At 39.8% G+C, this 62659-nt stretch overlaps 2 protein-coding genes across 6 annotated transcripts in view; one reads left to right on the top strand and one right to left on the bottom strand.

Annotated features, from left to right (window-relative positions):
- Positions 1-13733: 13733 nt before the first annotated feature.
- On the top strand, positions 13734-47316 carry NFE2L2 (NFE2 like bZIP transcription factor 2). 3 transcript variants are annotated; one of them, XM_012471930.2, is made up of 5 exons: positions 13734-13905; positions 43161-43427; positions 44052-44141; positions 44802-44993; positions 45623-47316. In XM_012471930.2, the coding sequence occupies exons 1-5, from the start codon at positions 13861-13863 to the stop codon at positions 46847-46849; spliced, it is 1821 nt and encodes a 606-aa protein (XP_012327353.1). In that variant the 5' UTR covers positions 13734-13860; the 3' UTR covers positions 46850-47316. The 3 variants fall into 3 exon arrangements, with proteins under 3 accessions (XP_012327353.1, XP_012327354.1, XP_012327355.1); XM_012471931.3 differs by lacking the exon at positions 13734-13905 and adding an exon at positions 14305-15027; XM_012471932.3 differs by lacking the exon at positions 13734-13905 and adding an exon at positions 37574-37593.
- Positions 47317-53175: 5859 nt separating this feature from the next.
- The window catches only part of HNRNPA3 (heterogeneous nuclear ribonucleoprotein A3), a 10494-nt gene continuing 1010 nt past the window's right edge, over positions 53176-62659 (bottom strand). For 2 of the 3 annotated variants that reach the window (XM_021668968.2, XM_012471925.3), the window contains exons 2-11: positions 61119-61241; positions 60886-61032; positions 60594-60804; positions 60190-60279; positions 60015-60107; positions 59849-59926; positions 58970-59113; positions 58014-58136; positions 57831-57898; positions 53176-57738 (exon numbers count right to left, since the gene is read on the bottom strand). In XM_021668968.2, the coding sequence (XP_021524643.1) occupies positions 57846-57898; positions 58014-58136; positions 58970-59113; positions 59849-59926; positions 60015-60107; positions 60190-60279; positions 60594-60804; positions 60886-61032; positions 61119-61241 (1062 nt within the window). In that variant the 3' untranslated portion in view covers positions 53176-57738; positions 57831-57845. The remainder of the gene's footprint in view (positions 57739-57830; positions 57899-58013; positions 58137-58969; positions 59114-59848; positions 59927-60014; positions 60108-60189; positions 60280-60593; positions 60805-60885; positions 61033-61118; positions 61242-62659) is intronic. The other variant, XM_012471926.2, reaches the window with a different exon arrangement.

The raw sequence follows: 62659 nt of genomic DNA, 5'->3' as shown, positions 1-62659 counted from the left end.
CTCTATCTGTGACCCGTGATGGCTCCCAAATATGCAGCCTGTGTAGTAGAGGGGCAGGATTGCTGTGGAGTTTGGAAGTTTCCAAATTCTGGCAGAAGGCAATCAGCCCTTCAGGGAGGGCATCACACGATATAGTCAGGCAAAACTGCTGCCCCCAAAGCCAGGTCTACTGATGCCTGGGGACATCTAAGGCAGGCCTGAATGGAGCATGCTCGAAGACCAGCCAAGGTGCCAGTAAAATGGGTGTGTTCTGCCAGATCCTTCCAAGAAGATAAAGTGTCTAGTTCTGGTGCTGACGATTGACCTGTCTGATATCCACCACACTAGAACACTATTTTTAGGTCGGAGGAAGGAGTGTCAAGGTTTTAAAAATAAGGTAATAGATATAGGGGAAATTACATTCAAGAAGCTCAATGCTGAATGTGAGTGTAAGACCAGGAAATGCAATATATTAGATCTAGAAAAGGTTAGTACAAGTAGCTTTCCATATATAAATACCTAACACTGGCCGTCTGCAGTGGCTCACATCTGTAATCCCAGCGCTTTGGGAGCCCGAGGTGGGCAGAATCACTTGAGGCCAGGAGTTCGAGACCAGCCTGGCCAACATGGTGAAACACCAACTCTACCAAAAAAATACAAAAAATCAGCCAAGCATGGTGGTGCACATCTATAGTCCCAGCTACTTGGGAGGCTGAAGCATGAGAATTGACTAAACCCGGGAGGTGGAGGTTTCAGCGAGCTGAGAATCCACCACTGCACTCCAGCCTGGGCAACAGAGCAAAACTCTGTCTCAAAAATAAATAAATAAATAAATAAATAAATAAATAAATAAAATACCTAAGACTAAGACCCCACACTTTTCTTTTACTTTTTTTAATGAACAAAGGTAATGCTACTAGCTTCAGGAAAATTGCTTTTGCCACCCATAATGTCTTGTTTTCAACTAATAAAGAGAGAGCTTGTTTTGTTGTCTGCTACTGGCTTCCATATAGCCAACAGATATACCCTGTCTACTCTTCCAGATCTACTCTCTACCCTTCTCTATCCTGCTCTGTGCTCTGGGAAGCTGACACATTATGGACTCCCCTCCTTCTAGATTCTGATTAGGGCCAGCCAATGGGAAACAACAAGAGATCAGAAGGTGGGAAGACAGAAAGATCAGAAGAGTAGCTTTATTCTTGTTGGTGTTTATTAAAATGCTCATGGTTTCAACAACCTGGTAAAAGGCACTCAATAAAGTAGGGACAGATGCATACTTCTTTAACATGATACAACACATCTAGTCAGCATTCTGCTTGATGGAGAAAGGCTAGAGGTAGCCCCAGGAAAGAAGAGATGGGGTGCTCACTATTATAATTATTATGTAAAATTTTACTGATGGGACTAGCAATCATGACTAGTCATTATAAAAATTTGAAGTATAAAAATTGGAAAGTGAGAAAAAAATTTTCACTATTTGTAGATGACGTGACTCTGATTTTAAACCCAAGAGACTCAACTGAAAAATTATTATATACAGTAAGACAACTCAGTAATGTATAAAGGTGAAAAATTAATATACAGAAACAATCAATCTTATGCATGCAAACAATAACCTGTTGAAGGATGTAAGGGTGAAGGACCTTATTTAAAGTAGCAATAGAAAAGATAAAATACTTAGGAAAAAATTTAACAAGAAATGTGCATGCCCTATATATACAGAACTTTAAAATAAAATCAAAGAACCCAAAGAAACTTTGAATAAATAGAAAGACATACGTGGGTAGGAAAAACAAAAGTTGTTCAAATGTCGTATCTCCCTAAGTTAATTTAACATTTTAACACAACTCTAATAAAAAATACCATTTTTTTCCTCTTTCAAATTTGACAAGAGAGTTCTCAAATGTTTATGTGTGAGGGAGAATGTCGAATGGTTAGCTCTACCAGATATTAAAACAGATTCTAAAGCCTCAGTAGTTAAAACAATGTGGGACTGGTTCATACATGGACATACAGATCAATAGAACAGATGAAAATGTTCTGATATAAGCCCAGATACACATAGGAATTAATATACAATAAAGGTGACATTGCAAATCACTAGGGAAAAGAGAGACTGACTATTCAATATATGGTATTGAACTAGTTGTAACAAGTCAGCCCAGTTCTAGGCAGGCTGTAACTAGGTAGCCATCTGGAATAAAACTGGATCTATACTTTGCACTATACACTAAATTACAAAGACAACATATATTTAAATGTGTTTAAATGTGAAAAACCAAAATGAAATTACTAGAGGAAAACTATGAGAAAATGTCTTTATAACCTTGGAAGGTCTTTGTAAATGTGACTTAAAATATATAAGCCATTAAAAAATTGATCACTTATGTAAAAATAAAATCTGTGTGGCAAAAAAACCAAATCACCATAATCAAAGTTAAAAGATGAATGACAAACTGGGAAGAGTATTTTCAACTCATATCACAAAGTACTAATATCACTTATATACAAAGCACTACTACAAATAAGTAAGATTTTAGAAATCAACAACCCAATAGAAAAATAGGCAGTAATATGAATATGTTTGTCAGATTTTCAAAAATCTAAAAGTATGACAATCTAACTTACGGTATCATAAATTGGTGCAGCTCCATGAAGGGTAATTTGGCAAGCTCTGTCAGTCTTATAAGTGCACATGGCCTTGACCCAAGAGACACTTTTAAATGACTTTATCCTGTGACTATACTTCACACATAAAGTGACCTATTATTAATAATTAGATTTATCTAATCATTTCATGATATATATATCATAACATCACATTGTATCCCATATATATATATAATTATCATTTGTCAGTTAAAATAAAATTTTAAAAATCATTTAAAAAACGGCCGGGCACAGTGGCTCACGCCTGTAATCCCAGCATTTTGGGAGGCCAGTGTGAGCAGATCACCTGAGATCAGGAGTTTGAGCCCAGTCCAGCCAACATGGCAAAACCCCATCTCTACTAATAATACAAAAATTAGCCAGATGTGGTGGCGCACCCCTGTATTCCCGGCTACTCAGGAGGCTGAAGCATGAGAATCACTTAAACTGAGGAGGTGGAGGTTGTGGTGAGCTGAGATCACACCATTGCACTCCAGCCTGGGTGACAGAGTGAAACTGGGTCTCCAAAAAATAATAATAATAAAATAAAAATAATCATTAAAAAATAACCTAGGTCAGGGTTACTTATTGCAGCATTACATGTAATAACAAGATTAGAAACAATCCAGTATTCATCAATATGAAACTAGTTAAATAAATCATGATGCATCCATGTAATTGAATATTATTCAGCGGTTAGAAAGAAATACATAGAGAATGAGAATGCACCACATAGTATATTATTAACAAAAGTGCAGACCTCCAAGACATTTTTAATGAAAACCACAAGATGTAGAACCATATGCACTATTTGCTACCTTTTGTGTAAAAAATGAAAAAATAGAGCATATATTTGCTTATATATATACATGAGTATATATTACAGTATTATATGATAATATTTCGTATATAGAGAGTATATATTTGCTTATATAGATATATCTTTTGGGGGTGAAAAAGTGAGGAGATTTAGTGAATGGGAGATAGAGTAGGAAAATTAACTTTTTACTTTTCTATTTTTTAAATATTCAAATCATAAGGATTAAATATTAGATATATAAAAAGTGCTTATTAAAAAAATCAAACAATACAGAAACATGTAAGGTAAGAAGTAATGTTCCCCTATCCTTAAACCAGCCACTCAGAGAAAACCAATATGAATAGTCTTTTATATACCTTACAGGATTTAGTCATTGAGAAACAGGAGACTTCAAAAAATTATTTATTAGGCAAGGAAAGCATTAGTTTCTGGATCGTGGCAGTCATGTTGTCCTGGCACTGCCAAATCCACTTAGACCACATATAAGCAGCTGAGATCAATGTTGATCTCCTACCGCAGGCCCACAGTGAGCAGCTGGGTTTACATAGCACACCCAATCCTCCGGGAGTTCAGTTATATGTAAAATAAGAAGTTAGAAAATAATTTTGAATTTTAAAAGTGAATGGAATTTTAAAAGTGAATGGTAGAGGCCATTAACTCTACTGAATTAAGTATTATGGTAGATTTCAAATTAAGACATTAACATTTTAGTAAATGAAATGCTCGCGCAATCTGCAAATTCTTGGCAATAGTACCACAGAATTCAGCCAGTTAGGGCTCCTAAGTTACAAACATAGAGTCCCAAAGAACACTAAGAATTATTCTTGATTTTCCACTGCTCTTATTAAAAATATATTCTAGATGGAGACTGCTAGTCCAATAGGGCAATAAAGCAAGTCTCACATTACTGAGACCTCCTCACAATCCTGCTCCTTTGCCTCAGAAAATTCCTTGATAAGTAGAATATGAATGTTATAAATATTTATTAACAAAATATATACAAAATGAAATATACAGCCTTCCCATTCTAATATAAATACCAAGGTCTCTTGCCAAACCAGCAGCTGATATTTTAATACATGTGCCCTAACACAACAAAACAGTGTTTATACAACACACTCTTTCCCATCATCTTATAAAAACAGTCTGTTGATGTTAGAACAAACCTTAGAAATCAATAAGTTTACTCAAGCAATTGTTCATTCAATTAAGGAACATTGACTGAGTATCTCCATATAGCAGGTAGAGTAAAAAGGAACAGAGATAAGAAGATGAATAGCTCCATCTCTGGCTCTTGAATTTAAGTCTAAGTCAATTCCTTTATTTTTATATTGAAGAATCTCTAGCTTTCTCAAGTTCAGACAGGAACTTTACATTATGTCAAATATCATACATTTATAAAAATAACTAAATATTTTATATTTGTGGATTGGCAGTGGTCTATTGTTCCATCAATGTTGTTTCACATAGTCATTTTTTGTTTTCAGATGATTATTTCAGAGGATCTAACTGCTCTTCATCTTCATGAATAAATACATTATGCCAGCTGGCCTCACAACAACCCTCATTTTACAGACTGGGAAACTTTTGGGTTAGTGACTTTCTCAGGCTCTCACAGCTAGTATCTAAACTCAGATCTGCCTGTCTCGCACTTACATTCTCTACACAATAGTAAACAGCAGGATTTGTAGAAATGTAGGCTAGAGAAATTGTAATTTGTATTAATTACATGATTGTCATTCGTTAAAACCTCAGCTGCTTCTCAGATAATTTCGTAGAGAAAAGCATACTGTAACTGTATACACAATGTGTTACTGAGGTTCATAAGACCATGAAATGATACTGGGTTACTGTCCGTTTCCATCATTACAATACTGTACATTAAAATGATCAATATATAAGTGAAGTTACTGCTATTTCGATTGTATTTCTTTACCTTCTATCATCAAACCTTCCTATAGCCTTATCTTTTGTTCATTTAAACTGCTTTACTATATATCTTTTGAATATCCATATCGAGTCTATTATATCTTTAAAGATACCATCATATTTTTATATTGTATTATTATGGTTTTTTTAAAGATACTTGATCTGTCTTCTTCAGGAGGGTCACATTGGTATGACATTGGTGTGACTCTCCTCCTAACACACTCTTTCTACATAAACCTTCTGAAAAACAAGGCATTCACTCTGTAGTGAATGATAATGCATAGCTCACTTAGAGCAGGGTACACATATTTGAAATTATGAAGGTGATCTGTACTAAAAGAGATAATTTGAGTTGAATATGATAATTTGATAGAACCTAGTACTGACTGTCAGCTTTGAAGACCTTGGACTACAGAATCAGACTACAAAATCTAAGAGTAATATTCTTCCAATGAGACACTAGCAATCAGAGGTTTCTAGGGGCTCTCACACTTTCTGTTTTATGTATTTACAGATTGGATCAAGGACAGAGGGTTAGTAAGCCTCAATCAAGAAAGCAAAAACAAATACAAGGAAATCTTAAATTGAATTCCAACATGAAAATTATGGCACAGCTTATACAGCTTTATGATATCCCAGTTGCATAAAATTATACTTCACCCTTCAAATAATGTCATACAATTAAATGAGGTCTATGGCAAATATTATCCTATAGATCATGATCCCTACAATGTTTAATTATTCACAAAGCATTGGGAGGAATCTTGGGGCCTAGCCCAGTGAAAAGAGCAAAGGTTTTGAAACAGCCAAATCTAGAATTTCACAAGAGCTCTATCATGGAATCTTGGCTAAGTTACTGAATCAGATTGAACTCAGCTTAATCACCTGTAAAACAGTTATTGCAAGTATTAGTAATAACACATATAAGGTGTTTGGAAGGAGAGCTTTGTACATAGTGCTCAATAAACTCAAGTTTTACCTGAGGCACTTCACACAGTACACAACAGTGTTTTTAAATTAAATTGAATTGATTATAAAGAGATCAAGTGTTGGTATTATCTGATCTTCCAATCAGAGTGGGCAACTGAAAAGATGTATTTCCTGTTAATACGGTACTTACTTTCCCAGGAGTCTGGACTGGGCAAACTTTAGCAAGGAATGTCTCCATATATAGTATACAAAAAAATCTCCCTCTAGCTTATGAATCCATAGTGTCACAAAATATCTATTTATTCAGTATTTAGAGCTTTTTTTAAATAAATAAACTACAGTGACCTTATTAGGATAGATAATAGATATTTTAACCAGTTTGATTTAAATTGTTTTGTTTACAGTGTCATCTAGGATTTTAGGGGGATTTTAACAGTCAAGAAAAAGAAGGAAACGGGTAATAGTTGTTGCATCTCAATGCAGTTCAGAAAATACAAGTAGGTCCACCTAATACGTGGTAGCAGAGGAAATTCTGAGGCACCAGTGGAAAGTAAAATCTTGGTATTTTGTAATTTCCTTTTGTAAGAACTCAAGTTTGTATTAAGTTGCTTATTTTCTATTTTCTGGAATTTTGTGTCATTGTATCAATAGTTAATAATATTGTTTCACCATAACTCTCTTTGATCATGTAACCAGCAAAGTTTCTAACAACAAAGCATATTTTAGGGATGCACACCTTCCTCTCAGTCAATGTATAGAAAATATTACTTTATATATTAAAACCACAGTGCCATGACAAGGTAGTCAACATCTTTAGTCATCAGGAAAATGCAACTTATAACTACAATTGTGTGTGTGTACTTATCAAATTGTGTACTTTATATATATGTAATTTATTTCATATCAATTAAACCTCATTAAAGCTGTTTTTAAAATATTATGTGGATTTTGCAGAAAATGAAAAGAGAAACCTCTGACCTCAGCCAACAGGTTGGATACATCAACCACCTGCCTCCTTTGCATCATCAGCTACTTCCTGGCTATGGGCAAGTGTGATGTTTTATTACTGGACTGTAAGGATCTTCAGGGTAGAATCCATGTTTAACTTGACTGGGTCTTCCCTCAAACTCTCTCATTAAGTATTTAACTGTTTTTTTAAAAATGAAAAACAAATTGCTTGGATAGTTTATGGTGAAACGCTTCAGAAAACATTTCTACCCATATTGCCTAATGAACCCTTACAATTTTTTCACCCTGCATGAGAGGCAGCATGTCTTCATGCTTAAGAACTTTAGAGTCAGTGACTTGTTCAGCTACTTACTAACTGCTTGACCGTAGATAAAATTATCTTGCCTCTCCAGGCCTCAGTTTCCTCATTTCTAAAATGGGACAGTAAAGGACCTATGTCTTTGGTTTCCTGAGAGGATTAAATGATATAACCCATATAAAGTACATGGCCCATATTTAGCACTCAATAAATATTTGTTGTTTTTGTTGTGTTGTTATTGCTTTCCATATCCCTAATATGTTGTAAAGAAACAAAGAATCTAAACATTCAGGTTATTATGCATAGTAAGCGCATAAGAACTGTTAGCAGGGGAAAAGGCAAGTGAATTCATACATTCACCATTACAAATGGTTGAAAGTTTATGAACTCCAAAGACTGAAATATTCTATGTTTCATCAGGAGAAAGAAAACGTGATGAATAAGTTACCTGAATCTTACAGAAGGGATAGTTCTAAAGTGACATTAAAGTTACCTGCATGTTAGCCCTTTTAGGAGCATACAATTAGAGGAATTTAATTTCCTAGAAGAAGTGCAAGGGTTTCAATACCTTATAGTGTTGTCAGTACACTTTGATTCTTGCTCTTAGATCTTTTCATTAAAAAAGAAAAATGAGAAACATGCCAGTGGGTAGAGAGGCTAAAGTTGCAAACAGCCCATTTACTTTCTCCCTACCCTTCACACTGAAGTTCTTAAATGTAGAAATCCTGTTCTCCTATTTGTTTGCAAGTTTTCTGTCTAGTGAAAAATACTTTATCGTTTTGTCTATGGGGAATTAATTAAACAAAATTGTGGAAAAATGTAATCTTTAGGGAGCTTTGCTGTGAGTACTCTCAGTAAATACAGCACAAGCCAAGAGACTCTACAGAGACCTGAGCTAGAATAGACGAAGACTGGGCCACCATCAGATAACCATTTCCTTGAGTTTTGAGCAAGTCGCTTAATTGCTTTGTCACCTCTGATTTGTAATATTGGGCCTAATCGCATTTTCCTGATTTGTAGGGAGTGTTTATAAAATATATGCAATAATTATTATCATTAATAAACTGTATTATTAATCTCCTCCAAAAATAATGTACTAACATGTCAATTAAATTTACAACTCACCCTTTAGTCTGGCCCAGTACTAGATTTGCCTTTAAAAGTCCAAGTCAATTTATTGTATGTGAAGAACATAATACCAGGAGTCAGCAAATGTTAATCTATTTCTTGTTCTGCCAGTCATTACCTCTGTGGTCATTAGTAACCACTTCACTCTTCAGTTTCCTCAAATGTAAAAGTAGGAGTTTGGACTATATCAGAAAAGAAACATACCTGATATGTGCCACCACTCTCATAATTCTGTTCCCATGGCAGACATTGTTAATCAGTCATTGAACTTTTTCTACCAAATTGGGAAGCTGTTTCTGAACACCTTTCAGCAAAGCATTGTAGGCAGCCACTACCGATGAATCAGAATTGGCAATCAAAGTGAAATTTACTTCCCATCTCTGGGCCAGAAGATGTCTAAGATTTCTTTTAATTCTAATATTACTCAAAGGGCAAAATGAGAGTCCATGGAATAGGAAGTCCCAGAAGACAAATCTCATTTCCATTTTTTATTTTCCAACCTCCAAGAATGTTATAGACTGTCTGTAAGGCCTTTTTATGACGATGCTCTGCTCTTCCATTCATTGTAGTCTGCTTTTTGTTTGTTCAATGTGGAAATAGTTTGCTTTTATCCCTTAATTCTAAAAATGCTTTCTGTAAAGATTTAAAAATACAGAAAAATACAAAGATGGAAATGAAAGTTATCTGATATTCTACTCCCATTATTAATATTTGAGAACTGGCCTTGAAGGCATAGCTTCAGGCATAATATTTTTCTGCATTTTATTTTCCTCACAAAGCAATGTTATGTATGGGCCACTTTGCATACTACTGAGAGGCTGCAGTTCTTAACTTCTATTCATAAAATTTTATCTTTAGTAACTCCTGTTCTGCTGAGTTAAACTTTGCAAATATAGCAGTAAATTGAAAGAGAAAGGATCTTTAGAACCTTACCACAACCACACTTAAAGATGTGGTCAAATTCTCCAGGCTCCACTCAAATAAATAAAAAATGGAAAGATTACAAAGCTTGTGGCTAAAATTCAATTTGAAAATATAACACATCCAGTGGCATGGGAGAAAAGCAAGCGTTCTTTCCTCACTCCCACCTCCCACTCCCACCCTTTTTCTTCCTGTTATAAAAGTAATGTATGTTGGCCAGTCACAGTGGCTCATGCCTATAATCCCGGCATTTGGGGAGGGTGAGGCAGGAGGACTGCTTGAGGCCAGGAGTTTGAGACCAGCCTGGGCAACACAGTGAGACCGCCCCCTCCACAAAAAAATGTTAAAATTAGCTGGGCATGGTGGAGCATGCTTGTTGTCCCAGCTACTCAACAGGTTTTGGATATGTACAGCTTATTGTACCAGTAGTTTGCACAGTGAGGTGTACACTCCAGGGAACCAAGGATATGAGTCTGTTTTGCAATTATTACACCAATTATTTTGAACACTGCTATACTGGAGTTTATTTTTTGTTTTTTAATTTTTTTGAGATGGAGTTTCACCCTTGTTGCCCAGGCTGGAGTGCAATGGCTCGATCTCTGCTCACCGCAACCTCTGTCTTCCAGGTTCAAGTGATACTCCTGCCTCAGCCTCCTGAGTAGCTAGGATTACAGGCATGTGCCACCATGCCCAGCTAATTTTGTTCTTTAAGTAGAGACTGGGTTTCTCCTTGTTGGTCAGGCTGCTCTCAAACTCCCAAAATCAGGTGATCCAAAGTGTTGGGATTACAGGCGTGAGCCACCACGCCCAGCATACACTGGAGTTTAGTTTATTCACTGGGCAGGTTGCTCCTCAAGTTCAAACTCCCTAAGCAGATATTCAGTAAGTATCTTACATAACTGGTACAAATGAGGTCATATCAAGGTCAGAACCTCTGAATGCATTTATACCTCCATCTACTTCATTGATGAAATATCTGTTCCTGAAATGTATTTTGATAAGGAGACTATCTCACCATCATCTAGCTAATAAAATGAAACTGATGTATCGTGTGATGAGGTCTTTTACTTTGTATGTAACAACAAGCATATATTATGGGAAAGACAGCTTCCTCATTCCTAAGAAGTCAATTTCTTTCTGAGAGTCTGAGTCTTTATTAAATCAGAAAGTACTATCTCGCTGTTTGTGTTCTCAATGTTGGTTAACAAACAAAAAGCAGCCAGGGGAACCCTGCCTTTGATAGTCAACATAGAGTATGCTGTTTTGGTTATCAATTGCTATGAAACAAACCACCCCCAAATTTAGGGCTGAAAGCAATTTATTATAATTTCTCACAGTTCTTCATGTTGACTCGGCTTAGCAAGGCAGTCTTCTGCTGGTCTTGCTTACAGTCTCTTGTATGTGACTGCAGTCATATAGCAGCTGGGACTGGAGTTCTCTGGGGACTTGACTAGGTGGGCTTGAAGGTCCAAGATGGCTTCTTCATTCACCCTGGTGTGCCGGTTCACATAGTCTCTCTCTCTCTCCATTTAGAGTTTCATCTTCTATCACTTTTCCCATGGCCTCTCTTTCCATCAAGGTAGTCAGACCTCTTAGCATGATGGCTGACTTCCAAGAGTATATAATTAAAAGCTGTCAGGCCTTTTTCAAGCTTAGGTGAAGACCTGACATAAAGTCACTACTGGCCTCCTTCCATAACTTAAAGCAAGTTGCAGGGCCAGCCTTGCTTGGTTCCATATGGGGGGACTAGACAAATGCCTCAGTATCAGAGGGGTGATTTACTGGGTGCCATCTTTAGAAGCTTTCTATACTTGATGCTGGACAAAGTAGAATTTCAACTACAATTCTAAAAGATTCTGAATATTTTCTGGCTCCAACATGAAGAACAATTAAGAAAAAGGATCCTATGGCAGCAAGACAGGAGAGAAAACCCAGCATTTCCTCTTTCTTGCTCCTCTGGAGTGTCTCAACATGCAGTATCTGTACTCTCCTAACACAATAGGCAGATTGGAGGGGAAAGCAAGGGCTCAGGCTCTCATATGAAGACAATCACATTCCAGAGTCTGCCAAGACTTGGCACCTCCTTGACATGGGTGGTCTTGAGAATGGGATTCCCTTTATTTGTCTGAACCACGGTGCAATGCCTAACAGCTTTTCCTTAGTGTTTGCTTTTCTTAAACATGCTCAAACTCTTATCGTATTGCTCCCCTCCCTTTGAAAATATGTGCTCTGCAGGTGCCTGAAATAACATACTCTCGGCAAATTGCAGAACTGGAAAAGTAAAGGTTATTTCATTCAGTCTAAACTCAATGGAAATTTTGTGGCTTAACAAGGAAATACCAAATACTTTATAAACTCCTTCAGAGCAGTAACCATGTCATATGACTTTGGTGTCTACTACCTACTAGGCTCATTGTCTACCTTCGATGTCGTAATTTTAATAAGTAACTTCAATTGTTAACAATTTACTCTTGTCTTCTTATTGGACCCAGAAATGTTTTATTATTATATCTCTGCATCTTTCATGTGGAGATCCTTTGCAAACAATTTCTCCTAACTTGTTTTCATTGTGCAGATCATATTGCAGTGTTTTCGCATAACAGCTGAAAGGCATTAATAGGAGTTGAAGAAACTTGCTTCAATTACAAGTAATTAATTTAGGTTTTACTTATCTTAAGGAATATCTGAACATACAAATTTACACATAAATCCTGGGAGTGTCAAATTACGCAACCTAGGGAAAGTAAGCTCTGCAGTTTTTTGGGCGTTGATCGCTATAGACAGGGGGGTGTGTGTGTGGTTTTTGAATGAAATAATAAAACCACTGCCAGTATTATCTACTTCACCTCGTTTTGAATAATTCCAGGAAGCTAGAACTGAAAATCAGTCTTGTTAAAGAGTTAGAAAGACTGTAAATGCGTAAGAGGAAAGAAAAAAACAAAACAAAACCATTTATCTATCTTCTTTGAACCCTTATAAGAGTTCACAATTTTCCTAGTTTCAAATACTTGAAGTTTTCTGTGGGCAATTTTAAAAAAATAATTGTTTTAATGTAAGACAATACATATGCATTGCAGATTTAAAGCATACTTGTAGTACCAAGGAGAAAGATAAAAATCGTTGATTCCACAACATTTAATATATTGGTAACTATCCTTCAATTTTTTTCTAGGCACATGTTTTTATAAAACGAGTCAGTACTATGCAGACCTTTTTGTAACTTGTTTAATTTGTACTATTTTGTGAGTACGTGAAAAAGAAATTTGTAAAGATTAAACGATTATAGCATGTTGTGGTATTACACACTGTTGAAGGGCACCATCTGTGGCGTGGTGGCTGCGCTTTGGTGGGAAGAGTTTCTCTTGGGGTTCTCGTTTTTCTCCCAGCTCTGGGTGGGCAATATTGACCACTCTCCGACCTAAAGGGACTTCTCCGTTTGCCCTTGACGACTTGGGCTTAGGAGAATGGAGACACGTGGGAGTATAGAGGAGGACGTTCAGGGTGACCACAAACAGGAGCTCCCGGCGCAGTCCACATTACAGACCCACTGGCCCCAGACCGGGAGGGGAGCAAGGGCGGGAGGGCAGCTGGCGGTGGCACGGCCTGGATCCAAACCTTTAGCCCCCACCCCGGCTGGCGCCATTCTCGGGCGGTGGAGTGAGATAAAGCGGGGCAAGGTTCTGCAACTCCAAATCAGGGAGGCGCAGCTCCTACACCAACGCCTTTCCGCGGCTCCGGGTGTGTTTGTTCCAACTGTTTAAACTGTTTGAAAGCGCCCGAACTCTAGCGACCTTCGCAAACAACTCTTAATCTCCCGGGCGAGAGCGCTGCCCTTATTTGCTGGGGAGGGCAAACTGAACGCCGACACCGGGGCGCTAACGGAGGCCTCCTCTCTGTCCCCCGCCTGCTGGGACCCCAGCTGCCAGTCCCTTCCCACCCCCGGACCGCGAGCTTCTTGCGTCAGCCCCGGCGCGGGTGGGGGATTTTCGGAAGTGCAGCTCGCGCGGCTGGCAGGGGAAGGAAGGGCCCAGGCTCTTGCCCCGCCCTTGTGGGGCGGGAGGCGGAGCGGGGCAGAGGCCCGCCGGCTACTCGGGCCGCGTAGCCAAGCAGCGAGTGCCGCGGAGCCCGGAGGAGCCACCGCCGCTGCTGCCACCAGAACGGCCCTGTCCGCGCCGCACCTCGGCAGCCGGAACAGGGCAGCCGTCGGGGAGCCCCAACGCACGGTCCCCAGCTCAGCATGATGGACTTGGAGCTGCCGCCGCCGGGACTCCCGTCCCAGCAGGTGCTGCCTCGATCCTCTGGGCCCTGCGGTGGTGCCAGGACGGGGGCGGGGGAGCTAGGGAGCCGCGGCCTGGGAGAGACAGCCGCAGCCGACTTCCCCCTCGTCTGGCCAGAGCCAAGACCGCAGCGCTGGCTGGAGCCGCCGCGCTTGCGCTGGGGCCGGGCGGGGAGGGGCAGCGGGGGCGCGGCCGGGTGGTCTGACCGACCACTAGTCCGAGGAAGGCTGGGTGGGGAGTTGCGGGAAGGTCTGGGGATTGAGCCCGCGCGCGTGGCACGTGGGGGCGAATCCGGCCGCGTCCCGGGTCCCCAGAGCTGGGACTCCGAAGCCCCGAAGTTTAAGCGGCCCCGCGGGCGGCGGGTAGGAGGGGGCGGACGCTGGCGGTCTGAGCCGGCGCGGCCCGGCCCTTCCGGGGCTGCGCGGCTCCCCCGCCTCGGAGCCGGCAAAAATGTGCCTAGTCACGGGGCCGCTCTCGGGGGAGCTGAGGTCGCCTTTGGGCTGGGACCCGCAGCCCCTTCGCCGTGCCCCAGGACCTCCGTGTGTGCGGGCTGCGGCGCGCTCACCCCGTTGGGCCGTCTGTGGGCGCTGCTTTGCGAAGTCATCCATCGTCGGATCACTCTCTGGCAGCCTTGAGCTTTCCTGAAAGCTCAGTCCCCGGGACGAGGGATGAGCGCTTGAAGTGCCCAGCGGGCTCAGAAGCCCCGACGTGCGGCGAGTGAGCCCGGCCCCGCGCACTTTCTTGGCCCTCGAGGGGTTCGGGCTCGGGCACCCGGAGCTGGCCCCTCGCAACGCCGCGGGAAATGCGGGCGAGGGCAGCGGACTCGAGCCGGAGTCGGCGGCGCCCGGGGCTTCTAATTCGGACGCGGTGCCCCCTGGTGGCGCGCACCTGCGTGGCCTTGGCCTCCGTGACAGCGGCCGGTTGGCCGTCACGGCAGCCCTCGGTTGGCCCTTTCCTGCTTTATAGCGTGCAAACCTCGCCGCGCCAGGGCCAAGGGACAAGTTGGAGCTGTTGATCTGTTGCGCAATTGTTATTTTCCCCAGAGCAGCTTTGTCTTTGGATTTAGCGTTTCAGAATTGCAATTCCAAAATGTGTAAGACAGGATATTCTCTTCTGTGCTGTCAAGGGTAAGAGTTGCGAGTGTAGATTAGAATTTTTATTGCTTTTAATCTGTTACTAAGTTTTTTGCTTTCAACTATTATTTTTCCCCTGAGTGCTTTATATATTTTTCCTTTTCAGTTGAGAATTTGCTTCAGTTTCTTAACATGTTCCCCCTCTACTGCAGGGGCGGAGAGTGGAACACTTGCGTTTCATAATACTTGCTAGTTTCTGTAAATTGTTACAAAAGTGAAAAAAAGTTTCAGCTCATCCTTTGTAGAAACTTTAAAAGTAGATATTTATATTTCTAATTTCCTTTGTAAATAAATTATAGGAAAGAAAAACATTGGAATTCAAGGAAATGTGTACTTGATGTACAGTAAATGCGTTTATGATGTTAAACGTAAAGTTTTAGGCTAATTCCAAAGATCTACTGTAAAGTATTAAGTTATTGACAATGTATTAATTGTGCTTTTTTTTCCTTTAAAGTTGTTTGTCTTGAACTTTTCCCCAGTCTTGATTGGAATTGTATTCTCCTGGTTCCAACTAGTGAAGAAGTGAATTGTACTTTCGGATTTATTTAATAGCTGCTGTTCAAGAGTTATCTATAGGAATGCTTGTTTGACTGAAGGATATATGATAAAAGTGAACTTTGGTTTTTCTAATTTCTGGAATTGTACTCTACAGCTCTCTATTATTTTTAAATTTTTCTTTCTCTGCTGTGTAATATAACGCTCCATATACAAAAATGCGTAAAACATATGTACTGCTTTAAGTGTGTAATTTTTAATTATGTTTGATAAAAATAACTGCTTTCCTACCTTTGTAATCAGACATCGACTTGCATGTTTTAAAACTGAGAAGAACAAGAAAATTTAGAATTGATTTTGTTTATGATTCATATTAGGTCATTGTCATCCATAAAGATTTGAACAGAGTCGAACATTTTCTTGACCTTTTGTCAAAGAAATTCTCCAGATGTGAAGTGTAGTAGGATATAGTTTTTCACCTTCTGTGCAGAGGATGTGTTGATAATCAGGTCAGTAAGGAGAACCTTAGATTCAGTATCTCCATTAGATGGAAGGAACCATCCATTACTCTTTGCAAGGGTGTCTTGGAGAAATAAAAGCACTTTCCTAGATGAGGGATGAGCTTGACACTGAACTACACCGATAAGATTATTTTTAAGTCAAACAAAAGAAAAATAGGACAGACTTCTCATCTCCTGAATGAATGTTAAGCAAAGAACAGCTTGACTTTTTAGATATATGAAAAATCTCTAGAGAGATTGTGGAAGCAGCATGTAGAAGGATAAATGCATAACTCCTATCAGGCTTTTCTGCATTAAAAATAACTTGGGCCATTTTGAAATCTCTGTTTCTTGCCCTGGGTCCTTAAAAGCAATGCAGAAGGGAAAACCGACTCTGTCTTTAGGATTACCAGAAAAGTTGAAAGTGAAATATATCATTTTTCTTAATGTTTCTTTTTATTGAGGATAAATCATGTTTAACAAAGCGCATGAAAAAAAGGAACCCAACAAGTATATTTTTTCTTCTGGGAATTTCCTCTGTCCTGACTGAAGACATTTAAAGGGGGTTTTGCATCAGTATTTCCTCCTTAACTGTTCCTTGAACCTGGGTTAACTTTTCAGTATGCAGGAAGAATTTGGCACTAAGTTAATAACAATAAGTTACTGGGCACTTCCCTGGGTGCCAGACATAATTGCTTCACATGCATAATTTTACAGTAACCTCATGGAAAATACTATTATCCCTGGTTTCCACGTTGGGAAAACCAGGGAGAATAGTTAGATCAAGCATTAGGTTAGGAAAGAGGCATAGAGAAAGGCCGAGACCTGCTAAGGTGACCAGACTATTGAGTGGCCAAGGTAGCATTCAAACAGGTTTGACTCCTGAGAGCTCCTAATGACCACTTCCAGACTGTACCAAAACTCCTTAAACTTTAAATAGGAAGAAAAGCTCACACTTTCAAAAGTGGGTAAGTTGAGATTTGCCTATTCTGGGGGAAGGAGAGGCTGGAATGTAAAAGATTAATGTCTGTAGCTTTTCCATTTAGCAAGACAATCACTGTATGTGAGGTAGGAGGTGGACCTTGTTAAATATAGGGAGAATGAATACAACCCATCAATGGAATTACCCTCTGTGGTCCTTTTAAGGAAGACACAGAGGCCTTGGTGGGTTCAATTTAGAGGGGCAGGACTGTTTCTGTCTTTTTTTCCTTTTTGAGACGGAGCCTTGCTCTGTTGCCCAGGCTGGAGTGCAGTGGCCTGATCTTGGCTCACTGCAGCCTCCACTTCCCAGGTTCAAGTGATTCTCCTGCCTCAGCCTCCCAAGTAGCTGGGATTATAGGCACCGACCACAACGCCTGGCTAATTTTGGTTTTAGTAGAGATGGGGATTCACCATGTTGGCCATACTGGGCTGGACTTAAACCCCTGACCTGAGGTGATCCAGCAGGCTCAGCCTCCCAAAGTACTGGGATTACAGGCGAGAGCGACCACGCCCAGCCTGTTTCTTAATAATAATTTTTTAAAAAAATTACTGGGGCTTTGGCAATGTCCAGGATTCTGCCTCACATTTTTCGGGAATCGTTTCCCTTTTTTCTTAATTAAATCTCTTAGCTACTGAAGCCTTTGCCTTTGCCTTGCTAGTTGCTACATTTCTTCTGTTCTATTGGCTCTTTCTGTTTTGAAGTAGTGCTCAAAGATAAGTTTGGTAGTAAGAATATGGTGAAGAGTGTGACAGGGTTAAACCAGGTTGAAGGAAAGAGAGCAGAATGCGGAGAATTTGTGTTGAAAACAGCTAGCAGAAACCTGATGGTGCAAATTCAACCCTAATCTCATGTTTCAGCACTTCTGTACCATAGCAAGCATAAGGGCCCAAGTCTTATCTAGTCGAAGTTTACTTGAGTCTTTGAGAATAGTACCTCTCAAAATTAAACGCTTTCTTAGTCTTTATTGTTAAACAAGTTGGTTTTGGAATTATTGTCTTATTTGTCAGAATTAAGTGTGCTGTAGGACTTAAAAGATCTGATGGATGATTTGCCAAAAAGTTGGTCCAGGGTAGCCTCAGGGTGTAAGTGCCTGGTCCAGCCACTTTCTGAAAATTGACTGAAATCTGTTGCACACCAGGGTAGAGAAGGACAAGTTTACTAGATGTAATTTTTAACTTGCTTGTCTTCATCTCTGACTGTAGAAATGTATATTCATTAGATGTTTACCATAAATAGAGAATACAGTTTATTTATTTATTTGTAGAGATGGAGTCTGGCTCCGTTGCCAGGCTGGAGTGCAGTGGCATGATCTTGGCTCACTGCAACCTCCACCTCTGGGGTTCAAGCCATTCTCCTGCCTCCACCTCCCGAATAGCTGGGACTATAGGCGTGCGGCACCACGCCCAGCTAATTTTTGTATTTTTAGTAGAGACGGGGTTTCACCATGTTGGCCTGGATGGTCTTGATCTCTTGACCTCATGATCCGCACGCCTCAGCCTTCCAAAGTGCTGGGATTACAGGTGTGAGGCACTGCACCTGGCCAAGAGTTTATTTTTTGATAATCTGATTTCTAGGAGCTATTGAAATGTCACTGCTACCTGCTTTTAAATAAGCACCAACAAACATTTATTAAGAGGGCTTTAGGGTATAGGCCAAGATTTATTCAACCGGTAATGTTTTCTGAAATGAAAGCGAAAATATGTTCAAGTGTATGATATTAAATACTAACATTCAGAAATAGTGTTGGAGAAATACAGATGGTTTTCTTATTCCAAACTCTACCTCAGATCTCAAAACAAGACTGTTAAGCAAAATCTTGTGCTACCTAAAGTTTGAGCCTTCTATGTGTCAGCCTCTGCCATAATAAATACCTTTTAACTGTTACTATGAAGTATATTAAGAACTTTGAGTAGGGCAGGCATTTTTAATCATTTGTTTTTATGGCATATGTACTGTAATACCAGTGTGTTGCAAATCCTGGTGTTTAAAAGTTTTTGTGTATGTGAGCTTGTTCATTTGGTCCAAACTGTTGGTACTAGTAAAGACAAGTCCAGTGCATAAGTAGGACTTACAGTGCCTAGTTCATCTTTTTCTTTTTTCTTTTTCTTTTTTTTTTCTGAGATGGAGTCTTGCTTGGTCACCGAGGCTGGAATGCATTGATTGGTACAATCTGGGCTCACTGCAACCTCCGCCTCCCGAGTTCAAGCGATTCTCCTGCCTCAGTCCTCCTGAGTAGCTGGGATTACAGGTGTGTGCCACCACGCCCAGCTAATTTTTGTATTTTTAGTAGAGTGGGTTTCATTATGTTGGCCAGGCTGATCTTGAACTCTTGACCTCAGGTGATCCACTTGCCTTGGCCTCCCAAAGTGCTGGGATTACAGTCGTGAGCCACTACGCTCAGCCTCCAAGTCCATCTTTCAAAGGCCCTGTTGATAATTGACTCTTGAGAGTTATTACAGACCATCAACAGCCTGTATTCTGAATATATGTTTTTAATTCTAAGGCAATGCTAAATAGCCATTCCAAATGGCCTCCAAGTCCATCTTTCAAAGGCCCTGTTGATAGTTGACTCTTGAGAGTCATTATAGTCCATCAACAGCCTGTATTCTGAATAATTTTTTTTAAATTCTAAGACAATGCTAAATAGCTATTCCAAATAAGGTTAGAACTGACCCTTTAGGGCTTGTATTATCAGCTGTAACTGATGGGATCCAAACTCTATTGCTTTTTCAAATCAGAGAAGAAGAATGAGTAAGAAAAGAAAAATAGGGATCACTTTGGCTCTGATGCCTCCTGAGTTTAGTTTTTACTTTCTCTATTAGGTGATTCTCTTTAATAGCATTTTAAATCTTTCTTGATATTTGTCTTATCTATGTATCTGTTTTTATTTTTTCTCTATAGTAGATGGTAAGCTCCTTGAAAGCTGTGCATAGAATTTATAGACATAGCCGGGTGCGGTGGCTCACGCCTGTAATCCTAGCACTTTGGGAGGCCAAGGTGGGTGGATCACCTGAGGTCAGGAGTTCAAGACCAGCCTGGTCAACATGCTGAAACCCCATCATAAAAAAAAAAAAAAAAAAAGAATTTATAGACATGTATTTTAAAGTAAGATATAATTTACATACTATACAATTCACCCATTTAAACCAATTCAGGGTTATGCAACCCTATGCATGTAGTGGTTTATTCATAGGGTTATGCAACCATCACTGTAATAAATTTTCATCACCCTCAAAAAAAACCCATATCCATTAGCAGTCACTTCCCATTTCCCCTCAACTCTCCTGGCCCCTGGTAACTACTCAGTTATTTTCTGTACCTATGGATTTGCCTATTCTGGACATGTCATGTAAATGTAATAGAATGTGAATGGAATCATACAACATTTATAGTTTTGTTGCTGGCTTCTTTCACAGCATCATGTTTTCAAGGTTTAAACATGTTGCAACATATAGCAGTAGCTTCATTCCTTTTTGTGACTGCATACTGTTCCATTGTGTGGTTATTCCACATTTTATTTATCCAGCTGATGATCATTTGTGTTGTTTCCACTTTTTATATTTCCATTTGTTTCTTACAGCAGTGGTTTTCAAACTGTTGTATGTTAGACTCACCATCAGTATTTTAAAAACTAATGCCCAGGCCATATCCCTCATAAAATCAAAATTTCTGGGGCTGGGGTCCAGGCATCACTTTTTTTTTTTTTTTTTGAGACAGAGTCTTGCTCTGTCGCTAGGCTTGAGTGCAGTGGTGTGATGTTGGCTCACTGCAACCTCTGCCTCTTGGGTTCAAGCAATTCTCCTGCCTCAGCCTCCCAAGCAGCTGGGACTACAGGCGCACGCCACCACGTCCAGCTGATTTTTGTATTTTTAGTAGAGACAGGGTTTCACCGTGTTGGCCACGATGGTCTTGATCTCTTGACTTCATGATCCACCTACCTCAGCCTTCCAAAGTGCTGGGATTACAGGCGTGAGCCACCGTGCCCAGCCAACATCACTGTTTTTTAAAGCTTCTGAGGGGATTCCAATGTGCAGTCAGGTTTGAGAGCCAGTGCCCTTGGGCAGCGGTCTGCAACCTTTTTGGCACCAGGGACTGGTTTTGTGGAAGACAGTTTTTCCATAGAAGGGGTTAGAGGATGGTTTTGGGATGAAACTGTTCCACCTCAGATCATCAGGTATTAGATTCCCATAAGGAGCCGGCAACCTAGATCCCTTACATGCTCAGTTCACAACAGGGTTCGGGCTTCTCTGAGAATCTAATGCTGCTGCTGATCTAACTGAGCTCAGGCAGGAATGCTGACCTGCTGCTCACCTCCTGCGGTGCAGCCCGGTTCCTAACAGGCCACTGGCCGGTCCACAGACTGCAGGTGGGGACCCCTGCCCTAGGGAACCCACCTTAATGCTTGGTACCCATTGAAGTATATAGTGATTTAGAAAATCTGGTTAGGATGTCTTATTTAAATCATGAAAGCAAGTGCTTTTGTCTTTGATCACTGCCCTTCACAGCCTTCAATTAACACCTAAATTTGGGAAATGTGTTTCAAGATGCCTGACAAGTGTTTGAAACTCACTAAATATATGTAACTTGAGCTCATTAAACCCCTCTGGAAGATTTGGGTAACTTTCTTATGAAAGGGCTTCCCTGAAGTGGGTCAGTAGGATTGTTCCGTGTTTTTTCAGGAATGTGGCCTGTGATAACTTGCAATCTAGATTATTTGGAAATAGCAGTGAGAGCAGGCGCTGAGGACAGAATGCTCAGAAGCTTGGGATAGGTGTTGGAGATACTGGAGGTCAGGACTGAACACTGTCTTACTCTAGGAAGCTGTGTTCCTGGGCCATATTATCTTCGTTAATAACAAAAGACTTTTCAATCTCTATGGCAACTTGTAGCAACTTCATTTTTTAGTTCTCTGTATCTGCCTGATAAAGTCCCACTATATAGTGGCTTTTTGGTTGACATATTTGGAAACTGGGGCTAACTTCCAAACTGTTGGCAAGTTGTATGTGGGTGCGCACACCACAGCACAGCAGTCCCACTTGAGAGAGTTGATGGTATGGTGGTTGGAAGGCTTCTGAAGCTGGCTTAGCCCCAGCCCTATACACCCACCTCACAGACAGGGTGGGGATAGGCCCACAGGGAGTGGGTAACTGTCCACTATGGCTTCCCCACACAAGGTTGTCAGGCAGAGCTCTCAAGGCCCAATTCCAGTCTTGTCTTTGACTGTTGCCCCTTTGGTGGGGTGTATTTAGTCACCTTGCTGGAAGCATGCTTTTCTAATTCTAGTCATCAGTGGTTTGTTGCTTTAAGATTTAAAAAGTGGTATTCTGCTATTTTACTTGTTCTTAGGAGTTTTGTATTGAATGATGTACATAATATGATTAAAGTACCTCAAAATAGAAGGACTTCAGTTACGATTTAGGCCATATGCAACATACACTTCTTGTATTTTCTTAAAGCATTTCTTTCATTAAATGTCCTTTCCTTATTTATTTATTTATTTTTGCAAGAATGTAGCTGACATTCAGAGTAGATTAGTACCTTCAATGTCTGTGTGAAAGAAAGGATCTTAATATGAGGACAGTATTGACTGTGTATGTGGGGGACCCACTGATGAAGCACATGGAATTTTGCTTTGTTTCAGACCTGACAATCTGTTGTCTGCTCTGCTTCAGCTTAAAACTATAATACTGCACATGGATGTAGAGCCCAACCTATTCCCTGCCTAAGGGATTAGAAGAGAGGGAAGAATGACTATGGTTCTTTGTTGCCTCTTGTGAAGGTGACAGGCACAGAGGTATGCTACATGATGGAATTATATGCCTTCAGGTGCTTGAGGGCTGACTAAGGACCTGTACTTGTTTTTTGTTTGTTTTGTAGTAGTGGGGCCAGGGAGTCTTGCTGTTATATCTAGAGAGTGTTGAAGAACCATGAGTATTTAGCTAAAAAAAAAAAAAAAAAAAAAAATTTTTTTAGCCATTAAAATCCTAGTAATGACTTCCTCTTGCAAGTAAAAACTCATTTTTCTTAAAATTTTATTTGTTCTTAGGAGTTTTGTATTGAAATGAGAGTTTTTTACTTGCAATAGGAAAACTTGCCAATTTTTGGAGTTATTTTTATTCTTGATGATTCTCAATGAGATATAACTAAAGTATACATAGAAAAAACAACCCTAGGCCGGGTGCAGTGGCTCACACCTGTAATCCCAGTGCTTTGGGAAGTTGAAGTGGGAGGATCACTAGAGACCAGGAGTTTGAGGCGAGCCTGGGCAACATATTGAGACGCTGTCTCCTCAGAAAGTTAAAAAATTATCCAGGTCTGTTTGTACACACCTATAGTTGTAGGTACTTGGGAGGCTAAGATGGAAGAATTGCTTGAGCCCAAGAGTTCGAAGGTGCAGTGAGCCATGATCACGCCACTGTACTCTAGCCTCAGCAGCAGAGCAAGATCCTGTCTCAATAAGAAAAGAAAAAAAAAAATCAACCCTAATGGACTGGAACACGACCTGTTTACTTTGTGCCAGCAGCAGTTCCCCCACTCACCAACCCACATGTTCTTTTGCTGGTTCCCAAGCGAAGACCAGGACCAAGAGTAAGAATCATCCTGTGGGTGCAGATTGTACCTTATCCTCCAGAGACAGCACTTCACCCTCTGCTAGAAACTTCTTTACCACGCTGCCTGTTCAGTGAAATCCTTAGGGCAGTGACTTCCAAACTGTGATCCAGGGGCCACCCCTTGGTGGTAGGGTCAGGAAGGAGGGGGAATGCATCTTAAGAAAAGTTGGGGGAACCTCATATCTCTTCTCATTGATCCTGAGAAGTAAAGTCTTTCCTCCTCAGAGAGATACGAGTAGACATGACTCCCTTAGATAGAAACTCATTCATCTCCCTCCCTTCTGCCCCTGCAGGACTCTTGGAAGTCTGGGGTCCTGGGAGCATGCTCTTGCTCTGTGCTACAGGTTTGCAAAGTTCACTTGATAACAGTACAATTATGCTGTAAATTGCGCAATAATGGAGACTGAGGAAACAGTTCATCTTTCACCTTGATTCATATTAACAGTTCACTTCCTACAGTGTGAAAAGAACCCGCCTTTGGAGTTAGGAAACACCTGAATACAGACAGAACTGGCAATATCATGGGGAAGAAAAGGAAGAGAAATACATTTTCTGAAAAGCTGCTGGCACTATCATCAACCCTAAATATGTTCTCTTACTTGATCCTAACAATAAATCTGTGGAGATGGGGGTATTATCGCCATTTAATGGACAAAGAAACCTGTTCAAAGAAGTTAAGTCATTTGGCCAAGGGCACACTGCTTGCAGGTAGCAGAACTGGGATTTTTGACTGTCCATAATCCCTATTCTCTGCTTGTTTTACTTCTTCCCTCCCTTCTTTCTTTTTTCTTCATCTGAGTACCAGTGGGGGCACTGTTGGCGCATGGGCTGGACTTCTCTTTGGAGTGGAGTGCTGTTCCACATTACAGGATTGTTGTGACAACCAGAAAGCCCCCACTTCACCTCCATACAATTCCAAATGCTCCTGGGTGGTGCACCCACCGCAGTGGAACCACGGTGGTACATGGACTTCTAGAGACCATTTGAAGCCAGGACATTACTGCTTGTTCTCAGGAAATCTCAGAATATTATTTCCTTGTTTTTTGTAGAAAAGGGAAGCCTGCCATCTCTCCAGGTGGCAGCCTGTTTATACCTTTTATCCTTACCTAAAGCGGGAGATGGGACAGAGGCCAGGGAATGTAATGAAAGCTCCAGAAAGGTAGAGTCTGGGTACATTTTATTTACTCAGGTAGAGTGACTTGTCCAGATCCCTTCACACAGAGCAGCATTTGATATGGTAATTGTTACTGCTGAAATTTGCCATTTCTCAGACCTACGGCTGCAAGGAATTGGCTCCAGAAGGATAATCTAAACGTCGTTATTTTAATCTTTAAGGACATGAAGTTAAAGTCATATATGTCATATCTCTCTGGGGCTTAACCACCTTTTCTGCTGGGCACTTTTTGAAGAGGTCTGAACACTGAGGTAAGACAGTAAAGTTCAGCTGTGGAATAGCTGAATAGGTTGTGATCATATAATAGTGTAAGGCTTTAGAAAAATTCTAGAATGTGGGGCCGAAAGTAAGTTTGCCCACTTGTCCTTTTTCTGACCATCAGCTTGAGGGAAGTGGCTAGTATCCTCTAAGAAAATTCCCTTAATCAGCAATTGAATGATTGATTGCTATATTGTCCATATTGCAAAATTCTTTAAAGGATATTTGAAGATGATCACATTTGTTCTCTTACAATCTATTTTATTGTTTATTTGAAGGAGTGTTAACAGTTCTTAAGATATACTTTATTTCCGGTAGCATATTCAAAAAATAATATTGAAGTACTGTTAATGGGAATGACATTAAATAATTTTTTATGACTAATAGTTGGGTCATATATGATATCTTTATTACTTAAGTAATTTGAATTCTAACCCCATATATCTTAGGTAGACAATGAAATACTGCATTGTAAGTCTAAAGAATATACACTTACTCATTCCACAAATCTTTATAGGTATCTACACACCCTGGGAAACTTTCAGGGCGTGAAGCTTTAATCTTCCAAGATAATGCAGCACATATCCCTCTTGAGGGACATTTGTTTTCCAAATTCCTCCTCTGTCTCCTCTGTGTAGGATATGAATTCCTCTAAGTAGTGACTGTATTTTCATCTTTTATATAATTCTGATGTCTAGTTGCTCAGTTAATGTGAAGGGGTAAGTCCATTAACTGCCCTCTAGGAGCTTGCTATTGAATATAAACTAGTCTGTGATACATGGCAAGGCCGTGACAATGCAGATGAGAAAATGTGACTTCCAACTGGGGTGCTCAGAGAGGATATCCTGGAGGAATTGGCATTTTAACTAGACTTTTCTTTTAAGCTGGTAGATTTTGTTTCATTCAGGCTTCAGCTGGAAGTGAACAATGGTACATGTATGAGCTGGACTATGGTAGAATATTGGGCTAACGGGGCTGACAAGGTTAACTTGGGCGTTGCCGTAGAGGGCCTTCAGTGCTCATGTGCACTGTTTTAAGTTTATACAGGGCATCTGGAAACCATGGAAGAAGATTCTGGAAAGGGCAAGGCACATAAGCTGGATGTGGATAGGAAGTTTATTGTGGCAGATGAAGTGGAAGATGGACAGGTTGAAGGCAGGGAGATGGTGAGCGGGCTCCTACCAAGGTATGAGCATTGTTGTGACGGCTTAGTTGGCTTGGCATCAGCACACATATCGAGGATCTGTCATTGTAACTCTAAATTGTATCCTTCCTACACATGTAAGAACTTTTTAGAGCCTCCTTTTTAAAGGAGGGAAGTGGATTATGCTCAAGCTTGCATGCTCCACTGTTCCTGTGCTTTCACAGAAACTCATCCACCAGTGTGTTCATGGAGGAAAGGAGAGGAAAAACCAGCCAGAAGTTGCCATTTTGCATAAAGAATGGATTCTCTTCTTCCTCAAGGTGGCACAGAGAGAGTGTCTTTTTGCCCTTCTCTAAGATGGATTTACTATTTTCAATAAATTATAACAGTCTGATCCTTGACTTCCAGTTACAATGATTAGCAATATTTGCCTAAGGAAAGAAAAAACAATTTCCTCTTTTTGCTCGCCTATATGGGCTTTGCTTGTGAGCCCCAAGCAGACAGATGTGGACAGCTAGCAATGTTGGTAACAACAGCAGAAGTTGGTTGCACTCTGCAGCACTGGGCATGGTACAAAGTGTTCGGACAAACCCTTCTGCCCTTTTCAATCCTTACTACACCTGTGAGGTGAGGAGTGTTCTCCCTGTTTTATAGGTGAAGAACTGAGGCCAAGAGAGCTTATGTCATTAGATTTTACAATGGGGTGTGCTTCCGTTTCATCACCTTTCGATTGATATTACTGTTACATAGTCTTCATAGAATGAACTAAGTGAACTAGGCACAGGAAATAGCACATGGCATGCCTTCAGTGAATGATGGCTATGATCATTATCATTCCATTTCTTCTTGAAAAAAAAAAAACCCTCTTTGAATTCCAGCGTAAATACTCATGCCCTTTTTTGCTGTTAGCTATAAACCTCTCATTCTCCTTGGTCTTCTTGGCCTTGTGTGAGAGCCTGGTTGTTGTGGAGACTGATGTCTTCTGAGACAGAAAAACAAGCCATAGCAAGGCCTGGTATGTGCCCTAGAATAGCACGGGCCCCACACGCTGCCCAGGCTTCTCTGGAAGACCCCCTAGCCTGTCCGCTGGATTTCTTGTACTTATGAGGATTGTTAAACCATCTCATAGGGTTCCTTTCCACACTCAGCCCTTCACTTGTGGCAGCATTTCTTACTCTCAGGTTCTGGGCCTAGAAACTCAGTGTCCACAGGCAAGGTCTGTGGACAGAGTTTATAGAGAGCGGGAGCGCATCAGTGGAAGGCTAAATCCAAACGTGAACTGAGCTGGCCCAGGTGGCCTTGTCCTCTTGCCATCCTCTTAACCCTTTAAAGGCTTTAAGACACTTCTTTTGTAATAACTACCCCTAAGTAAATTTGGCCATAAACAAATGGCAGAGCGTGAAGGAAAAGAAAATAAGACCCTTGAGGGAGATGAAGCCAAATGTTTTACATTTTTACTCCCTTGGTGGTTGTTATGCACGGCTGATACATAAACAAGTAATGGCCTCATCTTCAATCTTTTTATTTACTGGTTAGACCCAGAACCCTGAAACGTGGATGCTTCTCATGGTCATTTGGCATCTGCAACAGGAGTTGAATTTATTAGTAGTATTAATACCTCATCCTTGGGTTGTCCGATATTTTTAAGGGGCATTTACTTACTTTGCTTTTCATATGGAAAACTTTCTGTAAGGACTGGTATTATCTTGGCCTTTTATTGCAGGAACAACACAGGGAAGTTAGGGGGCTAGGCCACAGTTACCCCATACAGCTAGGTAGCAAAGGCCCCACCTGGCACCCGCCTGGCTTCCTAAGCTGCAGTGCTTCCCACCGCGATGTGCAGCCTCTTCGAGGAAGCCTGGACTGGAGAGGAACTCTGGTTCTTTAAGATAAACCTGAGTTGGATCTCACTGTCACCATTTATCAGATGAGGAGAGGCAAAAGTCCTTAACCTCCCTGTTTCCTTACTCAAAAATGGCAGTGATCATACTACTTACTACTTATGTGGGTGGATTGATGTGCTTATGAAGGAGGTCACAGGACAAGTGCTTGGAAGAGTGTTGAGCACATAGAAAGTACAAGATAAATGGTGGCTGTTATGTTACTAGTTAGACTGTATCATACTTGTCTTTATCTGGGCTTAGAATCTTGACACTGATCTTTCATTCTCAGATCTTAATATGAAGGCTTACCAGGTAACCACTGCCCCAACATAATTATTTAGTGGGTTCATACATGTGAAAGCAGTTGAGATACAATTTCCGAACTCAGGGTTAATGTATGTCCTTAGTTGGAACGGGTGGTACTCTCCCAGCACCTAAGGCCCCTCACTTCTATCCATTCTTCAGATGACCTTTGCAATAATCATGGTAATTGAGTAGCATCTGTACCATAACATTGTTGAATTTTAAATTTAAGAGGACAAAGTGATACATTTAGCCATCATGAGCTCTCCTAGTAATTCCGACTCACACCAGCTCTTTCAGGTTATTGAGGTAGTTTTTACAAATGATTGCTAAGAGTGCAAATACTGTCTCAGGTAGTTTGGAAGGGCGGGCGAATTTTCCCTTGGTATTCAGTATATCCTTAGGAAGTAATTTGCAAAACAGAAGAGTTTGGTTCAATGGAATTCACCCCTAAGGAGTGTGGAGGACCCACTTTGTAGGCTTATTCTGCACTGTCCCTCAAGCTTGAAATTTGGCTCATGTAACCAAGGAACTGAATTTTTAATTTTGTTAAATTTTCATGTAAATTTTAAAACAGGTAGTATAGAATATTATTCTGTTAAATATACGTTTCTTGTTTTGGTAAGACTACATTTCATGTTACCATGTTGGGTCAGGTTTCTTGTAGGGTGTATTGTGTTTTGTCACCTCGTTAATAATATTCTTATTTTGGTTGCATGTTAAAATAATTTGGGATATATTGGGTTAAATAAATATCTTGTTAAAATTAAATTCACTGGTTTCTTCTTTGTTGATGAGGCTAGACTGCTAAAAAATTCAAAATTACCCATGTGTATTGTATTATATTTCTGTTAGTGCTACCTTATATGAAAATAGCCTATTTTTTTCATCATTATTTTCAGAGTTACATTTGTACTTCATAGAATCAGCCATTTGGAGGAAGAGATTTGGGGGTCACCTAACCCAACTCCAGCCTTTTGCAAGTGATAAGACCAAGGCCAAAGGCTACTATAAAATGACTGACCTTCTCCCAGAAGGGGACTTGATCTAGTGGCTTTATAGCCTTCGCTTTGGATCCTGGTTTTACTTGGCATTGGAAACATAGCAGACATCAGAGCCTGAAAGAATTTAAACTTCTACCAGACCCACACTGAAGAAAATGCCTTATTTAGTTACTTACTTATTTTACTTACGGAGACTGGGTCCTGCTCTGTTGCCTAGGCTGTAGTGTAGTGGCAGAAACATCCAGCCCCAACCTCCTGGGCTCCAGGATCCTTGTGCCTCAGCCTCTTGAGTAGCTGGGGCCACAGGTGCATGCCACCATGCCTGGATAATTTTTTTTTTCTTTTTTGTAGAGACTGTGTCTTCCAGGTTGCCCAGGCTGATTTCAAAACTCCTGGGCTCAAGTAGTGGTCCTACCTTGGTCCCCCAAAGTGCTGGGATAACAGGTATGAGCCACCATGCCTGTTTTGGCAGTTTTTAGGGGCACACACTACCTTTGAGCCAGTTTTGCTCCTGATAGTGTAATGCTGGAAGCTGGGCAGGGGAGATGATCTGCCTGAAGGGGCTGAGTAACTAGGAGGCTCTTATTCCTGTAGCATTGAGCAAAGGCACAGTCTTAGAGAACCACACAGTATTCAGAGCTTTCAGGTAGGAGAAGGTAAATCCTCTAAAAAAAAAAAAAAAAAGAGTACAGGGGCTGGGTGCGATGGCTCATACCTATAATCCCAGCACTTTGGGAGGCCAAGGCAGGCGGATCGCCTGAGGTTGGGAGTTCGAGACCAGCCTGACAGACCAACATGGAGAAACCCCCGTCTCTAATAAAAACACAAAATTAGCCAGGCATGGTGGTGCATGCCTGTAATCCAAGCTACTCAGGAGGCTGAGGCAGGAGAAACCCTTGAACCCGGGAGGCGGAGGTTGCTGTGAGCTGAGATCATGCCATTGCACACCAGCCTGAGCAACAAGAGTAAAACTCTGTCTCAAAAAAAAAGAGTACATGTCAGACATTGGGCAATTTTCTCATAACAGAATTTCATAGGCCATTAATTTGGTTAAAGACTTGAATAGCACAGAACAATTCTGTAAGGGTCAGTTTTCAAAGTAATTCCTAATATTTAATGATTTTTTAAGCAATAGAAATTGCAATAGTAAAGTCTAGCTTGAAATCTAATTTGTATTAGGTTGAGCAGATGACAACCACCACCCCCTGGATTTCGCTCAGTCAGATGAGACCTAGGGCCAATTGCCCATTTGGCATCTCAGGCCTCAGGATCCTCATTTATAAACCTGGGGTTTGGACTGGGGTCTCCGTGATCACTGTCAGTTCTCCTTAGTCAGTTGGATGTTCTATATATAGTTTAATGGCCAGTAAACACCTGTTCCTGAGTGATATATCTTTGGTAAGAAAGCCTTTTCCTGGTCTTTAATTAAGGAGCCGATAGATGGGTCAGCCTGGCTGGACTAGCTTTTACAAGTCTGCCTTGTCTATTAGAAAGGCTGAGCTTGCTGATTGTGCCTGTCACGCTTGAGTGTTCCTGAGACTTTGCCCAACCTCAGTCTTATCTGCAGGTACCCCAGCCTCTGCATTCCTTGCCCCTACAAAATGTGCTGCCAGTTCCAAAGGCACAGATGAAAATTATCTTGGCTGGAGCATGGCTAGGCACACACCAGTGGTTAAAGAAATGCTGTTTGCTGGCTGACACTTCTGGAGTGGAAGTTTCTTTCTTTGGCCTCAATTTTATTGTTAAAAGATAATGGAAAAGGCCCGATTTTGAAATGATCCTGGAATTAATGTAGGAGGCTTGTATAAGCAGTTAACATGTATTCATTGAGTGGGTACCATGCGCCAATATGATACAAGGCGTGAAGGACATAGCAGTTGGGAAAGGCATGGAGAAATGCATGCCCACACTGCTGGTGCAAGTGTAAAAGTTACAACCTCTATATAGGGCTATTTGGCAGTATATACTCTTTGACTTAGCAATTAAGTATTTATCTCACAGATACCTTCACACATTTGTGAAATGATTTACATACAAGGATATTCATTATGGCATTATTTGTAATGGCAAAAAGAAAAGTCAGATGGGGGACTGATTAAATAATTATGTTATTATATTAGCCAAGCATAGTGGCACATGCCTGTAGTCTCAGCTATTCAGGTGGCTGAGGTGGGAAGATCGCTTGAGCCCAGGAGGTTGAGGCTGCAGTGAGCTGTGATTGTGCCACTGCACTCCAGCCTGGGCAACAGAACAAGACCCTATCTTAGAAAAACAAAAAAGGACAACTCACAACTTTATGCCCTCATGTAGAACCATCTCCAAGATATATTAAATGAGTGTGGGACACTATGATTATATGTGATTATGTGTATAAATGGTTTCCGAAGAAAACAGAAAAAAACTGATACTAGTGTTTGCCTTGGAGGAAGACAACTGGAAGATTACTTTTGCAACTTTTAAATTTTATACCATGTACACCTGGTATCTATTTTTAAAAAGCCATTGTTAGTCCCTAAAGGAGTTTAGTCAGACCATAGTAAGAAAACCCTATAAGACATACAAAATATAGGGTAATTACTGGCTTTATGGGAGGATTGATTTCAATGTGAAACTCTCCTTATGCAAGTGAGTTGTCCTGATTTCAATGCTAAGCTTTCTTCATGCAAGTAAGTTGGCCCGATTTGCCTGTTAAGTTGTCTGGGGCAGACAGGTCTGAGTGTCCAGAGGGCAGACTTCAACTCTTTGTTTCTCACCTGAGGAGAAGGCATGGGGCTTAAGTGGTTTCCAGACTGTATCTTTTGTGGTGTGAACACCAAGAAGCTGTGGACGAGCTTCCCAGGCTCAAGGTCAGAAGGTCTGGGTTGGAGTCCTGTCTCTGCTACTTGACAAATATGTGATTTGGGGCAGGTTGCTTAATCCCCGAAGACTCAATGTGTTCATCTAGAAATGAAGATTACAGGCCGTGCATAGTGGCTCACACCTGTAATCCCAGCATTTTGGGAGGCCAAGGCAGGCAGATCACCTGAGGTCAGGAGTTTGAGACCAGCCTTGCCAATATGGCAAAACCCTATCTCTACTAAAAATACAAAAATTAGCTGTTGATGGTGGCAAGCACCTGTAATCCCAGCTGCTTGGGAGGCCGTGGCAGAAGAATCGCTTGAACCCAGGAGGCAGAGGTTGCAGTAAACTGAGATGGCACCACTGCATGCATGCCAGCCTAGGCGACAGAGTAAGACTGTCTCAAAAAAAGATTATAATACCTGGCCCACCTTCCTCATGCTACTGTAGTGAAACTTAGATAGTGCCCATGAACACTCCTATAAACACTTCTATTACAGCTGCAAACACCAGCTGTAATAGAAGCTGTTAGGTACCTGTGAGGCCAGCAGGCTACAGCAAGAGATGCTAATTAAAAAAGAATTGAGGTGAAGTAAAGATCTTTTCCCTCTGCCAAATAACTTGGCAAGAGTTGTAAAATTAGAACAGTAGACCCTAGGTAGTTTGGTAATCCCTTGACCTCTGACCCTGCACAAATGCTCTCACCCTCTAGACCTGTTTCCTTATTTGCAAAATGAGGGGCTGTCTGGGCGACTCCTGTGGACCCTTCCAATTGTAGCATTCCGTGACAGTGTGGCATTAACAGTAATTCCCATCTTGGCTGAGATGGATGAGTCATACTAACTGAAAAGTCAAAATATGAGGAGGAAGTCTCTTTACGTATGAGAATTTTCCTTGAGCTGGAGACTCAGAGCCTCTGGGGGGAAATGAGGGAAAACATTGCCACCACCAAGAGGGGAGACAAAGGATGCATAAAGAGAATGGAGATGTATTTACTTCTTGTGTGTTCTTGCCACTTCCATAGCCTCTTTTGCTTTCAAATGCCCAGTTGGGCTAGGCCTTTGGAAAATAGGCTTAACCATTGTTTATTGGAAGGATATTGACATGGTAGGCCAGTTATACACTTTATGGCAGTGGTGAACTCCTCTGTGAGGTCTTTCTGTGCAGATTTAGTGGCACCTCCTCCATGCTGCCTGGGCTTCTCATCACTTTGTCTTATAACTCAGATCAGAGACTGTCTCTTACTTATCTTTGTATCCCTGGCACATGAGGGGTGGTATTAGATGGGTAGATGGATTAATGATCCACTTAGCGTATTTACACTAATCTTGTTGAACTTGACCACTACCTTTATAACTACCACCATTCTGTTAGAAGGAAGTTTTAACTTTTTTTTTTTTTTTTGAGACAGAGTTTTCACTTGTCACACAGGCTGGAGTGCAATGGCACGATCTTGGCTCACTGCAACCTCTGCTTCTGGGGTTCAAGCAGTTCTCCTGCCTCAGCCTCCCAAGTAGCTGGGATTATAGGCGCCTGCCACCACATCCAGCTAATTTTTGTATTTTTAATAGAGACAGGATTTCACCTTGTTGGCCATGCTGGTCTCAAACTCCTAATCTCAGGCGATTCACCCACCTCCGCCTCCCAAAGTGATAGGATTATAGGCGTGAGCCATGGCACCCGGCCTGGAAGTTTTAACTATTAATAGCTTATTATTTCAAAAGTTACTTCATACTCAAAAAAATCCACACTTAAAAAAATTAAACAGATCCCTTGGTCTATTGGGGATTTTTTTTTTTTTAAGCTAAGTGTTTTATATGTAATAATAATAATAATACAGTTAATAAAATCTATCTAAAATTCATACCACCAGCACCCAAGGTCTCTGGCTAGCAGCAATAAATGGCATTTAGTACTTAGCCCCCAAGCCTGGATGACTGACTGTATGGACTTATTATTACTTTTAGCTATTTGTAAGTAACATGAAAATTGGCCAGGCATGGTGGTTCATGCCTGTAATCTCAGCACTTTGGGAGACCAAGGCAGGAGGATCAGTTGGGGCTGGGAATTTGAAACCAGCATTAGCAACATAGCAAGAAGCATTTCTATAAAAAACAAAAAGAATTAACCAGGCATGGTGATGCATGCTACTTGGGAGGCCAAGGTGGGAGGATCACTTGAGCTTAGGCGTTAGAAGCTGCAGTGAGCTAAGAAGGTGCCGCTGCACTCCAGCCTGGGCACCACAGAGCAAGACTCCATCTCTTTTTAAAAAATCTGAAAAGGACCTCAAAGATTGAACTAATAATTTATCTTTACAAATGCAGGACCAAAAGAGAGGGTAAAGGATCACTTGGGGAGTTTAGAAGTGGCAGAAGTATCTGTAGAGAGCCCTATGGTGTGAATGTGCTGGAGTATGTGTGCCCATCCTCGTAGGGGACTCCCTTGGAGGAGGAGGGCACCCCAGCATGGGCAGCAAAGCTGTTTGAGTTTAAGGTGGAGATGTAAGCCACCTGGTTAGTCCATGCTCAGTTAATTTCTATGGAGGTTAGGTAAAGTAGGTTAGGGAGTTGAATCCAATGTTCCTGAAGGTTCTGTTGGTAATATGGCAGGGGTTGGGTTGGGAGCGGGAAGGGTTGGATCATTCTAAGAGCAGTGGAAGACCTAATTCCAAAGGCGAGGACAGCATTTAGAACTCCATACATACATGGCTTGCTCAAAAATGGGGAAGAGATTAAAAAAACTAGCCTAATGTTCGCTTGTCAAACCAAGCCATTCTCTCAGCAGAGTAGTGAAACCCTTGTATAAGTCCTTTAAAGCTTAGCAGCAGTATCCTACTCAAACACAACCACCAAAAAAAAAAAAAAAAAAAAAAAAAAAAAACTCCTTGGGGACCCAGATGTGAAACCTCTCATGGAAAATTCAGCACCATGTGCTTTTTGTAGCAGGTAGAATCACCTGCTGTTTTGGAAATTAACTAGTTTTCTCTGACATCTTTTTGACTGAACTCTGTATGTGCCTCTTGAGAAAATAATCCAAATTCTTGCTGTCTCCACTTTCCAGTTTTGCTTTATCTTTGCATCATGCTCTGCAGTTTCCAGGCAAGCGTAACGGGTGAGAGTTCCAGTAAACTGGCTTGATCATATTTCTTAGATTGAGTCATGACTGAGAAACTTGTTTTGGAACAGGAAACAGCCCATGAAAACGTCTGCACGTGGTAACCTGCCAGATTGAAGAAACTGGACCACTTTCTAGTGGAAAGATAAAAGGGTGGAAAAATGGTCTATAACTCAGGGCATGGTAAATTTGTGAACTAGAGTTTTAACTTGTTGAATAATACGTCTTTGTGTGTATTTGGGCTTTTTTATGCTGTTAAAAATCTAGTTTTTCAAGATTAGGGAAAGGAAAATCTGGATTTGTGTTAACTGTTACTCCCTTTTAAGTGTCTCTGCTATGTATACAACATGTTGCTAGGCCAGTTATTTTTCTTTAAGGAGCTTTAGTTACATAGAAATAAACCTGGTAACATTTACACTTGGCCTAGAGGAGTGTAAGGCCCCTTTTGTCTCCAGTATTCTGCGATTCTGTATTTTAAATACTTAACTTTGCAATTATTGTAGCAACACAATCAAGACAGCAAATCAGTCTAGTAAAACCAGAAGTACTAGAATGTGGGCAAACAGAATGGCCTAGAATTCTTGCTGAGAAAACAATTGGCTTTGCTATATTCTTGTAATGCAGTGTGAGAGAAGCCAGAGAAGTAAATAGGCAGGTAAATATTTATGAACCCTAATAGTCATCAGCACCACGTATTTTAAAAGCACATCTGCTCGGGGTCATTTTGCTTTAAGGATTATGACTGCAAGGTAGAGATTTGTAAATGAAGGAGATCTCCGTTGTTGTGTTTTTGTTGTTTTGTTTTTGGTTTGAGACAGGGCTGGAGGGCAGTATGTGATCATGGCTCACTGTAACCTTCATCTCCTGGGCTCAATTGATCCTCCCACATCAGTCTCTCAAGTAGCTGAGACTACAGGAGAGTCCCACCATGCCTGGCTAATTTTTTAATTTTTTTGTAGAGTTGAGGTCTCACTATGTTGCCCAGGCTGGTCTCAAACTCCTGGACTCAAGCGATTCTCTCGCCTCAGCCTCCCAGAGAGCTGTGAATACAGGTGGGAGCCACCATGCCTGGCTGTTATTTTATCAATTCTTCAAAATTCAAGGATGCCCTCAAATGTTTTTGCAGCCTCATATAGCTCTTAATTTGGTTTATATTCATCCAGATGGTAGAATATGATTCATGTTCCACCAGGTTTTGTTCAGAAATACTTGGGCAGTGTCTATGGAAAAAAAACACTGAATCAGATTTAGTTTTAGGTAAATAATATCACCTGGGCATAATATGAAGAATGAAATGTATGAAAGAAAAATATAATCAAGTGTAACTTAGACTTTGAATGGGGGTAACTAAGATTTGGATGAAGGAGGGATCTTGGGAAATAATGTTAAAATAAGATTTTTATTTTAATGGAAATACATGCTTTTGAGAAGGAGTAACTTAAGACAGTCCAACTTTATACTACATTAAAGTATAAAGAGCAAGGATCAGTTTCGCTTTCTGTTTAGAGTTAGTCGTGTGTATAATTAATTTTTTAACAGTTTATTGATGAAATTTATTTTTAGAAGGAAATCTCCCACCACCTTCCTGTCATTCTCAGGGCAAGGTAGAGGGTAGGAGAAGGAAGGGAGCCTCGGGGGTAGTGGGAGGTACAAGCCTTAATTACCCATTTGAGTGTATAAAGAAACCATTTTATCTTTCATTTCAAATACTTTGTCTCAGTTTACTGAATAACGTTAATTTAGGACAAGCATTGTATTATCTTTGCTTTACTTTTTCTGACTTTTTGGATCATCTAAGCATGATAAATGCTGGTTTATTCAAGGCGCTAAAATTGACTTGCAAAAGACATATTTAGTATGGATTCTGCATTCAAGTGCTTTCTTTGTTTATCCTGGTACAGAGTGTTTGTTTTAAAGTGGTATGAGTTAATTGTCCAACTTCAGATTTTCCCTGAAATGTATAACAGATTACCCAGTTGGCAAATGATGATATATATTTTTTAAACATGAGTATTTGCCTTAGGCCAGATGGTGATTTAACATGAATTGTCCAACATTTGTGTTTCTTATCAAATTGTCTTCTTTTGTCTAAGCCAAGCTAGCAACATAATTTGGAACACACTCAGGAATCACCAAGGACAACAGCAAAAAAAAAAAAATTCAGACATGAAGTGGCAGACGACATTTGCTCCATATGCCTTGCAAAGGCTCATGGCCAGTGCTCACATAGCCCTTGGAAAGCTTTCTCGCCGTTGTAAGGAAGTACCTGTGGAGTGCTGTGCAAACCATCTACCTGCTTTCCTCTCTCCAAACCCTACTTATCTAACACTTACACTGTGGCCTTCTTCCGCGGGGGACTTGCGCTTCCTCAAAGCCCTGGATTTATGTGCAGAAGAGCAGTTTTAGTTCTTCCTTAGGCACTTCCCTTTCCTCCTTCCAGTGTCACGTTCTTGTTTGGGCTCCATCAGGACGATTATTTCCTCTTGGATGATGTGTGAGCCTTGCAGAGAGCTGGGTCATTTGTGGAATAAATCATGTGCCTGGTCACACGGTTCTTTACAGGAAATGGTCGCTGCATACTAGCTTAGCACAAAACACAGTCGTGAGCTTATGGGCCTCTCCAACACTAAGTCTTCAGTTTTAACTTCTCCTGGTTTTTTGGTTTTTTTCCAACATAAAACTTTGAAAGTTTCGTACAACATCAAATTTCTGCAGCATTTTGCCTGCTGAAACAGATGTGAAAATCTGAGTAGCACAGAGTATGACACTAAGGCCATAACAAGAAACCCATTGTTGCTGCATTCTAAATTTGATCAAGATGTCCATGTTTGGGAATCCAAAATAGTTGCTTCAAACTCAGCTCTTTTCTTTTATGAAGCAGGGTCTTTTTGTTTGTTTTAGAGATCTCTCATAGCAAGAAAAAATATTACATAAACTTTTTTTTTGAAACAAGGTCTCACTTTGTTCCTCAGGCTGCAGTGGCGTGATCTTGGCTCACTGCAGCCTTGACCTCCAGGGCTCAAGCAGTCCTCCCACCTTAACCTCCCCCCACCCCTCCCATGTAGCTTCTAATTTGCTTATTAATTTGCTTTATTATTTGCAAATAATTCAGAATCTCTCTGAAATCAAAATCCTTTTTTATTTACAACGTGTTAATAGTAGTCTAATTCAGACCTGCCCTGAGGAAGAACCAAGTAATGAAGTTGTCCATGATCTTGGAAGTTAGTTGGTTCATTCTTTCTGACCATCTAGATAGTCCCAATGTTATTTTAGGCTCTCCCTAGTTAGGTCCACAACCTCATTATTATCCATTGGCCTGGACTTTGGTCTCGCTTATACAGCAAACAGTAGAGCCTATATCACTGTCGACCTGTAAACATTTGCATATTTTACATTTATAGAGAGATCTCTTTCACATGTCTCATTTGATCCACTAACATCTGTATGCTTGGGTAGGATGGAATAATTAAGCAATGTATAGCTAAAACCATCCAAACCCCTCAAATATCATCTGATGGGAAGGAAAAGGGGGGAAAAGGAAATTGAATGTAAGCCGGGCCTAGCACTTTGGGAGGCTGACGTGGGTGGATCACCTGAGGTCAGGAGTTTAAGACCAGCCTGGCCATCATGGTGAAACCTCATCTTAAAAAAACAAAACAAAACAAAAAAAGGAAATTGAATGTAGTTATTTCAACTCCTGGCATTACTGACACAATTTTAGAGTAAATTCCGTTAGGGATTTTATTCCAGTTCATGAGGTTCTAAGGATACTTTGCAATTCAGATTTGTGAGATGTTTGCAACCTAAATTGCTTCAGTTGCATGAAGCAATTATCCTGGGATCTCCTTAACAAGGAGAAACCTCAGGCCCAGGAAGTCTGGGGTAAGTGAGGCAGGGATGTGCCAAAGTGCACTTTTTCCAGATGCAGGGACAAGTATTTGAGTTTCTTTTACTGACCTTACAAAGAGCTTTGCACACTTTGCACATCAGTTCTTGAGATGGGTGGGAACATGGACTGCCTATTTTGTAGAGAGAAACGAGTTCAATTAAGACTACAGGATCATGCATTCCTTTAATTTTTGGTGCTGTACTTAGTAGATGGGAATGTATTGAACATTTAATACCTTGCTTGGGCAGATAGCTCCAGTTTGCAGAAAGTCTAGATACGATACTCTGCTATATATCTAGATTTACTGAGAAGAAATGGCCCAAGCTAATTAGAATTTCAAAGCAGGTTTCTCAGCCAGGCGCAGTGGCTCACACCTGTAATCCCAGCACTTTGGGAGGCTGAGGCGGGCAGATCAGTTGAGGTCAGGAGTTTGAGACCAGCCTGGCCAACATGGCAAAACTCTGTCTCTACTAAAAATACAAGAATTAGCCGGGTGTGGTGGCATGTACCTGTAATCCCAGCTATTTGGGAGGCTGAGGTGAGAACCGCTTGAACTCAGGAGGCAGAAGTTGCAGTGAGCTGAGATTGTGCCACTGTACTCCAGCCTGGGCGTCAGAGCGAGACTCCATCTCAAAAAAAATAAAGTAGGTTTCTCAATACCTTGGAATGTTCTGTCTCCATGATGACCTATGGGTAAACATGTTCATCAAAATGGAAACAAATCAATTTTTAAAACAGAAATTATTCTCATGCCTATTTCAGTGGGGATGCCCCTGAGAAGATAGTCGTGTATGACTGAATGCTCTATGGTTGCTATTTTGTTGCTCCTGGCCAGAAAACTGATCTAGGTGACATGCTTAATCCACCCTGCAGACTGGCTGCTCCATACTACCAAGATTCCAAAGCAAAGTGTATATACAGTTGGCCCTATGCAGCCTCTGGTTCAATGATGCAACCAATGGCAGATTGGTTCAAAAATATTTGGAAAAAGGCCAAGCGCAGTGGAGTGGTTCACGCCTGTAATCCTAGCACTTTGGGAGGCCAACGCAGGCAGATCGCTGGAGCCCAGGAATTCGAGACCAGCCTAGGCAAAATGGCGAGACCCCATCTCTACAAAAAATAATTAGCGGGGTTTGGTGGCATGTGCCTGTAGTCCCAGCTGCTTGAGAGGCTGAGGTGGGACGATCGTTTGAGCCAAGTGAAGGCTGCAGTGGGCCATGACTGCATCACCACACTCCAGCTTGGGTGACAGAGCGAGATCCTATCTCAAAATGAGTAAATAAATAATAAATTTCAAAAATAAATTGGGAAAAAAATATATATACAAATAAAATACAGTATAACAGCTACTTACATAGCATTTATACTTTATTAGGTATTGTAATCCAGAGGTGATTTAAAGTATGTAAGGGGATGTGCATAGGTTATATGCAAATGCTATGCCATTTTATATTAGTGTAGGCTCACGGCTAATAAAGCATGAATCCGAGTGAAGCTGCCAGGCTGTGTGTCCTTGTTCAGCCGCTTTCTGGTACTATCTCTTCTTTCTAAACCTCACTGTTCTTATACTGTAAAACAAGGATGTTTTATCTGTATAAGGCTGTTTTGAGGAATAGTTTTTATATGTAAAGTACTTAGAACAGTGCATGGCATATAGGAAGCCCTTAATAGATACTGGCTTAAAAATAATTAGGTATATCCTAGCAAGGTATACCTAATTACAGGTGCTGTTTTAATTATGCTTACTCTGTGTGCTTTACACTATATATTGTTGAAGGCTAGAATAATGAGGAGTCCCATGAGCAGGGTTTCATAGCATTTAAGATTCCAACACCAACCTTCAGTCATGGGTACAGGTGGCCTGTGCCATCCAGCTAGCTGTGCTGCCTCCAGGCTGGGTGGCCTGCTCCTCCTCTGTTGGATAAAAATAGCCTGACTCCTCACTGAAACAACCACCATGTTATTTGTGTCCTTGGGAAGATGAAAGTAATAGAGCTGTAAGCCTGGCGTTGCCAGCTGTCAGCAGAACTGAAATACAAAGTGTGACATGTATCCACACTGTGCCCACTGGCCTTCAGGTCCCAACTGCCATTCTCCCATCTTGATTTTTTTCCATTCTCAAATTCATTATTTCCCCTACAGGTGATTTGTGAAATGGAAACAGATTTAGATTTCCTACCTATTTAGATTTTTCCAAAGACTAAATTTTGGAAATTTATAATTTCCAAAAATTATAAATCAGAAAAATTGCTATTGACACATATGTGGTTAGGAAATTCTGGATGTGTTTCCTATGCCTAGCCTAGTCATATGAATTCTCTCCCTATGTGTCTTTTTTTGTATGTGAAACAGGGTCTTACTTGTTACCCAGGCTGCTGGAGTGCAGTGGTGCAATCATAGCTCACCATGGCCTTGACTTCCTGGGCTCAAGTGATCCTCTCACTTCAGCCTCCCTAGTATTTGGGACTATAGGTGCACACCACCACGTGCAACTACTTTGTTTTGGTTTTTAGTAGACACAGGTGTCACTATGGTGCCCAGGCTAAGGTCAAACTCCTGGGCTCCAGCAATCCTCCTGCCTCGGCCTCCCAAACTCCTGGGAGGAGGAGGAATAAGTCACCAAGCCCAGACTCTCCTCATCTATCTTTTACTAAATCAAAACCTTCACTCTTTGTAAGAGTTTTCCTGTATCTTAAAACTTAATACTTTTGATCCTTCCCTGGAGCCAGGGCTTTATTTATTTATTTTTGAGACAGGGTCTCACTTTATTGCCCAGGTTGGAGTGCAGTGGGTGATCATGGCTCACTGCAGCCTCAACCTCCTGAACTCAAGTGATTCTCCGACCTCAGCCTCATGAGTAGCTGGGACAACAGGTGTGCACCACCACACTTGTTTCTCCTCTCCCTCCCATTAGTAGAAATAGGGTCTCTTTATATTACCCAGGCTGGTTTCAAACTCCTTAGATGAAGCGATACATTCCCCCTCAGCCTCCCAAAGTGCTGGGCTTGCAGGGCGTGAGCCCCCGCAACTGTCCCTTTTTTTTTTTTTTCATCTTTGAGATGGAGTCTTGCTCTGTCACCCAGGCTGGAGCACAGTGGTGCGATCTCGGCTCACCGCAACCTCCACCTCCTGGGTTCAAGCGATTCTCCTGCCTCAGCTTCCTGAGTAGCTGGGACTACAGGCATGCACCACCATGCCCAGCTAATTTTTGTAAAGAGGATTATTGATAATTTCTCAGGAAGGAAGTTGATGGGTTCTCATCCCTTTCTCAACTTCCTGTTAAGCAGTAGACAACCCTTGTCTTAAACTTTTTCATGTCTCAACTAAAACTCAACTCAAAAGGAAGTTATTTAATAGGTGAGCCACAGAGATAAGAGTAGCAAGCTGTGATGGGAAAAGATAATCTAGTGTAGGAAAGATGGAAAGAATGGTGATACTTCACAACTGCTAGATTGACACTTTAACTTGGGACTTATCCCTCTATAAACTGGATATTTTCTGAGCAAAGTTTAAAGAAAACTCCATGTATTTACTCAGTAGTATTTTCCAAACCCGACTTCTCATAAGCCAGTGGCTTAGAGGGCTTGCTCTAATTTCAATTTTCTATTAAACAAGAGTGGAATTTCTTTTAATTCAAACCATTTTTGTGACTTTGCCCTTTAGTGACCTCTACCATCACCCAGTCATTAATGATCCAAGTGATTAGAATGGATGGCTATGTGTTTGTAGGTTGTTTGTTGTCTTTAATGAATAGATTCATTGAATGGAATTAACTGTGCTCTTCTAGAACATTGGACCTGTGTTCTCATTTAGATTGTATTTGTAATCTCCCCACTCCCCACCATCAACAGTGGCATAATGTGAATTAATTTATGTGGTATCTGCCATCTTAACCATGGTCTCTCTCCTTCCTTTTTTTGTTTTAAACATAGGACATGGATTTGATTGACATACTTTGGAGGCAAGATATAGATCTTGGGGTAAGTCGAGAAGTATTTGACTTCAGTCAGCGACGGAAAGAGTATGAGCTGGAAAAACAGAAAAAACTTGAAAAGGAAAGACAAGAACAACTCCAAAAGGAGCAAGAGAAAGCCTTTTTCGCTCAGTTACAACTAGATGAAGAGACAGGTGAATTTCTCCCAATTCAGCCAGCCCAGCACATCCAGTCAGAAACCAGTGGATCTGCCAACTACTCCCAGGTACAGAGTACTCAGTTCTTGGGAAAGTTATGGCAGGGTTTAAGTAAACACTGACCAAGGAATTAAAATATCTGGATTTGCATTCCAGCTTTGCCTTTCACTGTGTCTTTTACTTACTTTGTCAAATCTACTTTTGAGTTCACTACCCAACCTACTAATCTTACAAAGTTATTGTGAGGATTAGGAGGACATAAGTTACACGAAAGAGTTTTGTAAAGTTCAGAAACCTCCTATAAGGATCAAGTGGCAGCAACAGAAGCAGTGGCAGCAGAACCAAGTAATAGGGATTACTTACAATACTGTGGCAAGCACTGTTTTAAGAACTTAACATATACTGACTGGTTTAATCAACACAACTGTATGAATTAGGTACCATTATCCCTATTTTATCTACGGTGAGCAACTGAAGCTCAAAAAGGTTAATTTGCCCAGATCACTCAGAAAACTGGAGGAGCTAAGATTTGAATCCAGGTGGTCTGGTTCAAATTGTGCCCTGAGGTGATCTCTGAAATAAGATATTTACTTAACTTGATTGTAAACATTTTATGAACATCAATTATGACTATTTAGCTTGGCAATGGAATAATCATTTTTGTCTTCTTTTGTGTCATTCCCTTTTATCAGGTTGCCCACATTCCCAAATCAGATGCTTTGTACTTCGATGACTGCATGCAGCTTTTGGCGCAGACATTCCCGTTTGTAGATGACAATGAGGTGAGGTATAAAACAACAGATTAATAGCAAAACTCCATAACTATATAATAACAATCATATTCTATGTAAGTCCCTTCAATAAGGGAAGTCTCCATTTAAAAGAGTAAACACATTTTTAGGAGGAAATGTTTTAAACAAGGAAATACTCTGTCAAGGAAACCTTAGTCTATAGATAACTTTACAATTAAGAAAAAAAAAAAACCTTCACATAATATAAAAGCAAAACCATTTACTATGGCATAGCCAGAAACATGGACAGTATAACCATGGAAACAAATAACTCATTTGTTACAAGTGTCTAAGAGGTTTTGGTGAGTAAAGAACAAGCTGGGCAACGAACGAAGATTTGTTAACAATTTTAATAAATCTGTTTTATCTAGTACCACTGTGCTAGATATTACATAAACTAAATCCTAGCTTAAACATTTTAAAGTTTACTTTCAAATGCTTAGGCTGAAACTATTAGGCCAGCAAATAGTAAATGTGAGTCAGCAGGGTAGGAAAAAAAGACTTGTTTCATTATTTACAAACAGGAGTCATGATTGGTTAAAGTAGAGACACGGAACTGCAGCTGATTCCACTTTGTATTGTGACGGTGCCTTAGAGCTTACTCATCTCGCTGGTGGAAGACTCGTTAATCAATGACTTAATCAATTTTAGGTTTCTTCGGCTACGTTTCAGTCACTTGTTCCTGATATTCCTAGCCACATCGAGAGCCCAGTCTTCATTGGTACTAATCAGGCTCAGTCACGTGAAACTTCTGTCGCTCAGGTAGCCCCTGTTGATTTAGACGGTATGCAACAGGACATTGAACAAGTTTGGGAGGAGCTATTATCCATTCCTGAGTTACAGGTAACTAAACTAAAATAGAATGTAATACTGAAGATATTATTTTATATTTAGTGCCTTTAGTCATTCTGATTATTTATATGCCACCTATTTACAGGAAGGATTGGAGGGTGCCTTTAAATTAGTCATGAGTGCTGCCCATGCTAGTTAAGTGGGTTGGATATCCTGAGGAATTTTTTTTTTTTTTTTTTGAGACAGAATCTCACTCTGTCACCCAGGCTGGAGTGCAGTGGCACTGTAACTGGGAGGGACTACAGGTGCTCACCACCATGCACAGCTAATTTTTGTATTTTTAGTAGAGATGGGGTTTCACCATATTGGCCACACTGATCTCGAACTTCTGACCTTGTGATCCACCCACCTCGGCCTCCCAAAGTGCTGGGACTACAGGCATGAGCCATCTCGCCCAGCCAAGGACAGAATGTTATAAATCTGACGTCTGATGTGGGAACTCTGAAAATAATCCATATACTTAGGCATAAATACGTATTAGAAATGAGAATTATCTCTGAATTACAGAGGTAATAAATTAGAGAGATAAGCCTGGAGAGAACGTGGATAGGAAGTTTATCTAAATTTATTGCGTGTGGATTAACTTTGATTTATATAGTATAAACTTCTTTCTCATGCAGTGTCTTAACATTGAAAATGACAAGCTGGTTGAGACTACGATGGTTCCAAGTCCAGAAGCCAAAGTGACAGAAGTTGACAATTACCATTTTTACTCATCTATCCCCTCAATGGAAAAAGAAGTTGGTAACTGCAGTCCACATTTTCTTAATGCTTTTGAGGATTCCTTCAGCAGCATCCTCTCCACAGAAGACCCCAACCAGTTGACAGTGAACTCATTAAATTCAGATGCCACAGTCAACACAGATTTTGGGGATGAATTTTATTCTACTTTCATAGCCGAGCCTGGTATCAGCAACAGCATGCCTTCACCTGCTACTTTAAGCCATTCACTCTCTGAACTTCTAAATGGGCCCATTGATGTTTCTGATCTATCACTTTGCAAAGCTTTCAACCAAAACCACCCTGAAAGCACAGCAGAATTCAATGATTCTGATTCTGGCATTTCACTGAACACAAGTGCCAGTGTGGCATCACCAGAACACTCAGTGGAATCTTCCAGCTATGGAGACACACTGCTTGGCCTCAGTGATTCTGAAGTGGAAGAGCTAGATAGTGCCCCTGGAAGTGTCAAACAGAATGGTCCTAAAACACAACCAGTACATTCTTCTGGGGATGTGGTACAATCCCTGTCACCATCTCAGGGGCATAGCACTCCCATGCATGATGCCCAATGTGAGAACACACCAGAGAAAGAACTGCCTGTAAGTCCTGGTCATCAAAAAACCCCATTCACAAAAGACAAACATTCAAGCCGCTTGGATGCTCATCTCACAAGAGATGAACTTAGGGCAAAAGCTCTCCATATCCCATTTCCTGTAGAAAAAATCATTAACCTCCCTGTTGTTGACTTCAACGAAATGATGTCTAAAGAGCAGTTCAATGAAGCTCAACTTGCATTAATTCGAGATATACGTAGGAGGGGTAAGAATAAAGTGGCTGCTCAGAATTGCAGAAAAAGAAAACTGGAAAATATAGTAGAACTAGAGCAAGATTTAGATCATTTGAAAGACGAAAAAGAAAAATTGCTCAAAGAAAAAGGAGAAAATGACAAAAGCCTTCACCTGCTGAAAAAACAACTCAGCACCCTGTATCTTGAAGTCTTCAGCATGCTACGTGATGAAGATGGAAAACCTTATTCTCCTAGTGAATACTCCCTGCAGCAAACAAGAGATGGCAATGTTTTCCTTGTTCCCAAAAGTAAGAAGCCAGATGTTAAGAAAAACTAGATTTAGGAGGATTTGATCTTTTTTGAGCTAGTTTTTTGTACTATTATACTAAAAGCTCCTACTGTGATGTGAAATGCTCATACTTTATAATTCTATGCAAAATTATAGCCAAAACTAGTATAGAAAATAATATGAAACTTTAAAAAGCATTGGAGTGTCAGTATGTTGAATCAGTAGTTTCACTTTAAACAATTTCTTAGGACACCATTTGGGCTAGTTTCCATGTAAGTGTAAATACTACAAAAACTTATTTATACTGTTATGTCATTTGTTATATTCATAGATTTATATGATAATATGACATCTGGCTAAAAGCAAATTATTGCAAAACTAACCACTATGTACTTTTTTATAAATACTGTATGGACAAAAAAAATGGCATTTTTTATATTAAATTGTTTAGCTCTGGCAAAAAAAAATTTTTAAGAGCTGGTACTAATAAAGGAATATTATGACTGTTAAAATTATTTCTTTGGGATTCCTTTGAGTTTATTCACACAGTAGTGTTTTCCATAATCATCTATTTAATACATTTAGATGTTTTGCATCTTCAGAATGTTTTCTTTGAAAATATAAAAAGAATTTTATGCTAAATTTCTACTAACAGGGTTATGGAATAATAAAGTATATCAAGAGGATACTTTACCTCTTCTTCAATAGCAGGTACATCTAAACCCAAGAAAATGTTGTACACTGACATGAAAGCATTGATTCATTTATTCCCGTAAGTAAGTAATACACCCACTATATACTAGGCAGAGTTTGAAGTAAAAAGGAAAAAACCAATACCCCTATCCTGGAATTTGCATTCTAGTGAAGAGGAGGTAACAAGCGTACTCCACTGTTAGAATTGGATGGGGAAAAACAGTAAAAAGCATCACAACACAAAAATAAGGCTATAAATGGGAAGAGCCTTACTGAGGTGGCAATATTTGAAGGTGTGGGAGAAGCCCTTCTCATAGCTAAGAGCACTGCAGACAGGATACAGCAGGTCCAAAGGCTGCACATTTGAGAAAAGGACAATGTGACTGAAGAAAGGGATGGGGGTGGAATATGGCAAAGCCTCATAAGTCTACATAAGCGAGGTGGGGAGCTACTGGTGCTGTTCAGGAGTAACATTCAACTGGTTTTTAAAAGTTCCTTCTGGGGTTTGTGACTGCTGGCAGTGGCAGCCTAGCTTTCTGATAAAGGAGTGTAGTTAGTGGCAGGTGATTGTACCACTCTGGATGGAGGCTAAAGAAGTTGAGCTGGAGCCATGGTCAGTGCAGTGGTGGCAGCTGGACTGGCCATTTCTGCTGCAGATTTTGCAAGCCAAGAAGCGCATGTAGCAAGTAAAACAGGTTTTTCAAAGTCTACAAAAATCTGTCTTCAGTGGTGGCTGTTAGAGAGGTTAGGTTTGAACTCAAAATGACAAAATAGGACGCAGCCTGTAAGCCTTACTGCTGGTAAGGGAAAAATAAGAGATGCTCAGTAACAAATACGATCTTAAATCACCGAAAGAAGGATCTCCTTATATAGCAACCAAAATCACTGAAGCTAAAGATTTACTAGGTCAAGCTAAAAAATTAGACATATGAATTTTAGGTTCCTACTTTATATATATATATCAACTTTCTATAAAATGTCTCAGAGCTACAACTTTTCAAGCTCCCTCTGGCTTGTGTGTTGAGAACAGTATAGTGGGTTAAGGATGGGGGTAGGGAAACCAATTGGAAGGTTCATGCATTATGATGATGGCTTGGTCTAGGGAGACAGAAGAGAGATAGAGACACTGGATTCTGCCATGTCTCAGAGAACTAAAAGTGGTAGAATGGATGTGAGACAAGGAGTTGAACATCTTAACTGAGTTGTCCAAAAATGAAGATTGGATAGAGGAGAGAGATCCAGATGGGAAAATCAGTTCCTTTTTGGACATACTGAGAGATCTATTAGACATAACTAGAGTGTACAAAAACAAGTCCCCTCAAAAACCTTTGAAAATCTGCATGCTCATGGTAGTGGGTGCCTGTAATGCCAGCTACTCAGGAGGCTGAGGCAGAGAATTGCTTGAATCCCGGAGGCAGAAGTTGCAGTGAGCCGAGATCGCACCACTGCACTCTAGCCTGGGTGACAGAGCGAGACTCCATCTCAAAAAAAAAAAAAAAAGGAAAAAGAAAAAATATCTGCATGCTTTCCAATGAACCAGTTATTGATTTCTTCACCTAAGCAGATTTCACTTGTTCATATTATTTTGCCTTTTTAAAGTGAGGAAATGGAGATTCATTTAAGTATGTTTAAAATAAACATTACATGTGTAACCATTCAGTGAAGACTCCTAGCAACCCATTAGGAGCAGTGTAGTGTTAGAAATCCTGTCCCTGGAACCAGACTGCATGGGCTTACTGCTAATTCCTAGAATGATCTTTGGCAACTCACTTTAGCACTCTAAGGCATATTTTCTCATCTATAAAGCACAGTGCAGCACTGTTCACAGTAGCAGACTTGGAACCAACCCAAATACCCATCAATGATAAAGAAAATGTGGCACACATTTTCCATAGAATACGATGCAGCCATAAAAAAGAATGAGTTCATGTCCTTTGTAGGGACATCAATGAAGCTGGAAACCATCCTTCTCAGCAACCTAACACAGGAACAGAAAACCAAACACTGCATGTTCTCACTCATAAGTGGGAGCTGAACAATGAGAGCACATGGACACAGAGAGGGGAACATCACACACTGAGGCCTGTCAGGGGGTTGGGGGACTAGGGGAGGGGGATAGCATTAGGAGAAATACCTAATGTAGATGATGGGTTGATGGGTGCAGCAAACCACCATGGCACGTGTATACCTGTGTAACAAGTCTGCACATTCTGCATATCAGAACTTAAAAAAGCAGAGTGGTACTCAATGGGTCACCCCACAAAAAGCACCGTGCCTAGCTCATACTAAACACCGTATCAATGATGGATGTTTTGTCATTTTCCTTTAGCCTTCTACAATGATGCTTTTTGGCTACAAATAAATCCAGTCAAATTAGCTTACAAGAGAATGTAACTGTTAAAGCTCAGGATTGAAAATGACGTGAAGGACTAATGGATCTGAGAATTCAAATGTAAAGATCTTGGTTTTCTTTTTCTTGAGACGGAATCTCACTCTATTGCCCAGGATGGAGAGCAGTAGCACAATCTCGGCTCACTGCAACCTCCGCCATTCAAACGATTCTCCTGCCTCAACCTTTGGAGTAGCTGGGATTACAGGCACCTGCCACCTTTTTCCACTGAAAATACAAAAATGACTAAGCTGGCCTGACATTACAGACCCGCTTAATCATTTTTGTATTTTCAGTGGAGACAGGGTTCCATCATGTTGGCCAGGCTGGTATGGAACTCCTGACCTCAAGTGATCCACCTACCTCAGCCTCCTAAAGTGCTAGGATTTCACGTGAGCCACCGTGCCCAGTCAAATGTGAAGATTTTGTGTCTTGAATATTTTTCACATGCTATCAAGGAACTTCCTCTGGTGGTGTGGTGACAGGGCATCTTGGAAGGAGACATCACTTTTTCAAACTCAGAACATAATCCCAGGTCTCGAATAAACTGTCTATTCTTAGATCAAATTGTGAGTGGGAGAGGGTGACAAGAATCTCAGCAGCAACCCTATCTGGAGCACCTAACATTGACTGATACTTGAAGGAGGAAGAGCACTGCTGGGCAGACAAAAACAGATATTCTTCATTCATCTGCATCCTTTAGTAGCAAACTGATTCAAAGTATTCTGTCCAATTCATACAAGATAACTGGCCACAGAAACTTACAGTACCTAAAAATATTACGGTGAAATACAAAACATTATCGTGAGAAATTATAAATTTCAAATAAAAAATCCCAACTATGCCATGACTAATAAAACCAAGTGTTCATTTCTCTTGATCTGTGTTTGAATTGAGAGCTTTATACCTGACTGTCCTCAGTAAAATTTGGCTATTAAACTGTAATTGCACAACACTGTCTATATAAAAGTCTATCTTCTTGCCAAGATCTCCCAAGTTCCTCTTTTTGAGGGGGACACTGCTCAAATATGCTTGCCATATCCGTATTTGTGACTAAGCCTCAGAAGATATACAAGATAATTCTCATTCCCATTTTAAAAAAAGATAGTTATCAGGATGTTTTCAGTTGATGTCTAACACTTGAGAACTGGAAAAAAAGACTAGAAAACTTCAATCCTATGTGGGAGGGAAAAACGCTTAAGACACTGGCATAACTTTTATTATCACCCATTAAAACGTTAGGTATATTTCAGTATATCCTTGTAAGACAGTATCCAGCATTACTAAGACACTATCTTTAGGGTCCATAAGGAAGGTTCTAGCTTAAGTTCTTTAAGCTACCAAATTTAACCTTGTGATTTATTGAGGGAGGAAACTGTAAATCCATTTTACCAATAAAAAAGAAAGTGGGGGGATTAGGTTAAAACAGAAATTCTTAACCTGGATAGAACTAAGGTCTGAGAATTTTGATGGGAAGAAAGTTTCTTCATTTTCACTAACATTTAACATTCTCTTTGGTATTCCAGGCAACAAACCACTGGTATTTCACAGTACTTGTCTCAAAGTACAATTTAAACCACATTTTCACTTATGCATCGCAACTTCAAAATGTTACAAATCAGACCCACCATTAGACCTAATTTAGTGTTTCAAATACATTAAGTCACAAACTTAGTATTTTGGTAATATTTTCATGTAACGTTTAAATAATACCACCTGAATCTCATACATGGAAAAATCAACATTCTAAGGGGCCTGCTGGCATACCAATCTGCCAGAGAGCATGACATTAAAAAGAAACCAAGTAACCTGCCCAAGCTCATAAAGCTGCTTTTATATTCTGTATTTAAATTTCTTCCCAATAAGCAAAATCTGACACAGGAATCAAAGTAACAAAAACCTACGAAATACAGAAGACAGACCATTGACTTCAAAGACAACCCATCAGAATTCTTTTGATATATTTTAAAGGATGTAAGTTTACTCAGCATTTATTGAACAGTACAGTAATACAATTAAAAAATTTAAAAAATTAAAAAAATTCAATCCAAAATTAAAAACCAACCCAATGTGTTAACAATTCCATTTTTTTGCAAAGGAAACAATGTTTAGAACGTTTACTACCAGCCTGTGATGTGCACATGAAGACTCAAATTTTATCTCATTTCCTGAATATTTTGGAGTTTATAACAATGTGCTTTTATTGTGAGAAAACAAGGGTAAATATACTTATTTTGTTGGAAATAAGTCCATACTCATCCTTTATTATTCTGGGACCTAAGTATTAAACTGAAATTATAAGACACGACATTAAGATAACTTAACTGCACAAAATATGACACAAGTGTTTGAATACAAGCAAAATGAATTTGCATTAAGTCTAACAGCTAGCCAAGAATCCTTAACTGGTTTCCACTTACAAAGTATTTCACTGGAAAAAACTATATTGGGAAAATGGGCTTAACAGCTATTAAGGCTAGAAATCCAACTGTAAGTTGTAATTTTAAAAGACTTTATCAAAACCCTACCCTCCCCCTCAAAAAGAATCCAACAAAATAGAGGGCCATTGTACACAACAGATTTTTCTTGTGTGTTAAATGGCAGCGTAGTTTAAGACTACTTAATGTCATAAAGGTTTTCCCCAACTTACTCTCACCACACAATACTGAACCACTCAACTGCCTCTCAAGATTTAACAAACTAGATACTTTCGGCCAGGTGCAGTGGCTCCCACTTGTAATCCCAGAACTTTGGGAGACCAAGGGGGGTGGATCACGAGGTCAAAAGATCAAGGCCATGCTGGCCAACATGGTGAAACCCCGTCTCTACTAAAACACAGAAAATCAGCTGAGCATGGTGGTATGCGACTGTAGTCCCAGCTATTTGGAAAGCTGAGGCAAGAGAATCGCTTGAGCCCAGTTGAACAGTGAGCTGAGATGCCAATGCACTCCAGCCTGGCAACAGAGTGAGACTCTCTAAAAAACAAAATAAACTAGATACTTCCAACATCTGCAACATCCCCCTCCTTTCCCTCCTAGCAACCACCTTTACTTTTCTCCTAGTTTCTGTTTACTAATTCATTTGCTTATTTTGGTCGTTTTCCCCCTCAAAGGTTCAGATTCCTCATATGTATCACCCAAATACCTCATTTATTGTTTTTCAAGACCTAAGTTCTTACAGGCAACAAGTGCTGGTAACTTTAAAAAATATTTTTTCTTCCATGTCTATTTCCCATGGCTTGTTTCCCATATAATAGAATCCACATCTTTTAAAGTAACTCATAAAGGCTCACTCCAAGTTTCCTGTTGTTTTATTATTTACTGATAAAATAACTCAAAATATTCACCTATAATGTTTACATGAACACTGTGAAGTGACAAAACAACACACACATTTCTAAAAATATTTTAATGAAAAAGTTATCTTTCTGTAAACATTTCATTATACTACAAATGAAACATCTGAATCCATTACAGAACACTTCTGAATTCTTAAAAATTAGAAAACATACTTAAGTTTTATAATTTTGAATATTTAGATAGGCTAACAATCCTTACATTACCCTTGCACACTGGCATGCTTATTCACTATTTTGTGACATCAATTACTGGAACTCCAAGAGATACTGTCATTAATTAGGTTTCAAATTGTTGACTATTATATACTGGAACTCTTAAAATCAAGCCTATTTCAATTATTTAGTTACTTAACAAATACACTTTATTATCACATATTCTCCTTTAGAACATGAATATAAAATCAGCTTTTTAGAAGTGTAATATTAGAAGCATTAACCTACAAATTGGTTTAACAAAATCAGCTAAATCTGCCTCAACCACTTATATAACAATTTTTTTTTTTTTACTGCTGCTACAACTTATACTGTATTTTTCAGAAACGACAATGGAACTATGTTTAAAAAAGAACAATTTTATTTCATAAAGAAATGAACTAGAAAGAAACAACGCGCTTAAAAAATAAAAACGTTTCCTTTCTTAGGAAATTTGCTTCACTAAAACCATGTTGTAAAGGAAATTCAAAGGCTGTTACCTTACTCAACACATGTTGAAACTGAGTTCTCATTTAGATAGAGCCAACAGACATTTTCTAAGAACACTGGCAAACTGACTGATCTTCATGTAGGAAACTGATAATTTGGAAACTAGTTTGCATTTTCAGTATTTGTCTCCAAAGGTTGCTTTTTAAGGTAAACTAACCACCTAAATTAAGTCCTTTTGGGGCAGCAAAAACAGCCCTTATTAACCATCAACAACCAGTCTGAACAGTAATTCAGTATTCTTTGGAAAAATGTCTTTTTACAAAGAAGCACTAATTAGGCCCCCACTGCTTCTGGTTAACAGATGAACCTAAACAAAAAAAGGAACCAAAATGTAACCTATTGGTCCAATGAATTCCCTGAATTTATATACGAGATAACTTATGAGGCCACTTAAAGACAAACTTTTATCTGCGACATCTGTCAACCAGCCTGGAACACAGTGGGGCAGTCAGCTCACTGTAGCCTCGACCTCCTAGGATCAAGGGATCCTCCCATCTCAGCCTCCCAAGCTGCTGGGACTACAGATGTGTAACACCAAGCCTGGCTAATTTGTCTATTTTTGCCACCCAGGCTAGTCTCAAACTCCTGGACTTGGGATCCATCTGCCTTGGCCTCCCGAAGTGCTGAGATTACAGGCATGACCTACTGTGCCGGGCCCTGGTAACTTTTACTGTTCCTTTGAAGGTGTTTTTCCTAATAGGAGGATTGCCAGCCTACTGAGTCTGTGGTGTGTAATGCTTATTAAAAAACGGTTTTCACCAAAGCTGAAGCTACCTTCTCTTACCAAAAATTGAGGTTACCCTGAAGACACTAATAAAAAATGGTGTACACAAGGAGTCACAACTGACTCCAGATGAATACTTATGACTATTGCAGGGGAATTTTTAAAACTAAGGTTTAAATGTGTTGGACATAGTACCAAGGTATTTTTCAGCTGAAGAATTTTACCAATGTGCCTACTAGAAAGGGACAAAGTTGTGAAATATGTACTTGTAGGGAAACAAATGGTGTCATCAGGTTTTACTGTCAACTACAAACCTTACCCAGCCAGAAACCTTCGTATTTTAGATGGTAGGAAAGACATTCCGCATTTAGGCAAGTAGGGTTCTCATTCAACCTGCAAATCAAAAAGATTACTCTTACCTTGCTTTACAAAAAATTACTCTTTAATTAGTGAAAAAATTCAAATTCAAGCCTTACCTAATGCTTATTGCCCTTCCTTGCAGGTCTAAATGCTAGACCTAGTGACTGTGGCAACTATCTCTTTGATGTTCCAAAAGGCGAAGAGCTCCTTCCTGCTAGACTTTCTTCGATATTTCAGTTGTAATAAGCAGATTTAACTAGCTTTTGAAAAGTTGCTCACTATCATCATAGTATCTTATGCCTTCTCTGTAGTTGAAGCTCTTGCTGCTGCCTTGTCATTCTTTATTTATGCTGACTTGTCCATACACAAAAGGCTGCTGAAGTCCTGTCTTAGTGAGTTTCCTTTGATCCACACTGTGCTTAAAAAGCACATCTTAGGTCCTTTAAAGCTGGTTAAATCGCCTTCCTCATGGCTTACTTTTCCACACTGTTCACAAGAGCTAAGCTAATACAACTTATAAACAGGTCACATACACAGATTTCACCTGCTTATAGGTTGTAAACATCAACTTACTGTAAATGTTTTCACTATTAATACTAGTTCCAGAACATAGAAAGTTGGTTAACAGTACAATTAACCTTATATGCCATTAAAGGATACTGTCAAGGTTGTGTCAAACAATTTCACAAACATAAAACAGGAAATGTCAATCTCCCCCATTCCTTTAAACTTTATTTATATGAATAAAAGAACTTGAGACAATTTAGCTCAATTTTAATGTTTCCCAAGCATTATTTTGACCAGGTACCAAGGTTTAAGTTATGAACATTGACAGTGTCCATTATATAACCACACTTGAAGTTATTAAGGACTTAACCATTTTCTAATATTAGCCTATTTTCTACACTGCTTTTTCACATATATGCCCATTAACAAATGGAATGTCTGTTACATTTATTGGTTTGTGAGTGTTTCTGGAAAACTGCAGTATGTGTGAAGACCAATTTCCATGCTGGCATTGCATGCATCCAAATATTAATGCACACAGGCACAGAATTAGAGCAACAAGAGAGCATATTCAAACACTAGCACGCCCCATTCCCCTTTTTATTGCTTGTTTTGCTTAGTACTTCTTAAAACAAAACAAAGAATCTTGAATTCAACGTTCAACTACCAAGAAAGAATAACAGCAGGGCACGTACTCAGGGATCGAATGAACCTGTAAGCACTAGCTGGCGCAAAACAGTAGACATTGGTTTATATTAATATATATATATGACCTTATTATCTAAAACTTTTCTCAACCAGGGCCTTCCAAACGAATTGGTAACAACATGATTTATGTTGAAATATACACAAGAAGTTACAGTGCGTTCTTTGGGAATTTAAGAACTCAGACTATCCAAATTTGAATTCAGGTCTGTAGGAAGTGAGAAGCTTGTACTAAGCAACTGTGCTACATTTCTGCTGCAGTTAGGTTATTTTGGACAGTTATACCTAAACTATCCTTGGTTTCATCCAGCAAAATGTATAGGGTACAAACAGGAAAGCATGCCAGCCAGTTAGGGGTTTAATAATGCACGATTTTTATTCTCTTACTCTGAAAACTTATATATATATATATATTATATATATATAAATTTAAACCAAGGAAAGTAACTGATGATTTATGGGCCTCTTGTGCTTTAAAAAAGAAAAAAAAAAAAGTACCCACTAATTTGCTCAGATATAGCAGACTTAATGGTCCTATATTTTGAAAAGTTTTTAAGAATGGTTTCTAACGTAGGAGAGGGAAAACATCCACTATCCCTTTTCTGAATTTAAATGGAGGGCAGTAAACATTCTTTACACCCAAAACCTATGGCAGCAGTTCAAATTTGACCAAGGTAAACGTAGAACGGAGATGTTCTAAACACAGCTAGGACTCAGCAAGTCTAACACACTAAAATCATATGATTACATTTTAAAAGAAAATGCACAAAAACCAAATCGAAATTTTGAGATTTTTTTCATTTGAAGGTAATCTTAATGCTATTAAATTCACAAATGCTAATTTAAATACCCAATCCTATTTACCTAAAACACACATTGCAAACACACATGTATCTATTCTCTCCACATGTCAGTGCCCATTCATATTATGGTTTGGAAATGGGGAGAATAGATTCCCCTTAAACTGCAAGTCAGCAGGTGTTTCTTTACAGTTAACTTTAGCAAAATTCATACAAAATAGTAATTAACAATGATCTTCTTTACTTGTTAACTCACAAGGAAACACCTTCAAAACTGCATTTTGTTAGTTTCTGTACTAAAATGTAGAAAAACTGAACTACACAAATATTGAAAAGTTAAAAATTCCTTAATTTTTTATTCCTGGTACCACTACCACAATTTACAGGGCAATATACCTGATGTAATGAAAAGAAAAAGAAAAAGACAAAGCTACAACAGATAAAAGACCTCAGGAATGTACATCTAATTGACACTACATTGCATTAATCAATAGCTGCACTTTTTGCAAACTGTGGCTATGACAGTCCTGAACAAGAAGGGTTTCCTGTTTAAGCTGCAGTAACTTTTCTGACTATGGATCATCGCTCCTTCTGTGGCAGATTTTTACAGTTCCTCTAATGCATTTGGGACGACTGTCTCAAAGTAACCTGCAGCTTTCCTGACAACTCCTCGCTCTCTCTCCTGCTAAGAACTGTAGCCTGTTGAATAATACAGGATAAAAAAATTATTACACTCAGTGAACAGTTCCACATATTCTTTATCATCATGACAAAAATTTAAAGATACCTACCCTTTTCTGCTGCTTTTAGAACCTTCTGCTACCATATCCACCACTTCCACCACCAGATCCATAACCACCTAAAAATATACATAATAGATCCATAACCACCTAAAAATACACATAATATTTTAAAAGTATGCACTTTTTTAAAATTAAAAAGGCTCTAAAGAATTGATTTAAGAAAGTACTTACCACCATAGGGACTGCCCGAGCTTCTTCCACCAAAACTGCCCCCTTTCATGGGTCCATAATTTGATTGCTGTTGTCCACTATAATTTCCAAAATCATTATAGTTCCCACCACCACCATAGTTACCTGAAATCAGAAAGGGTTTATGTGTGGTTTACCAACACAATAATCATTTTCCCCTTTTGATGTAACTATTATCTTTTGACAATTACAGTAGCATGCTTACACACATCACTTTGGTAGCACCACTTGGGATAACTGATGTCAGCATACTGAAAGACCATCAACATTTTGTTTATATTAGATGGTATTCTCTAGGCACATGTTCTCTCTACCATTAACACCATTAAAATTGTCAGTGTTCCACTCACTATGATGCTGCTGCAGTACAACATTTAAAACAATGCAAAGGCATTCTAACTTGTTAAAACTTCGCTCATCTGTCACTGACATGTTAATTAGGTCCAACAAAACAGTACATTCATAAGGAAGCTCTCAACAGTATCCTGGAGTAATGACCTACATTAAAGTCTGCAATGTACCTGTGACGTATTAAGACACAAAGTACTTTTTGTCTTACACCTAGATGGCAACCTGCTCACTTCAACATGTCTCAGTATTCAAACAATTTATTCCCATTTGTCTGTTTAAAAGTACCTAAGAGTCAAGGTAAAATCCTGGCAATATATAAATTCCCTATCTTTTACATGTAATACATGTACTACACACTCGTAAATGCCCACTTTTAACTTCTCAACTAAGAGTTGAGTACATTTTACTAAACAACCAGCAAAGTCAAGAAAATCTGGTTTGAATTATCCATCATTTTAGTATTTTCTAATATTACAGAACATACAATTTTACCAACTGCTAACTTTTAACACTTTTCAAACATATGTCATAGGAACTGTTAGCAACACTGAATATTTCACATTTACATGAAAAAAGTGAATGCTTACCACCGCCAAAATTTCCTCCTTCATTGTAACCATCATATCCTCCACCACCGCCACCATATCCACCACCTTGGTTTCCATATCCTGGTCCACCACCACCATAGCCCCCTCTACTACTATAACCAGGACCACCGCCATAGTTGCCACCTAAAAAAAACAACAAAAAATAAGACCACACAAAACCATAAATGTATAAAGAGTCAAGTTATTCAGTTCTGGTGATTGTGTGTTTAAGAAACCAGATCTTGCTGTGTTGCCCAGTCTCGAGTACAGTGGCGTGACCACAACAATGCAGCCTTGAACTCCTGGGCTCATGCCACTCTCCCACCTCAGCCTCCTGAGTAGCTATACTATGGGCATGTGCCACCATATTACCCTATTTTATTTTTCTAGCAACATGGTCTCCTGACGTTGCTCAGACTGGTCTCAAAATCCTCACCTCAAGTGATCCTTCTACTTTAGCCTCCTGAATAGCTAGCTTTACTCAATTCTGGTTTTATATTACCTTTAAGGCACTGGCAAATAAGCCAATGAATTAACACTCTGAAACCTGGTAATACCTAATAATAATAGAATAGCAAGTATCTGAGCTAGTAAGAATGAAAATAAATGCTTCAGTTTTCATTTTATCAATCACTAAGAAAAATACAGTCCCAGACTTCAATTCTAGCTCAACTCCTACTACTCACTGAAAAAGACCAGCTAATGTTAAATCTCCAGGGGAAAAAAGTCTCTGCTCTTCTATGACATTAGTTTGGAAATACGTCTTAACCATTAATTCATTCAAGTTTTGATTAAAATTAGAAAGGTGTAATACTGAATTTTCCATAAGGTAAAGAAAGCTAAAAAAAAAAAAAAAATCAATGAAAATAAACCACCTACCATCACCAAATCCGTTATATCCACCATCACCTCCTCCATAACTACCTCTGCTGCCACCACCTCCACCACCATAACCTCCTGAGGAAAAACAAGAGAAGTAGTAAAATCATATATTTAACTTATCAAAACGTTAGGTATGCATGTACTTAGAAGATAAACATCCTACCTCTTCCACCAAAGTTTCCACCACGGCCAAAATTACCTCCACCTCCAAAGTTTCCTCCGCGACCCATAAAATTGCCAGATCCACCTCCGCGACCTTTAACATAGGCAAGGGAGGTTTTAAGAACCTTACAGCCACCACTAAAATTTTTTGTGTACATGTGTATGGTACTACTCACCTCTCTGTGATCCAGCAGACTGCATCTCTTGTTTAGAAAGGGCCTTTTTCACTTCACAATTATGCCCATTAATAGTATGGTATTTCTGAACTAAATTTTTTTTTAATCAAACAAAACAAAAAGTTATTTTGTGTTTGGAAAAGCACATATATGATACCCTCTGACATTATGTAACCCATTAAGACATAATCAGGTAGTGACTCTGGGAATGAAGGAGCATTCTGAGATGTTAATGTTATTCCTTTACCTGGATACTGAATACAGAGGTATAGACACTATGAAAATTGACCATACACTATAAACGCTGTTACATGCAACAGAAAATTACAAGCAATTCAGCAAATTTCGTTCAAAACAGAGAAACCACTTCATTCTCATTCAAGTTCCCATAAATTGCTACTTACCAACAATTTTATCAACTGTATCGTGATCATCGAAAGTTACAAAAGCAAATCCTCTCTTTTTTCCACTCTGCCTGTCTTCCATAACTTCTATGGTTTCAATCTTGCCATACTTTTCAAAGTAGTCTCTCAAATTATACTCTTCCGTATCTTCTTTAATACCACCAACAAAAATTTTCTTCACTGTTAGGTGGGCACCAGGCTTTACAGAATCCTACAAATTAAGTAATGTATTAAGTCAAGACATAAACTTTCACAACTATTTCACATATTATACAACATATTATTAAAATACCTCTCTAGAAACAGCTCTCTTTGGTTCCACTACACGCCCATCAACCTTGTGTGGTCGAGCACACATTGCTGCATCCACCTCTTCAACACAAGAATAAGTCACAAAACCAAAGCCCCTGGAACGTTTGGTTTGGGGATCTCTCATTACCTACAAAATAAAAGTTTTTTAACATTGAAACACCTCCACCGGTTCTCTACACCCCAAAAAATCATTCTGTTCCCTTAGTAACTTACCACACAATCTGTAAGTGTGCCCCATTTCTCAAAATGTTCTCTTAAACTATCATCTGTAGTTTCAAAGCTCAGACCACCAATAAACAGTTTTCTCAACTGCTCTGGTTCCTTTGGATCATGGCCCTGAGACAAAGAACCAATATGCTTAAATTACCTCTTATAATATATGAATTGTTAAGATGTACGAAGAGCCTTTAATCTATCATAAATAATAAAATCAACATCAAATTCCTGTGACAGTTAACACTTCGTCCAGTTAAAACTTTGACCAGAGGCAGGGAGCCATGGCTCACGCATGTAATCCCAGCATTTTGGAAAGCCAAGGCAGGTGTATCACCTGAAGTCAGGAGTTCCAGACTAGCCTGGACAACATGGCAAAACGCCGTCTCTACTAAAACACAAAAATTAGCTGGGTGTGGTGGTGGGCACCTGTAATCCCAGCTACTAGGGAGGCTGAGGCAGGAAAACTGCTTGAACCCAGGAGGGGGAGGTTGCAGTAAGCCAAGATTGTGCCACTGCACTCCAGCCTGGGCAACAAGAGGGAACCTCCATCTCAAAACAAAAAAATAACCCAACAACTCTGACCAGCAACACAGACCTCCACTGTTAAAGGGGCTAACTTATGCCAAAGAAACCTATAACCTGCCTTTCAAATGCCAACATCACTTCAACTAAATTGAAATCCAAGACAATTCCAGAACCAAAAATCCCTCCATTTTTAAAAAGCTACAACTCTTTACTTTAGAAGCTGCTAAGAAGAAGTCATTTTCTAAGGCACTAAAGTGTTGGAAAAGCAGTGTTGCATCTATCCCAAGTCTTCTCAGCCTACATTCTAACACACATTTAATTTTAAACACAAAACTGTGATGATCAACCTAAAGAAACTCACTGCTTTCAAGCAAATTTTTAAAATAGTCATTCCTAGGCTAAACTAGCATTTCCTGCCCCCCTCAAAAAAATTAGAAAAAAAAAAAAAAAAAAGCCCACCAAATATAGCTTTCTATAGCCCATGCTTGTTATATGCTGCAAAAAATCTGCACTTTACAACTCAATTTTAAGAGTCACAACAAAGTGGCAAGTTGGACTTACATTAGGAGTAGTATGTACTGTTTGACTAGAAGAATGGAGCACAGTAAAACAAAAATTGAGTTTTTTTTAAGAATTAAGATGGTCTGAAATTGTTTTATACGTTAGACTTTTCAACACATTGCGTTAACTGTCATTTAATGCATGCATTAAGGTTTCCGTCATCCGAAGTCCTTAAATAAAGGGGCTCACATTTACATTCTAATGTCTTCCTGTGTCTTCTAGAGGTAGAGATATTAAGGCATTTAATGTGAAGCAACTGTCACGTACTAGAAAAAAAAGTTAAATAATTAGTAGCCTAAAGCATTAATTCATGTAGTCTCATCTTTTCAAGTTTTGGATAATTGTATTCGATTGGCAATAACAAAATCGACACAAATAAACATTTGGGATCCACATAAAACGTACTGCCAACACACACGTAAAAATTTCAACTCTGGCTGCAGTCCTCTAAA

The sequence above is a fragment of the Aotus nancymaae genome, unplaced genomic scaffold, assembly GCF_030222135.1.
Source record: "Aotus nancymaae isolate 86718 unplaced genomic scaffold, 86718_ANA_hifiasm-v0.15.2.pri h1tg000008l, whole genome shotgun sequence".
In the NCBI taxonomy this organism is placed as follows: domain Eukaryota; kingdom Metazoa; phylum Chordata; class Mammalia; order Primates; family Aotidae; genus Aotus; species Aotus nancymaae.
The sequence above is the reverse complement of the archived record's forward strand: the minus strand, read 5'-3'. Positions and strand labels throughout refer to the sequence as shown.

Coding starts and splice junctions, on each gene's coding strand:
- NFE2L2 (XM_012471930.2), top strand. CDS start 13,861: ATGATGGACTTGGAGCTGCCGCCGCCGGGACTCCCGTCCCAGCAG. Junction 43,428..44,051: donor GATCTGCCAACTACTCCCAG/GTACAGAGTACT, acceptor CCCTTTTATCAG/GTTGCCCACATTCCCAAATC. Junction 44,994..45,622: donor TATCCATTCCTGAGTTACAG/GTAACTAAACTA, acceptor TTTCTCATGCAG/TGTCTTAACATTGAAAATGA.